This window comes from Nothobranchius furzeri, chromosome 8 (assembly GCF_043380555.1).
Source record: "Nothobranchius furzeri strain GRZ-AD chromosome 8, NfurGRZ-RIMD1, whole genome shotgun sequence".
Lineage (NCBI taxonomy): Eukaryota > Metazoa > Chordata > Actinopteri > Cyprinodontiformes > Nothobranchiidae > Nothobranchius > Nothobranchius furzeri.
In genome coordinates this window covers 47,457,667-47,529,755 of record NC_091748.1, presented here as the reverse complement: position 1 = coordinate 47,529,755, position 72,089 = coordinate 47,457,667, and the positions used below count along the sequence as shown (strand labels likewise).

At 42.0% G+C, this 72,089-nt stretch overlaps 1 protein-coding gene across 1 annotated transcript; it reads right to left on the bottom strand.

The window, feature by feature from the left end:
• Positions 1-13,612: 13,612 nt before the first annotated feature.
• lrrc52 (leucine rich repeat containing 52) lies at positions 13,613-47,701 on the bottom strand. The gene is made up of 2 exons (XM_054734451.2): positions 46,083-47,701; positions 13,613-15,763 (listed from the first exon to the last, which is right to left on the bottom strand). The coding sequence occupies exons 1-2, from the start codon at positions 46,729-46,731 to the stop codon at positions 15,444-15,446; spliced, it is 969 nt and encodes a 322-aa protein (XP_054590426.1). The 5' UTR covers positions 46,732-47,701; the 3' UTR covers positions 13,613-15,443.
• Between the last annotated feature and the right edge of the window lie 24,388 nt (positions 47,702-72,089).

Below are 72,089 nucleotides of genomic sequence, written 5' to 3'. Positions count from 1 at the left end.
TTGATTTTTTATGTGGCATTGACTTGATGCATGCTCTGTGAATCCCTTGTCCTTTTCCAGTGCTGTTTTCCAATTATTAAATCCTTGTTTTGTGAAAGCCAAATCCCTATCATTGTTCCCCCCAAATTTGCGACATGGGAAACAAAAGCACGCATCCAGCTTTACTGAATATTCCAGCCATGGTCTCCTACGATACCAGGCAGGGCAAAATGAGCGCATGTTCTTCCCAAAATGGCGCTTGGGGAAAACAAGAGCGGTGGGTTGGGACGGTGCACTACTGTTCAGGCCTGTGTCACCCACAGCGACAGCTGGGTTGGTAGCGACGGGGACAGCAGGAGGGGCTGCGGTGCTTGTGCAACTGGTTGTGGCGAGTTGAGCAGCAGCAGCCGATGAGCTGGTGTCGGTACAAGATCTGCTCGGGTGCAAAATCGGCTCGGGGTCCTTCGACTGCCGATGACGTCAAAGTACGGCAAACCCACTCGGACAAAATACACTACACATCTATACTGTTGGAAAGAATTTAGCAGTTTCGTTATTAAAATAATGCTTGTGTTTATAATGGTATTTGTAAAATAACACACTATATTGTATTCATAATGTTGAACTCCTCTTTGAGCACATCCCTTGAAGGCCATAGGTATTAGCAACACCTGTGAAATTGTATTTGCAGGAAAGAAGTGTGTCCTGTTTATTAAAGTATTTTGTGTTTAGAGTTTTTGACGTCTTGTCCATGCGTAGTTCAGTTACGCTCATAGCTGCTAGCCAAAGCTCTGGAGTTCAAAGTTTTCTGGTTTACTAAAATACCTGCTTGTACTTATTTGATTGATGGTAGTTTTACTTTCTATTAGACTCCAAATGTAATCATTTGGCACGTTTCTAATTCATAATTTGTAAGAATGTAATCGGTGGTATTAGCATTAGCGTTTCTACGTTTCTACGTTTTTCCATGTATATTAGCATTGCGCTAACCACTCGCTGCCAAATTGCAGCCTTTGCAATTAGAAAATCTCCTTTTGTCACATCGCAATTTAATTGCACATGCAGTTAATCGTTCAGCCCTAATATACTTGCAGCTCTATGCTAAAAGTGTATTTTCAAAGAGGTAATGATGGATTTCTTTGTACAAGTTGTCCATCTTTCCAACAGAAAGATTTGCCTGGACTAACGTAACGTGATAACAATGTAACGTGATTACGTAATTCCGTAAGGTTCATTTTCAGCCAATCAACTACTTTGACGTCATCGGCAGTCGACGGACCCGAGCCGATCTTGCACCCGAGCAGATCTTGTACCGACACCGGCTTCTGCCGCTAGTGCCTTAGCAGTGAAGCTAGGTTTAGAAACCAGAAACCTGCACATGTCGACTCGGTTCACTTCAAAAACAAATGAAAGAGGAGAACGAGGCAAACTAAAAGAAGAAAACTTCAACCAGTGGCTGAGCTCAGATAACAACGGTGCGTCTCTGTGTTCTGCTCAAGCCCCCACAATGCGGCTCAAAATTTGAGGCCAACCCGGACGTACCAAAAATTGCAGTTCCACCCTCATCCGCTGGGCGCTGGTGTCAGAAGCGAGCAAATCCTCATTGACTCCCATGTTAAAAATACCAATTTCACAGCAGAAATAAACATGTTTACAGCCAGGTACCAAAACATGTTTTTTGTCTAAATGATCTAGTTTACACTCATGACAACTCTGAGGGGGGTGAATTTTTTTCTCACTCTTCTGTTTAAGTGTATTAAAAGCCTAAAATTCTGTATAATTAATGAGCATCAGACCCACGTGACCGCAGAGCTAGCTCCGTGGAAAGGCCTCAGTAGAGCCTCGGTCTGGCTTGGAAACTGCTCCGGGATTTTGAGTTTCTGTGTTTGTGTATTCTTGTTTGGATATTTTTTGTGCAATTGTTGGACAAAATGACTTGCTGTGGCATTAATTGCACTAATAGAGCGTCCAAGGAGTCTCCACTTCATTTTTTTCGGTAAGTAAAATTATATTTATGTATTTTAGGTCACTGCCGAGCTGAGCTTAGATTTTAACATGTTTAACCATGAAATTTAAATGTAATAGGGTAAAACCCAGTGCATTTAACAAAATGCTGCACTTTAGAAAATGGGTTGAAATATAACATGTTGGTGGAGCTGGGTTCCCACTATCGGCTTGTGGAGCTCTCGGGAGACCGATGTTTTCCAACCATTTCTCCCCTCCCCGCAGCTCGGCGCATCTCTGTCTGATCGCGGCTTCTGTTTGATGCGCGGGCTGCCGGCTTGTGGAGCTCTGGGATGGAAACCTTTCCACCCGGTTCTCCCCAGCGGCAGCTCTGTGCATCTCAGATTGCAGCGGTGCTTGTCTGCTGTGCGGCTGCCAGCTTGTGGAGGTCTCCGAGACCTCTGTGTTCCACCCGGTTTTACCCAGCGGTCAGCCCAGCGTATCTCTGACTCAGAAGCTCTGGTGTTGTGCACAGTTAACTCTGGTTGCAGCTAGGTTGCTACCTCCGTTAGCTTAGCCAGGGTTAGCTTTGGGTTAGCTTGTAGCTAGTTCTACCGGGTGTCGTCAGTTGATCCCAGCCTTACAGCCCCACCCTCAGCTCCTCCTCTCTTCCCTTTTGTGGAATTGTCTGGGCTTGACGGAACCTGTGACACGGTCAAAATGGCGGTGGTGGCCACCTCCCATTTGGCCTCAAAAACGAGATATTGGAGCCTATGGAAACCCATTGTCCATATATTAATGTCGATGGTTCTGCTGCTGACTGTCTGCTGGGAGCGTGTGAAGTGACTGAGACAGAGAACGAAGTGCAGTGGCTGGCCACACCTTCCCTATGCATCTACCAATCAGCAGCTAGAGAGAGAGAGAGAGAGAGAGAGAGAGAGAGAGAGAGAGAGAGAGAGAGAGAGAGAGAGAGAGAGAGAGAATTTCTACGTGTCATCGCATTTGGGGGGGCAGTCACTATTTTTAGGGGGGCATTGCCCCTCCTTGCCCACGCCTACATCCGGGCCCATCGCTGACAAGCATTGAAAAAGATGAGGTTTTTGTTGTTGTTGATAATTTAATCTAAAATCTCAGGCAAGCACCAGAATATGGATCCTGACTCATAATGAGGAAACAGCAAAGAGAGCGTGAGAGTAAAAAGACACAAGGCCTCATTAGGGCCACGACAAAGCATGTGTGAGCATGCTCGAGTGTCGTCTTGCACAAGAGTGAGAAAATGAGCCAGTCATTTTTGAGCATGTCAGTCAGAGCAGCTCTCAAAAGCCCTTGGGAAGGTTAAGTAGGGAAACCGAGGAGATTAGGGTGGGGAATTCTCATCAAAAACTTCCAAATCAGGAAAGGTGTCGACAAGAGCCACCCTGCAAGGGGACAGAGGGCAGCAGGGGCAACAGAGGGGTGTGTGTGTGTGTGTGTGCTCGTGCATGCATGTGTGTGTGTTGAAAGACATTGCTTGACTGAAAGGAAGCAGTAGAAGTTGGAAGGATTCAAAGGTAAAAGATGGAGGAGTTGAGTTTCTTGAATCAAGAGATCTTTGGGGTGAGGTCATGTAAAGGGGGGGGGGCTGATGATGATGGGGGTGGTCCTTTGGGACAGTTCTGTGGTAATGAGCTGGTGGTCTCAGAGGAAGATGAGCTCTAATACAAGAACTCTGAGCAGCTATTTTTGAACCTTAATCTGACTGGTTCAACTCAGCTCAGCACAGCCCCCCCCCCGCGCCACACACACACACACACACACACACACATACACGATGTAAGTAAAGACAAACACTGAAGATGAAAATGAACCAATTTTTGTAAACAAGTCTAGAGGATATGGGAGTCTGAGTCTGAGTTCTATAGGATGTAAATCAGATGTGATTTCTGTTATTTTCTCTCTTTGCTTGTTTTCTCCGAGTTTGTTCCCATCAGTATAACACATGTGTTGGCATCATGCCTTCTTTTCTCTGCAGTGAAGGATGGACATTTGCCATGAAACAAAAGGTCAGAGAGCGGGTCAGAGCCAATCGCCGTTGGGAATGTTTCGATCAATCCTGTGGGCTGCAACATAAACTTGACTCGTGCAGAATTTGTAAAAGGAGTGGCCGTCATGTTTGAACAAACAAGTAACCAAAGTTGGGATTGGAGATATGGAGTGACAAATTGAGTGTCTGGTTTGAGGGTGGGAGGTATTTTTGTAGATTATGTGTTTGTTTGCTTTTTTGACCTTCCATGTGCAGTGGGGTGGTTTGCAGCCAGGGTTTGAGCCTTAGGTGGTGCTCAACCAGTACAAAGATGGAAATCTCCCATTGGGTTGAGAGTGTCCTGTTTGTGAGTGATGGTAGGATTGAAAAAGTCATGAGAATCAAGATAAAAGCAGCAGAAATAGCTGTTTCTGCAGAGTCATTGAATGAAGAGCTCATTCTACTTGGAGGAGCTCAGATCAAGTATTGGACTTACTATTTAGGGATAGGGTTAAACCCCCCATCAAAAAAGTAAAGGAAATGGATAAATGGATGTATTGATGGATAGATAGATACATAGAGAGATGCATAAATGGATGGATGAATGGATACATGGATGGATGGATGCTTTTAGCTCTTGGTGCAATCTGCTGTCATCTCCCACCTCGACTACTGCAATACCCTTCTAACTGGTCTTCCAGCCGGTACTGAGACCTCTTCAAATGGTTCAGAATGCAGTGGCGCGTCTGGTCTTCAATCAGCCTAAAAGAGCACACCTTCTGTTCAATGAGCTTGTTACACCCCAGGTCATCTAGGAAACCTGGGGCAACAAAAGAATCTTCTCTCTGTAGTTCAGAACCTAACTCAAAGGTTTTATTTAACAGAACCGAGCCATGAATTCCTTGTAGCTTTTCAAGAAACTCCTGAAGACCCTGCTCTTCAGAGAGCATCTTCTAAACTAGCACCCTCCCTGCACCCGTCCCCCCTCTCTACTGTCCACTCCTTGTTCCCTTCCCTTTATGATTGATTATGCTGCCTCACTGCCACCTATGACTGATTGGTGTTTGTTGATAGCCTCAAGGGCAATCTGTTGGCTTCATTATCACTTGTATGTTGCTCTGGACAAAAGTGTCTGCTAAATACATAAACTAGGGATGCACCGATGGATCGGCATTTGATCGTAATCGGCCGATAGCGCCCCTATCGGTTTTGATCGGAATTTTCAAAATAGATCAAAGCAGACCGATCAGCCGTAGGGTTGTCACGGTAAGCAGTGTAGCGGTAAACCCCAGTAAAAAAAAAAGTTGACAATAATAACCATCTTGTTTTTTAAAAAACTATATTATCTTGGTGGATTTACCGTGGCTGCGGTGTAGGCGCGGTGACCCTTACCAGCCACCGTATCATCGGCTGAAGTTGCCGGCGGCACATGCACGCTTTATTGTTTACAACCAAAACTTTCTTGAAGCTAAAGCTGAAATAATGGTCAAAGGAGGAGACGGCAGCGCTCAGGACATTTTTTTATCCCTCAAAGAAGACAAAGTCGGAAGTACGGGCATATTTGAGATATTTGAAAAATGCCGATGGAGTTTATAGAAGACGGACGGCTATCCTGTTTGCAGCACGTGCAGAAAAAGTGTCTGTGAAAGGCAGCAACGCTTCAAATCTCATGACACATCTGCGTGACCATCACCCACAACTCTACAGTCAACGCAAGGCAAGCTAACGTTAGCGCTTTAGCTAAAATGCGTGATCCGAGGATTTGGGTTGCGGGAGAAAGCAACGAGTCGCTATATAAAGCAGCAGCAGCGCCTCTACCTGCATATAAACCGTGTCGCGGACACCCCCATGTTGAAATGACGCTATGCATTACGGGGCTCCCAGGGGCAGATAAGAGTTGGTCTCTCTCCGAGAATAATTATGAATTTAACAATGATTACTGCCTGATGACATTTTCCCACATCTGTAAAGCTCACTGGAAGGACACAAACCGAGGACAATATTTTCCTGATATAGGCTTTATTACTCAAGTAAGGGTAAAAAAGTATCTGATTAGAAGGCTACTTGAGTACTGAGTATAATCTGATCTAATATTTTTAAATGATGACATCAAACAGACATAAAATAAGAAGTTATGGGCAAATATTGGTATTTTAAAGACTAAATGTGAAAAAATGTCAACAAATAAACAACATAATTACAAAATAACACATTTTAGGCAAAATTTAGACACAAACTGAGGACAATATTTCCTGACATACAGGGTTTATTCAATTGTGTGGAAATGTAGCACGTTTAAAAAAAATACCGCGATAATACCGAAAACCGTGGTAATCTTGGTCACAATAATCGTGAGGTTAAATTTTCACACCGTGACAACCCTAACACAGACCATTTTAGATTAGGTTACATTTCCTTTATTCCCAGATTATGTAGTTTGTAGCACTCATTATAATGTTGTAGAAAATTTCTGGCCAATCCACGTGATCGGTATCAGTGATCAGCATTCTTTGATATCGGTATCGGTGATCGGCAGCAAAAAACCTGATTGGTGCATCCCTAACATAAACAAACATTTATAGATGGATGGACGGACATATTCACTGATCAAATACTCACGTTTGACAAACAGAGTAATTTAAGGGCCATTCCCATCTGTACCGGGTCGGCCCGGGCCGGGTAGCGTAGGTTGTTTCCATATCTGGGTGGCCTGGTATTTTTCCGGGCCAACCAAGGCTCATTCTCAGCCCTCTTCTCGAGGGGGTCTGCTTCAGGCCGACCAGGGCCAACACACCCACTGCTGACAGCAAATTCACACCTTCCATTAGAGCAAGCCTCTGATTGGTGGGTAGAATCAGCCCACATGGACTTAAGACAAGGATGTGTGGAATCAACCGGGCCAGGCTGGGGCCGACTGGGGCTACCTGGTACAGATGGGAATGGCCCATAAGTGACTGCAGACAGTTAATAATTCTCCAGTGAGGACCATCTACAGAAGTTGGACCCATTTCAAAAATTCACACCCGTGAAAAATATTTTGCCAGAGTCATTCTCATGCAGCAGTCCACATTGCTGCATCTGTCTCCTGACCAAACAAGTGGAGTGAAGGAGAACGAGCCAGGATGAGTTAATTTTTCAAATTAAAGGCCGATTCTTGTTTTAAATGGAAAAGGAACACTATAAAATGTACTCCTTGTTCCTCTCTCTCGCGCGCGCTCTCTCTCACCTGGTGACAGACTAGGATGTCAGAATTGATTGAGGCTCCTTTGAGCAGAGAGACCGGGCGTGGCACTCTGGCCCCACCGTGCCATGTTTGCTGTTCCATCATTTAGCAGGTACCCTCAGTGATGTGTTAACTAACTAAAATACACGCAGAGACGGAGAAACACTAGAGGCTATAGAGGAGACAAATAAATAAACATGAAGACATTAGATTGGAATATAAGAGGCTGACAGTGATAAAAAGCAAAGTAGAACAGGTTAGACTTTTTTTTTTTTATTAATGCAGGAAACATTTCAATCTCTTGCCTTGATCCTTCTGTCACTCCCGGCCCCAGAACCAGAGATCAGGTGCAGGAGAGAAATCCATTACCTCTTTGCCTCCTTTCACACATTGTGCTGACAAAGTCTGTTTCTCTTTCTTAAAAACAAAACCAAAACCTCAGAAATGACTACTTTTCATAAAAAATGAGAGCCGAGCCACTGGTATAACATCAAATCTATTGTTTTAATTATCAGCAAAAGATAAAATGTCACTTAATATAAGTTACTGTAGCTTTAAATATGCCAGAACTGGTGGTGGTACAGAGGCAGGTTCTGATGGATTTATACAACATCGATCTGTTTGAACGTGTTAGACTTATTATAGCGTAGAGCGTCAAATCCAGAGAACCACAATAAATCAGAAGAGTAAAAGACGGTCTTGTTCTACTAAACAGCTAGCCTGTCTCTAGACCTCTGTCTCCTATCAAGATCTGGTCATGTTGTTAAAAAGTTTGTCACAGATGTCATTAATAAGAATGAGGTTAGACAACCGGAGGAAATGTGATTTATCATTATTATGTCCATTTTCTAGAAGACAAACGTCTGACGCAGACATTTATTCTGACTGGCCTGTGTCCATCAGAGTCCTCTTGAGGTCATGAAGGTGAGGTCTCCTAGAGCTTGAACTTATCCTTTGAAAATGTTCCTGTTTTAAATCTGAGTTAAATACTTTTTATTTCCCCTCGACACGGCCCGAACTCTGCATGGCTGTGAGGAGTTCGATGTACTCTGGGGTTTCTTCTGCACACATGAACGAACAGTTCATCTACAGAGGCACTGACTATAGCACATGACCCAGCTAGCAAACGTTGCCACAAAAACGAGAGAACCAGACTGAGAGCTCTTGGGTTGTTTTTTTTTTTTCTCAGGTAAAATTTTCCTTAACGGTTTGCTTCACCTCTGAGGATCATCTTGGTGCTATTTAAGAAAAAGACAACATAAGAAATCCCTACAGGTTTCTAATGCTGCTAAGTGCATGTGTGTGTGTGTGTGTGTGTGTGTGTGTGCGTGCGTGCGTGCGTGTGTGTGTGTGTGTGTGTGTGTGCAGGTGAGGTCATATTGATAAAGTTGCAAAAACCTTCAGCCTTTGCAAACGACTCTATGAACCACCAATTGCATTTTGATTAAGTAGTTAATGGCCTGTATTTGATATAGCACCTATTAGAGTCCTGGGACCCCCCAAGGCGCTTCACAACACAATCACACATTCAACCATTCACACACTGGTGGTGATGAGCTACAACGTAGCTACAGCCGCCCTGGGGCACACTGACAGAGGCGAGGCTGCCGAGCACTAGCGCCACCGGTCTTTCCGACCACCACCAGCAGGCAAGGTGGGTTAAGTGTCTTGCCCAAGGACACAACAACAGCGACAAACTAAGCGGAGGCTCGAACCTGCAACCTTCTGATTACGGGGCGAGCACTTAACTCCTGTGCCACCGTTGTTTACCAAAATGACTAAAACCCCATAATCTCATTCCATGAATATATCTTGAATTAAAAGTTGGATGACAGGCAGTAGGTGACAGTCCTTCATGGGTTTAAACAAATAGGGCATCGTCATGCTGTCCACTTCTTCACTGCAGTCCCAAAGGACAACACGATCTGATGGAGTATTGAAACCTGAGCTGTTTGCAAACAAAAATTATACTAAAGACATTTCAAAGCTCATCTTCTCCCCAGAAGGCAGTTTTGTACCATGCGCGCGCGTGTGTGCGTGTGTGCGTGTGTGCGTGCATGTGTGCGTGTGTGCGTGCGTGCGTGTGTGTGTGTGTGTGTGTGTGTGTGTGTGTGTGTGCGTGCGTGCAATGATGGGATATATTATTGACTTATTGCATTAGATGGGCTCTGCTTCATGCTCTAACATCACCCTCGGAGAAATAAAAAGCATCAGATCAAACTCAACACACACACACACACACACACACACACACACACACACACACACACACACACACACACACACACACACACACACACACACACACACACACACACACACAGAGTTAACACAAATTGTTTTGGCTCTTGCTTTGGCATAGTGTGTGTATTCTCTCTCTCTCTCTCTCTCTCTCTCTCTCTCTCTCTCTCTCTCTCTCTCTCTCTCTCAAGCTGCAAAGCTGTGAGATCCAGTTGAGTGTTGTGTGAAGGATTGAGCTTGTTCTCTGCCAGTGGCGTGAGAACCTGGCAGCACAAATGATGTCAGGAGAGTAAAAGAGTGGGGGGAAAAAGAGAAAAGCAGAATGGTGGTCTGCTGTGAGCCCAGCAGGTGGACATGCAATCAGTGTGAGAATGGCAAAGAGGAGGGATAAACATTAGAGGGTGTAACTGGGGAAAAAGGAAAATCCAAATTCACTCTGCTTCTTGGCATCATCCTAGTCCAGAGTGTGGGTGATTGCGCATGTGTGTGGGGGTGTGTGTGTGCTATGTGTATTGTAATCTCTGAGCTGCATATGAAGGACAGACGTGTCTAATCCACAGAAATTGGAGTCCAGCTCAAATATCCCTATAGAGTTTATCTAACTCAGCGCTAACACACGTTTATTAAAAACACACAACTTTGTGAGCAGAGTTGATGTATAATTTATAAAATAAATTAATAATCCTGCTGATTTTATGATCTCAAATTAACATAAAGTAATTTTCTCTTAGCTGCTGCTTAGATGAATGCAGTTCAGCCAGTCATTCTGTCAGAAGGGCTCGCTGGGCTCAGGAAAACAACTCTCAGGTGATTTTACAGGGTTAGGGTGAATGTTTAAGGTGAGAAGCGCCGGCAGCAGGATATGAGGAGTTTAGTTTATCTGTGATCAGAAACAACTGCGATACGACAAGAGGAGAGCGAGCTGATGATAGTTTACCTAAAGCAAATTATGTGAAAATGTTCATTTCTATAAATTCTTTAAAATGAAGTGATGAATGTGGGTGGGGAGGAAGTGGGAACACCAAGAATGAAAGCCAACAGAGATATTAGGATGTGTGTTGATGATGATCTAAGAGACTGCTCTAAAATGTCAATGACCATTAATGTCAGTAGGAGAGGAGGGTATGGGACCACATGTAAAGATGGTAGATGGTCTGACCGAGTCCAAACTGGAGGCTTCCTAGTCCCCCCAGGAACCTCCAGCGGAAGATGACGGGGACATGCTGGATGTCTGCGTTGGCAGTCATGACCTGATGGATGATGACAAGCAGTTCTCCATTAGGGACTGTGTGGCTACTGCTGCTGCCACCACCTCCACCTCTGATCTCCAGGAGGGCACGTCAGTTCTTCTGCTTTTCCTACGAGCATGAAGCTCCAAGTGGATTGGCCTTTACCCCCTCCAGCCCAAAGAAGTCTTGTTAAATTGGTTTTTACCGAGTTTATCTAGTCACCATTGCTGCTTGCCTCGAGCAGAAATGGTGAGTTTCTCCATTAGCTGTGTGGTTTTTGAAAGGGTTTTACAAACTGAGACCGGTTACTACACTTTCTGTCCCTTCTCTGGACCTGATAAAGGGGCTGGAAGCTCTTTGTGGGCCTCCATTAGAGCCCACTGAATAAGCTGACTGAAGTTTCTGTCTTAAGAAGGCCCTGCTCTTAGCCCTGGCCTCGGCAAAGAGCGTGAGGGATCTTCATGCACTTTCAGTGCACCCTTCACGCCTGCAATGTTTGCCAGACGGTTCTAAGGCCACGCAGCTTCCAAATACGACATATCTGCCCAAGTTTGTCCCGCTGTGACCACGGAGCTTACAGGCTTTAACGGTCCTCCTTTTGGCTCTGATTAGATTTTCCGATCGTCTAATAAACTGTTTTTGGGGTTTTGCCAAATCCTGCACCTTTTGCTAATTCTAGTGTTTCTGGTGACCTTAGTGTCTCATATAATCTGTTAGACCTTTACAAAAATGCACATTATTTCCATCAAAACATTGTGCATCATCTGCATTTTATGATTTCTGACTTTTTAAAATTAATGCTGTTTTGGCTAAACTTTAATAAAAGTAGTTACTAAAAAGTTTTATTCCCAGCCATATGGACTTTTGTGGTTCAGAAACTTCAGGATTTCAGGTTTCAAGAAAGAAAAAATAATATTTCATTCTGCTCATTTTACTGCTATCATTTAAATGCTGCTATATTTAGTAAGTCCTTTGAATGACAACCGGTCTAAAACCCTTCAATGTCCTTCTGAAGCCTTTACATTCTGAAGAACAGAAAGGTAGAGGCCATTTTTAATAAATTATTACTTATGATTCACGCATAAAACTAAAGACAAATCTAAAAGAAACAACAGAAAACTCAGAATATACGATTCATTCGCAGGGACCATGTGCCAGAACCATCGGTCAGAACACACACACACACACACACACACACACACACACACACACACGAAAGCATGAACGGATGCACACACTCACATGCACACTCACGCATGCACAAACACATAGGTGTGAATGTGTGTGTGCATGGTAGTTTGTCTAGTGTGTTGCCCTGTGATGGGCTGGCGATCTGTTCAGGGTGTATCCTGCCTGTGCGCTCGTTGACCGCCGGAGTAAGGCACCGACCCCGTGACCCCGCATGGACAAACGAGTTCACGTTATGGCTGGATGGATGGAGAACCTAATTTGTTTTTTAATCTTCTTCATTTTTTCACTAAAAAGCATCCAAACACTCTCGTTAGATCTCATCTTCAACATGTCGACAAACAGATTCTTTATTAAATTTGAAATGACCCAATGATGCTACATGCGTGTGCAAACAGAAGCCCTCCACTCCAACCCCACCTCCTCTTCTCACCTCGAGGCCTGCAGAACACTGGTCAGAGCCAGGATCGATCCAGCAACCTTCCCATTACTAGACAACCCACTCTACCTCCTGAGCTGCTGCTGTCCCAATCACACACCACGGTTCATCCTCTTGGCACGCTGACTCCTTGTCCTCAGCCCCGTTGCCGATAAACATTTTCTGCCCGTTCTATATTTGTCAGTGGCATCAAAATGACATTCAACTCCACTAAATAGCAACCCGTCACCCAACAGGAAGTACTGGTGTCGACAGATAAGTACGGGCATGCTGCTGAGAGGTTACGCCCTTGTAGGTCAAACCTCTTTCTGTGATTGTGATGGACGGGGCAATCTGCACTCCTAAAGCTTCCCTTTGAATAAATGATCCGACAATGACAGCCTAAAGATTTAGCAAGTAAATGATGGCTCCAGGTGTGAGCTTGTGTGTGTGAACGTGTGTGTGTGTGTGTGTGTGTGTGTGCTATAGTTGTGTGAAAGCTGATGATGGTTTCAGACTGATGACGGAGGGGAGGATAAGAAGATGTAGTGATGCATGGAGGGGAGGCCAAAACAGGAGTGTTAATGTTCTCGGGTTTGATACTTTGACTTTGACTGTGCCCTTGAGATTTATCATGCATGTTTGTACATGAAAGTGTGTGTGTGTGTGTGTGTGCGTGCGTGCGTGCGTGCGTGCGTGTGTGTGTGTGTGTATTAAAGGGGAGAGAAAGTGAACTGATTCCCGCTCCTCAGTGTGTGCAGGATTTGGTGTGGCATGCTCTAATGACCAGTTAAAGGCCAGATTCACTTTTCCTTTCGATACTTTTTCAAGTGACTGATCAAATTTAAAAAATAACAAGTAAAAAGTGTTTCTCGGTAACGTGGTTTTTTTAACCTTTCTTTGCGAATGATTTATGATTGCTCACACAGATACTTTATGATTGCTTTGCTCCAATTAAACACATTCAGGTATCTACACACACTCATATGCATGCACACACACCTCCATCCACTTACACAGTGATCGGGTGCTCAGGTTATAGATTGCAGCTTTATTATTTGCCTATAAACTCATCACCAAGCCCACTAGAGTTACTCTCATCAGTGCCTCCATGTGCAGCCACCACACCTCTGTCCAAACTCCAGCATGTCGGAGGCTTTAATGTGTGGTGGGTCGCTTCTTTTGAACCGGAACAGAATCACTAAAACAGATAAAAACTTATGGTTGCTGCTTGATGTGTTGCTGAAGGAAGACTTAACGGCAAACCAGAAGCAAAAATGCAGTAAAATGATCACTTATTGATGTGAAATGAACTCAGTGGAGGTTTGTATCGACATAGGAGAGTTTACATTCAGAGATCCCCCCCCCCCCCCCCACACACACACACACACCTGAATCATTAGGATATGATTAAATGTTTAAAACAGCACACTTTGAGTTACTTAGTGAGTTTAATCTTTTAGCTAATGGCCAACAATCTGACCTAACAAAACAACAAAATTCAGCAGCAAAAACTGGTAGAAAACTCCACAAGGTGCTTTTTCACCTAAACTCTCAGAACTACTGATGTTGTTCAGTTTCAGTATGTTGTGAATAATTTTTTTCACTTGTTGTACATTCACATAATTCTGGATTTGTCTAGCACGAGTACTCTAGAATGCACCTCTGTGGACAGACTCTGTTTTTAACGCCAGCATCTGATTGGGCCGTTGACTGTTAGCAACTAGTTAGAGACCCAAATCTGAAGCAAAGTTTGCACATTTTCTCTTGGAATCTCAGTGAATTTGCTCTCATGACACTTTTGATAAAACTGCTAAAAAACTGCATTAGCTCTGCATCAATCATGCTGTTTCTCATAGCAATTCACTCAAGTGTCATAATTGTGTCTGATTTTGGTCACAACTTTTGCTGTTTTTTATGATTCTCATGGAAGTCTGAGACTAGTCTGAGACTAGTCTGAGACAAGTCTGAGATAAGTCTGAGATAAGTCTGAGACAAGTCTGAGATAAGTCTGAGACAAGTCTGAGATAAGTCTGAGATAAGTCTGAGATAAGTCTGAGATAAGTGTGAGACAAGTCTGAGATAAGTCTGAGATAAGTCTGAGATAAGTCTGAGATAAGTCTGAGATAAGTGTGAGACAAGTCTGAGATAAGTCTGAGACAAGTCTGAGATAAGTCTGAGATAAGTCTGAGATAAGTCTGAGATAAGTCTGAGATAAGTGTGAGACAAGTCTGAGATAAGTCTGAGATAAGTCTGAGACAAGTCTGAGATAAGTCTGAGATAAGTCTGAGATAAGTCTGAGATAAGTGTGAGACAAGTCTGAGATAAGTCTGAGATAAGTCTGAGATAAGTCTGAGACAAGTCTGAGATAAGTCTGAGACAAGTCTGGCTCAAGCCTGAAATGTCAAATTCTCTTTACTTGTCTCCAGTCACAAATTTTGTCACCATCTTCTTGTAAAGTAGTAACATCTTTTTTCAATTTCTGCCTCACAGAAACTAAACCGACTACGTTCCTGATATTTTCTAACTATTTGAGTACTTTGAGAGAAAAATGTTTTCTCTGCAAACCACAAAAGAAAATCAGAAAGCTTCCTGCATGTTTGGAGACATTTTGACACCCCCCATGCAAATCTGTTGAGAGCGGCGCAGTGAGATACTGGTTTTAGTGAGAAGTGGGCTGCCTTATATCATCCAGAAAAAAGACATTTTAAAATAAAGAAATGAACCCATTTTTTTCTCTTAGCTGTTGCAGAGATAAGGCATCAGTGTCCCGCCAAAACATTTGATCTACATTTCATGAACGTTTTGCGTGTGTGTGTTTGTTGAATTTGCCATGCACACTTCATGTCATGTTGTAATAAATATTTATAAGGTGTTCCTCAAGAGCACTTTACATTGTATGCAGGAACACACTCTATGTGAATGTTATTGCTCTCAATATTCTCAGAGGTCATTCTGTTTTTCTCTGACAGGAAGGCATCCTTATTGCAGTCTCTCTCTCTCTCTCTCTCTCTCTCTCTCTCACAGACACACACACACACACACACACACACACACACACACACACACACACACACACACACACACACACACACTCATGTGTAAGAGCATATTGTCATATTAAAATCTGTAACAAGGAGAGACAGGCAGGTCTCAGTCCATCAACAGGTGCATTTGAACTCCTCTCATCACTCCTGATTCAGTCTCTTCATCAGTCTGTCACACCTGCATGCCAGGTTTGCTCAGATCCCCGTTCCCCTGGTTCCCTCCTCCACCTCCTCCTCCCCTGTCGTCCTCATCATCACTGTCCACTTCCTCACTCTTCCTCTTGCTGTAGCGCTCGTACAACACCATTAACACACCCATCACCCACGCTGACACTGTCCCGGCCGAGAAGATGACAAAGCCAATGGCGATGAAGAAGAGGTAGTCCCAATAGCCAAGGCCCTGGTGGCAGTCCGCCCGCAGCTGCATGCCCACCTCCGCCAACCGCTGGCCCGCCAGCTCTGGGGGGTTGTAGCAAACTGTCTGGCCTTCATCTGGAGGTGAAAGACACAAGAGAAGGAGCAATGAGAGCAGAAATTAATTAGGTGTGACATTTTGTGAATATGCACATGGATCAGAATGAAGGGCAGAGTGTCAGAATGAAAACAATGACAAAAAATGTAATTACTTTGGAGAAAATGGTGGGAAATTGTCAATAGTCTTGTCTCACTCAGACACACAAACAGCCTGGAACAAATCGGTGATAACCTTTCCGATAAAGGATCCCAACAGTTGCTGCAGATTTCCTGTGAGGGATGCAGGTCTTTGGAGTCGAGGACACAGACACATTGTCATGCAACACACACTCACATGCATGGAGGGAAAAGGTGGCACCTCACACCACCCTCACCCACGTGCCCGCCATAGATACCAGCAAATGACTGAGCAGCAGCTGAGCGATAAGGAGGCGAGTCTTTTCTCTGACAAAACAGCTGCTGTTCATAATGAGGAATATGATAATCAGCCCGTTGTCCACAAAGAGACGCAAAAATACCAACAAAACAGAAACTGATGGCTACAGTAAAAATAAGCTTCAACTGAAAGCTTTAAAACAAAGGGGTCAGAGGTCACTTTGGGTCAGATGAAACCAAACAATATCTCTTGCTCATGTGTGCTCATCTGAAGCACTTGAAGAGGATTTTCTTTGCAACAGTGAAATATAGTGTCCAAGCAAAATGTTACTTCCCACAAGGATTTTTATTTTTTCATCCTTCTACTTACAAATTGCTCTTGCTTTCTGCAAAAACACAAGCATCCCAAGAGATCTGAGCTTTCTGAGAACCTTTAACAATATTTTAATCAGCATTTTAGGACCACTTCTGTTGCCTTCTGCAAACAGCTACCCCGGTGTCGGTACAGGATCGGCTCGGGGTCCTTCGACTGCCGATGACGTCAAAGTACGGCAAACCCACTCGGACAAAATACACTACACATCTATACTGTTGGAAAGAATTGAGCAGTTTCGTTATTAAAATAATGTTTCTTAAGACGTAAGTTTGTGTTTATAATAGTATTTGTAAAATAAAACACTATATTTTATTCATAATGTTGAACTCCTCTTAGAGCACATCCCTTGAAGGATCATAGGTATTAGCAACACCTGTGAAATTGTATTTGCCGGAAAGAAGTGTGTCCTGTTTATTAAAGTATTTTGTGTTTAGTTTTTGACGTCTTGTCCATGCGTAGTTCAGTTACGCTCATAGCTGCTAGCCAAAACTCTGGAGTTAAAAGTTTTCTGGCTTTACTAAAATACCTGTCTGTACTTATTTGATTGATGGTAGTTTTACTTTCTATTAGACTCCAAATGTAATCATTTGGCACGTTTCTAATTCATAATTTGTAATAATGTAATTGGTGATATTAGCATTAGCATTCCTATGGGTTTTTCCACGTATATTAGCATTGCGCTAACCACTCGCTGCCAAATTGCAGCCTTTGCGATTAGAAAATCTCCTTTTGTCACATCGCAATTTAATTGCATATGAGTTAATCGTTCAGCCCTAATATACATGCAGCTCTATGCTAAAAGTGTATTTTCAAAGAGGTAATGATGGATTTCTTTGTAAAAGTTGTCCGTCTTTCCAACAGAAAGATTTGCCTGGACCAACATAACGTGATAACGTAATTCCGTAAGGTTCATGTTCAGCCAATCAACCACTTAGACGTCATCGGCAGTCGACGGACCCCGAGCCGATCTTGCACCCGAGCAGATCCTGTACCGACACCGGCACTGAAATCTAAATTATTCACTTCCAACAAAAAATTCATTAAAACTATATTTCGGACATTTTATCTGCAAATAATGCAATTAAGAAATGGCATTTAGGAGTCAGGTGAGAGGTCAAGATGAGAAATTTCATTCTGAAGAATGCCAGAAGGACAGGATGCAGCAATCTTCAGGAAGCTTTAACCCTCTGGAGGCAGGCGTTGCAGATTTGCAACAGTTATAACCTACCTACCTGGTTACTCCACTTACGTATTTCATGAGCATTTTTAACTCAGAAGTACCCCTGAAGGACTTAGTTGTTTGTCCTTTTATCAAAACTTATTTTGAGCCTGAGAGGGTTAACAAACTCAAAGATACCAGCGTGCAATGGAGCAGGGACCTCCCAAATTTAGAAGCGTAAGAAAGGCAAAAACTAAATAAATAATTCAGACTCAGAGTTGGCCTAAAACTGTGTTTAAAAGCTCAGACACCTACAGGAGTGTCACTAAATGTGCATTTCCACCATCCAGAAGTGAAAGCATCTATGACTGTTGTCAGAGGATACATTTGCTCATTTCCTGCTACTGGGTGAGGAAATCACCCCCAAATGATCTGACCTTGCAGAAAAGACCAAAATGCAGAGGAACTGATTCATAAAACTGTAAACTGACCTTAACAAGCGTAAAATAAATTAATAAAAAGTAAACAAGGTACTTAGTTTGTTTTAGAGCATCATCCACTTCTCTGCCCAATAGGATAGCGTCCAGCTGATCCTTAACACTAACCAACAGGGCATCCTTCATACGCTTTTCAGGTGATTTCAGAACAAGAGCTTGGAGTCGTCGTGTTTTTCTTTTAGCTCTAACATACAGGTAAAAATCCTCTGAAGGCATTGTGTCTAACAACGACAGCTCTCGCTGAGCAGCTCAACATCGGCAGGGAAATGAAAAAGATACCGATTTGAGCCCCATGTTGACTGTCCTTCCACAAAGAACGACACATTTATCCAAGCCAAACGAAGAACAGACGGTATGCAGTTAAATACAAATAACGTTTTAGGCTGTTTCTGTTATTTTAAAACTGCAAAGATTAGAAATAATGTTCACCAGGAAAAAATACCTTTGTTCCTGTTACTTGCTGAGTCCTCACATTTCTGTATTTGTGCCAAATTAGTATAAACCAGGGGCCTTCAACTACATTTGTAGAAATGTGCCTAAAGCCCTCACATGAAGCAGGATTTCTGGTCTCTCTTTTCACTGTAGTTTTAGTTGTGTTTGGAGAACGTAAAAATGGGACACACAAAGACAAAGTAATGTGTCTATAGTTATATTGTGATTTCTTAGTAAATATTCTATTTGGTGAGAGATAAACTTTATTGTATTTATCCTAGTGAATCTATGATTGAATGGGTAAACTAGCAGTAGCACATCCAACGTCAAGGAAAGCAAAAAGTTATTATCAGGAGAGGGAGAATGTTTTAGTGGTTAGCAGCAGTGTGCTAGACGATGGCCCCCTCCATGAGGCCACCACAGCTCAGCAGAGCATCATTGTAGCTTCTTCTGGGGAGAAAAACACTTACAGAGAAAATAAAGTTAACAGCTGAAATTGCAGAAAATAATACAGTTAAAGAGCAGATTGTAGAAGAAAGCAGTAGAGTATGGAAAGTGGTCAGTGTATCCTCCAGCAGTCTAAGCCTATAGCAGCATAACTACAGAGATAACTCTGGATAACCTATCCTATTTAGATGGAGGCATGTTGGAGGCAGGGCAAGGGAGAGGTATGCAGGAAGCATAGAACCCAGCCTGTGGGCCACCACCAACCCGTCCACGTTTCTAATAGATTTTCCCCGCTCAGTGACGCACCCACTGATAAGCCGACTCTGATCATTGGCAGCTCCATAGTCAGAAACGTGGCATTAGAGACTCCAGCAACCATAGTTAAATGTTTACCTGGGGCCAGAGCGGGCGACATTAAATCTTATCTGAAACTGCTGGCTAAGGATAAGCGTAAATACAGTAAGATTGTTATTCACGATGGCGGTAACAACACCCGCTTACGCCAATCGGAGGTCACTAAAATTAATGTTGCTTCGCTGTGTAAGTTTGCCAAATCAATGTCGGACTCCGTAATTTTCTCTGGCCCCCTGCCTGATTGGACCAGTGACGTCATGTTTAGCCGCACGCTGTCCTTCAACCGCTGGCTGTCTAGGTGGTGTCCTGAAAACAACGTGGGCTACATTGATAATTAGAAAACTTTTTGGGGAAAACCTGGTCTGATGCGTAGAGACGGCATCCATCCCTCTTTGAATGGTGCAGCTCTTCTTTCTAGGAATATGGCCAGTCCTCCATGACAACCCAGGGTCCAGACCAGGAAGCAGAGTCATAGTTTAACCCATCCCTCTGCAGCTTCTGTACTGTTACCCATCCACTACCCCATAGAGACAGTGTCCTGCCCACGGCCAAAATCACACAGATTAAATATCAGGCTTAATAAAGCAAATCATGGAAATCTCATAAATATTAGAACAAATTCAACTGAGCAGAAAACTAGAAAAATTTAATGTGGGTTGTTGAACATTAGATCCATTTTTTATAAGACTTTGTTAGTTAATGAGTTGATTTGTGATAATCAGATCTCTTTGCTCTCTCTCACAGAATCCTGGCTGCAGCAAGAGGACTATGTTAGCTTAAACGAGTCGACTCCTTCAAAATATTTAAATCATCTTACTGCTCGAAGTACAGGGCGAGGAGGAGTAGCAACCATTTTTCATTCGAACTTATTAATCAGTCCCTTACAGATTAACAGTTACAGTTCGTTTGAACATCTTATTCTTAGTTTTCCTAATCCAGATTGCAAAACTGTAAAACCACTCTTGTTTGTAGTTTTATATCGTCCACCAGGCCCTTACTCTGAGTTTTTGGATCAGATCTCTGATTTTTTATCTGATTTGGTGCTAAATACTGATAAGATCATTGTAGTGGGGGATTTTAATATTCATCAAGTCAAATTCCAAGATGGCGGAGTGAGTGGTTGTGTGCCTGCGGTCTCTCCTGCCTTATTTAATTAACTACCTGGATTTTTGACCTTTTTGCATTTGGTACTTGAATTTAAGGCCTTTTTTGAAGGAGTGGAAAAAAGGTGATTGACTAAGCCATATTTCTGATAAAAATGCCTCCTAAGCGCCAGCAGAAAGATCAAATTAAGGGCTCTGACGACGACGCTGCTGACGTGTCACTGGAAGTCCTGAACAAGGAGACTTTGGAGTCTACTCTTCAAAAGTTTTTTGACAAAGCAGAAAAACATGCCAAAGATCGGTTTGATAGTCTTGATTCTCAACTTGACTCAATTCGATCTACACTTGACAAGCACACACAAGAGCTTGAAACTCAAAAACAAATCACCACCTTACTCCAAAAAAGGGTGCGGTGCGTGGAGGACGCTTCTGTGGCTCAGAGCGCAGACCTGCAGAAACTACAGAGGAAGATTGCTGCCCTCGATGATCAAAGTAGAAGGAATAATATCCGGATCCTCAATTTAAAGGAAGGGATTGAGCTCAACAATGCTCTATCCTATCTTAGGAGCAACTTGTTGGTGTGGTTCCCAAAGCTGGCGGGATCTTCTCCTGATATAACTCGGGCGCGGCGGGTTGGACAACCTGGCGCGTCAGGGTCTCCTCGGACCTTGGTGGTCTGTTTTCTCCGAGCGAATGACAGGGATCGGATCCTGGCTCTGGCAAGGAAGTCTGAGGTGCTGGTGGCTGGTAAATCGGTTCGATTTGCTGCTGATTTCAGCGATGAAACAGCTCGTCGGAGACGCCGCTGCTTCCCGGTTTTGAACCGGGCTCGCGCCTTGGGACTACAAGCTTTTCTTCTTTATCCTGCAAGCATCAAGATAATCTCTGATGGTGATCATCTGCTTTTTACAGACCCAGTGGCTGCTGAAAGTCACCTGGACTCTTTGGGTTGAGATGCCCTGAGAGGTTTTGGGTGTACGAGCACCTGCGGAGGGCGGACTTGTGACTTTCCTCTTTCTTTTATTATTCTAATTCTGGCTCTTCCGCAGAGCAGGTAATTCCTTTTTGTTTTTGCTTCTCCTCTTGTTCGGTGAAATCAAATTTCGTCTAAGGTCAAATTATCCTTACTTTATTCTTATTTACTTATATTTATAAAATCCAGCCACCTTGTTGAGTTATGGCAATCTTTATTAGTTTAGGTGGCTGTGCTTTGAGCAGGTTGCAGGCCATGGGCTCAGATCTGAGACTTTCTGGACTATGAGTGATAACTCATTTAATTTCCGTGTAATTTTATTATATTTTGTTCTTTTTTTTCTGTTTATTTTTGTTTTAGATTTTCTTCTGTATCTGCCTGCTGTGAGGGTTATTTTTGTACCTCGTTTTTCTTGTTATGGGTAAAGGTTTACACATAATCCATCTCAATATAAGAAGCTTATTTCCTAAAACTGATTTATTAAAAGCATGGCTTGGTTATAATGAACCAAAAATAATTACGTTGTCTGAGACATGGTTGAATGATAACATTTCTGACAATGATATTTCTCTTGACAACTTTGTTTTATATAGAATGGATAGAGGGACAAGGGGTGGCGGGGTTGCCACTTATGTCTCCTCTAGTCTGCAGTCTCAGGTTATTGTCCCGACAGTCAAACCACTTCACTTCGAAGCCATCTTTACTAAAATTTCTTTTAATGGAAATAAGCACATTATAATTGGCAACATCTATCGCCCCCCCTCCTCCCCTAGACTTGAAGCAATACAAAATTTACTAGCAACGGTTGATTCGTTGGGGGACTCAATGGAATTGATCTTACTTGGCGACTTCAATCTTAACTGGCTTGATGAATCTACTCTTCCAGAACGTATTCTTTTAAATAGCTCAAATCTGACACAGCTGGTCTCAGAGCCAACTAGGACTTGTGCCACAAACTCTTCTCTCATTGACTGGATATTAGTAACTCACCCAGACAGATTTTCTGATTATGGCATTTTGCCCAACTGTTTTAGTGATCATTCTGTTATTTTTTGCTTCTGGAAAATATCTTTACCACATACACCAGCTAAGATGATCAGACTTCGTGACTTGCATACTTTTAATACTGATCAGTATTTACAGGAGCTGCATTCTCTTAATTGGAATAGATTGTTTCTTATACCTGATGTTAATGATGCTTGGGCATTTTTCCACTCTCAGTTCATGCAGGTTCTTGATAAACATGCTCCTTGGGTCAGTGTAAAAATTAAGGGCAGCCATTTGCCTTGGATTTCTCATGATTTAATTGCTTTATTTAAGAAGCGCGACAAAGCGTGGAAAGTAGCAAAACTTAGCAATCTGCATGAGCATTGGACAGTTTATAGAAAACTAAGGAACTTCTGTACTACCCAGACTAGGAATGCTAAAGCTAATTTTTATAAGAATGCTTTGCATAAGGATATCAATAACCCTAAGCGCTTCTGGGATAAAATTAAAGACCTGAGGGGGAAAACTAATGTTAAAATCTCACATCTGAATGTTAATGGGAGTCTTATTAATGACCCGGCTGAAATTGCTGAAGCATTCAGTAAGCACTTTGCTTCCTCTCCTCTCCCTGCCTCTGCAGAACATCATGGGTCTTACACCCTGCCTCACTGTTGCTCCAGTGGATTTTCTTTTTCTGAAATTCGTTCTGAGGAAGTGCGTAAAGTTATACTGTCTCTCTCTAGTGGGAATGCTGCAGGTCCAGATGGCATTGAGAGTCGCTTTGTTAGGATAGCTGCTGATGTTCTAGCCTTACCATTATCTATTCTTTTTAATCATTCAATTAACTCATGTTCTGTTCCAAAAGCTTGGAAATGTACTAAAATAATACCACTGCATAAAGGAAATGATACATCTGAACCTAATAACTATAGACCCATTGCTATAATTAATACAGTTGTTAAAGTATTTGAAAAACTGGTTTTTATCCAACTATCTAAATACTTAGAGGATAACAACCTACTATCACAGTACCAATCGGGGTTCAGAAAAAACTTCTCGACAACTACTGCACTGCTCAAATTTTCTAATGACATCTATTCTGGTTTTGACAATAATTTATTTGGTGGTGCGATTTTTCTTGATTTAACAAAAGCCTTTGACCTCGTCAATCACTATCTACTTTTAGATAAATTATATGCTTTTGGTCTGTCAAGGCCGTCTCTACTGTGGTTTAGTTCTTTTCTTCATCATCGTTCTCAATTTGTTTCCTTTAATGGTTCTGAATCAAACATGCGTGGTGTCATCAGAGGTGTTCCCCAAGGCTCCTCACTTGGGCCATTATTATTTTCAATTTTTATTAATGATTTACCACAGTGCTGCAGATCCTGTTCTGTTCAGTTATATGCAGATGACACAGTCTTATACTGTTCTAAGTCGAGTAAATCCGAATTACAAGAAGCTATTCAGCCTAATTTTGACGAGGTGCAGCTCTGGCTAACGCAGAACAAACTTCTTTTAAATAAATCTAAGACTTACTCCATGCTGTTTCACAGAAGTAGAACTCTATCTGACAGTGACAGGACTCTTAATCTTTATTTTTTGGATTCCTCCCCGGTTCAACCGTCTGTTAAAATGAAATATTTAGGAGTTTGGCTAGAGCCAGAGCTGTCTTTTAAATTTCACATTCACACAACATGTCTTAAGGTCACACGGTGTTTACGTATCCTTTATAACTCAATAAATTGCTTTGAACCTATTGTTCGAAAGTGCATCGTCACTCAGCTTCTGTTACCGATCATTGATTATTCTGATATTTTATACCAAAACTCAACAGTTTCTAGCCTGCGGTCTCTTGATGTCGTCTATAACAGTTTGTGTCGTTTTATTTTGCGGTGTTCATTTAACACTCATCATTGTTATATGTATGATCTTCTTGGTTGGCTTCCTTTAAAAGCTAGACGACAATTTCATTGGTTGATATTTATGTTTAAGTGCATTTATTTTGATTTTCCACTTTATCTAAAAACACTTTTGGTTCCCATTGATTCCTTGTATTCAACCCGCTTAACTACTCTTCCATCATTTGTTGTTCCTCGTTTTAAAAAGGAGGTGGGTAGACTCGCCTTTTGTGTTAAAGCTCCTCAGGACTGGAATAAATTACCCGCTGAATTAAGATCCATCTCAACAATTCGTAAATTTTCCCGCACTGTTTATGCTTATGTAAAGCCAAGCTGTAGTTGCTTTGTTTAATCTTTACTATGATGATTGTGTGCATTCAATGGCTAACATGCTGTATTTCGTTGCCAAACTTTGTATTCAATTGGGATACTACTTCACTTTAGGTTTATTTACAATGTAATTTCTTGCCCTTATTTCTCTTTGAGTGCCTCACAGCAGTTTTATTTAATTTAATTTGGTATATAGGTATGTATGTACGTATGTACACTTGTTGGTATCTATGTATCCTTGCTTATGTGTTTATATTTACGTGTGTATATATATACATTTATACATATCGTTGATTTTGCTATTATTTACTTTCCCCTTTTTTTTTTTATTTCTGTTACAACTTTCTAACTCTGCCACCTTATTTGTTATTGGTTGTGTTGTAGGAGGACCTGCTCGAAAACGAGATGTTACATCTCAAGCAGTTTATCCTCCTGAAAAACATAAGTTAAATAAATAAATGTTGACATTGAAAATGATTGCCTCAATGTAGCCTTAGACTCAATTGGTTTTACTCAAAGAATACATAGCTCCACCCACTCCTGCCATCATACATTGGACCTTGTTCTGACTTATGGCATAGAGTGTGAGGAAATAACAATCTTTCCACATAATCAAGTCCTCTCGGACCACTTTCTGATAACCTTTGAGTTTTTTATAACTGAGTTCTCGAGACATGAAAGTAAATTTCACTATAGTTGGTCTCTATCTGACAACGCTGTTGCATCTTTTAAATCAACTGTTCCATCTTTACTGTCCTCAGCATCTCAGAGGCATGTAGCAGAGGGCAATATTTTCAGTTCCAGCCCCTCACAAATTGATGCCTTAGTTCATCATGTTAATTCCTCTTTACGTGTGGCATTAGATGATGTTGCCCCTTTAAAAAAGAAGGTAATTAGGGACAGGAAGTTGGCTCACTGGTTTAATTCTCATTTACGAGCCTTAAAACAAAACTCTAGGAAATTGGAGAGAACATGGCGCTCTATGCACCATGAGGAGGCCTACCTATCCTGGAAAAATAGTCTTGTGCTTTATAAAAATAAGCTTCCACGAACTAGAACTGCTTATTTCTCAGCATTAATTGAGGAGAATAAGCATAATCCTAAATTTCTTTTCAGTACAGTTGTTAAACTTTCACAGAATCATAGTTCTGAGCCATCTATTCTCTTAGCCCTCAGCAGCAATGGCTTCATGGGATTTTTTACAAGTAAAATTAATTCTATTAGAAACAAAATCTTTAGCATCCTCCCTAATGCGATTTCTTCTTCCTCAGTAAGTGAGGCAGCATCAGAGGTGACTGTAGAACCTCATCTGTGCTTGAACCGTTTTGATCCAGTTGAGCTTTCAGAGTTATCAAAAATATTAGCTTCATCTAAACCTTCAACTTGCATTTTGGATCCAATCCCAACCAAATTATTTAAAGAAGCATTTCCTTTGGTTACTGCCCCCATTCTAGATATAATCAATCTATCCTTAGTAAATGGGTATGTACCACAAGATTTTAAGGTTGCTGTAATCAAACCTTCACTTAAGAAGCCTTCTCTGGATCCAGATGACCCAATGAATTATAGACCAATATCTAACCTTCCATTTTTATCCAAAGTCCTGGAGAAAATAGTGGCCATCCAAGTATGTGAGCATTTAAACACTAATGCTCTGTTTGAGGAATTTCAGTCTGGTTTTAGAGAGTATCACAGCACTGAAACTGTGTTAGTGAGAGTTACAAATGATATTCTCATGGCCTCAGATAAGAATCTTGTGTCGGTTCTAGTCTTGTTAGATCTCAATGCTGCCTTTGACACAGTTGATCACAATGTTCTTTTAGAAAGACTTGAACATGTTGTAGGGATCAAAGGAACAGCGCTAGGCTGGTTTAAATCCTACCTGTCTGACAGATTTCATTTTGCAAATGTACATGACAAATCGTCTTCATACTCCAGGGTTACTTGGAGTACCACAGGGTTCAGTGCTTGGACCAATTCGTTTTTACTATATATATATGCTCCCAATTGGTAAAATCATTAGACAGCATGGGATAAACTTCCACTGTTATGCCGACGATACTCAGATATATTTATCCATTAACCCTGATGAACCTAATTGGTTAGGAAGATTACAGGCTTGTCTTGAGGACATAAAAAATTGGATGACTCTAAACTTTTTGCTTTTAAATCAAGACAAGATGGAAGTTCTCATCTTTGGACCAGAAATCCAGAAAAGGAAATTGCTTAGTCAATCACCTGACCTGAATGGCATTACATTAGTCTCCGAGAACAAAGTAAGGAACCTTGGTGTTATCTTTGACCAGGACATGTCATTCAAATCCCAAGTTAAACAGGTTTGCAGGATTTCCTTTTTCCACCTTCGGAATATTGCTAAGATTAGAAGCATCCTTTCCAGGAGTGATGCTGAAAAACTAGTTCATGCATTTATTCCATCAAGACTGGATTACTGTAATTCATTACTCTCAGGAAGTCCACAGAGTGTAGTTAAAAGTCTTCAGCTTGTCCAAAATGCTGTAGCTAGAGTTCTGATGAGAATTAAAAAGAGAGATCATATCTCTCCTGTCTTAGCTTCCCTACATTGGCTACCTGTTAAATTCAGAATAGATTTTAAGATCCTTCTTCTCACATATAAAGCTCTTAATAATCAAGCTCCATCATACATCAGTGATCTGATTGTTCCATACGTTCCTAACCAAGCACTTCGCTCTCAGACTGCAGGTTTACTGGTGGTTCCCAGAATATCTAAAATTAGGATGGGAGGCAGATCTTTTAGTTATCAGGCTCCTCTCCTGTGGAACCAGCTCCCAGCTTTAGTCCGTGAGGCAAACACTTTGTCTACATTTAAGAATAGGCTTAAAACATTTTTATTTGATAGAGCCTATGGTTAAAATCTGATGTTAGCCTAAATCTGGACAAGTGGGGGAGTACAGGGAGGTGGAGTGTACACTCGGTAAAGACGGCTCTCCCTTGCCCTGCCTTCAACATGCCTCCATCTAAGTAGGATATATTATCCAGAGTTATCTCTGTAGTTATGCTGCTGTACAATTAGACTGCTGGAGGATACACTGGCCACTTTTCACACTCTACTACTTTCTTCTACAATCTGCTCTTTAACTGTATTATTTTCTGCAATTTCAGCTGTTAACTTTATTTTCTCTGTAAGTGTTTTTCTCCCCAGAAGAAGCTACAATGATGTTCTGCTGAGCTGTGGTGGCCTCATGGAGGGGGCCATCGTCTAGCACACTGCTGCTAACCACTTAAACATTCTCCCTCTCCTGATAACAACTTTTTGCTTTCATTTTTTTTTTTTACCGTGTCCTGTCTGGCTGTGAAGCAAGCAGAATTGATGTCTGAATGCTGGTAACAAGCCTTACAGATTTACTCTCAGGTGGAGCATTAAAGCGTTTGCTTTTAATGTCACGCCTGACACTTAAAACTTTATTGTTATTGTTTTTGAATGCTTTGTAATTCCGACCAGACACGGAGACAGAGATGAAAGGAAAAGAAAAGGTGGGGAGGGGGGGGGGGGGGGGGTTCCACAAAAATAAACCATAATGAACAAGAGTCTGCTTCTAGACCTGCAGAAAAAGACAAAAAAAAAGCAAAAGGGCAAAAAAAAAGGGACACAACAACAATACAACAAGATCAAGTTATCACTGCGTCAACTTGATGAGGAAATATATAATCAACATTGCTTAACTGAAGTATCACAATAATAAATCACAATGCATTAAGTGCCCACCATAGTCTTAAGACCTGTGTTGAACGTGCCCAAGCCCATACTTTTGAGAGCACCAGGTGAGCACCTGTGTGTGTACACATGCTTGTTTATGTAAGGTTTCTCTATAGAAGCGTCCAACAGAGAGTGTGAGGAACCACAGATCTGCCCCCCAAAGATGTGCAGGAGACGGGGGGAGCTCCAAGTCCCAGAGATCCAGGCGCTGCCCCAGAACACAGGAACCCCAAGGAGACTGCAACCAGGAAGGCCCCTGCCCCCCCTCGAGAGGCACAGAGGATCGCCCCGGGGGGCCACAACCAGCAGCCGGCAAAGTCCCGGGAGACATCAGCGGCAAGCCCTCAGGCCTGCCCGCAGCCTCCCACCCCCTAGCCGGCCGAGCCCGGGACCCAGCGACCCGGGACCCAGGGGCTACCACCCCCGCCGGGGACCCCAGCAGAGCCCAGGGACCCAGACCCCACCAGGCAACCACCGGGAACTTTTTGCTTTCCTTGACGTTGGATGTGCTACTACTAGTTTACCCATTTAATTATAGATCCACTAGGATAAATACAATATGTCTTTGTCTGTGTGTGTGTGTGTGTGTGTGTGTGTGTGTGTGTGTGTGTGTGTGTGTGTGTGTGTGTGTGTGTGTGCGTGCATGCGCTCTGTCTTCTTGATCCCCAGTGAGTCGTGGAGGATGGCTGCTTATACTGAGCCAGGATTCTCTGGAGGTTTCTTCCTGTTAAAAGGGAGTTTTCCTCTCCACTGTCGCTTTATGCTTGCTTAGTATGAGGATTGCTGTAAAGTCACTGACACTAGTCAGTGACTTTACAGTGACTTGATGCAATTTGCTGGGTTCCTTATATAGGAAACATTATTTCTGATTGGCTTAATGAACTGACCTGAATTGGAATGTTTATTATGTGAAGTGCCTTGAGACGACTCTTGTCGTGATTTGGCGCTATATAAATAAACTTGAATTGAATTGAATATAAACGGTAAATGTTTTAATGAGTAAAGTAGAAGATGGAGAGGTATGTTCTAGTATTTCACTGAATAATCTGAAAAAAGCAACCACTCAGTTCATATTCCAGTGAATACAAATGAAAAACAAAAACAGGAATGGATATTTCCAGTTATTTACATCCACAGATGACAGTTAGACCTCTGGAAGGGACCCTATGGCTTTCAGAGTTTTAAAACTGTAAATGTTGGCACTTTAATCTCATACCACACTGAAGACCTCAAATAATGACAACACAGATCGGTCTGGAGATCAGATAGCCACCAATGGATCCGTGTAACGGTTAAATGAACAAGTCAGCTGACTGGGAGGTCCAATAAGACGTCTAAGCTTACTGAGGAGATTTTCCACAGCACGTCTGCAGTGGTTTGATAAGGTTTCAGATCAATATGGGTCTAACGATCGCCTCTCAGCAGCAGGATTAGAATAAAAGTTGAGTTAATGCTGTTTTACCGTCACGTCTGCTGCTGTCGCAACAACAGATTAAAAGATACAACTCTCCCAGGTCCGTGCAAAAATAGACCATAGGTCCAGAAGGTTCTGAGCTGAGGGAAGGTGTTTGTTTAAGTCGTTATAAGGATTAGAGATTCAGGACGTATGAGATTGTTGAGAAGGGACAGTTCAGCTGAGGTGATCCAGCAGACGAACAGAGAACTGGATTCAAACTGTGATTTTCTTTCCACATTTCTGCCATCAAGCAAACTTCTAAATTCTGTCTGGGTTTACTTTGACCCAGCCTGTGGTTTTTAGGAAATTGTCACAAATGCTCCAGACAGAAACTGTTCAGGTAAGGCTAAGAGAGAGAGCATTTATAAAAAAATAAAACTTAAGAGTTTCTGTATTTAATCATTTATTTGAGTTGAGGTTGTTGTCAAAACTGTAAAAATGAGCTTCAATAAATAATGTTTCGCTCTGTGCAAATGACAGGTTTCTCTAGCATGTAATAAGATATCTAAACATTTTAGCAGAAAGTTTGTCCTGTTTCTTTAATTATGATATAAATTGAAGGAAATGTGAAAGGAAACAATTGTTTCTCATATATTAAGTGTGAGTTACTCGTTTGATTGTTTTAAACTTTCTTACAACTGTGCATAACAGTGATGCCCATGCCGAAAGACGCTTTCTAGCATGTTTATTGTTTTCTCTGCTTCAGCACACCTGATTTTAATCAGCAGGTGATTAACAGGCATCTGCAGAGACTGATAAGCTGCTGAACAGGTGAATGACGTGTGTTGGAATAGGGAAACACCTAAAACATGCTGGATAGCAGCCCTCGAGAAAGGGAGTCGGGGATCTTTGCTGCATGCTTCTTGGTAAAATATATTTTTTACAGATTTTAATGTTTTATTGTGAAATTTGTCATGAACATGTATAAAACCAAGAGGATGTTTTATAAAATACCTGTTGTTTCTGAAATGATCAAAAATATATCAAAATTAGTTTTGGTCTCAAGCTAAATATTGTCAATTCAAATCCCAATCGGGTCGGACCAAAGACTTTAAAAATGGGACCTGATGCCTCCCTGCTTGACACTCAGCATTAAGGGGTTGGATTGGGGGGTTAAACCACCAAATAGCTCCTGAGCGTGGCCACTGCTGCCCCAGGGGATGGGTCACAAGATCTACAATTTGGCCTTTGGTTCCCTTACCAACATCTAGATCCTTCAGAGAATTCTTTATTTTGGAAACCCTTTAGTTAAATCTTGTAGCAACTGCAGTTCCTTCAGCTCCAGTATTGGTACCGTAATTTCTGGACTATAGAGCGCACCTCAATTTAAACCGCACCAACAAAAAAAAGGTTTTCTACACACACACGCTGCACTCAAATACAAGCCGTGGTGCAGCAGCCACATGCAGGTCTCTGGCGCACAGCGCATGTACGGCCATAACATGAGATAATTAGACAGAAAGACGCTACACGGAGGTTTTTCATTGTTGTTTTAATTCAACAAAACAAATTTTAAACACGGGTGAACGTGCCTGCAAGTTTAGAAAAGAAAACAGCACTGATAGCATTCATATTTCTGGATGGTTATAAAATAAAAACAGCACTGACACGTTATTACCGTAAGTTGCATGTCTAGAAGAAAAGAATAGCGCTGACTCAGCATTAATAAGCCCTGGATGATTAGAAAATAAAAACTGCACACAAAACATGCCTGGTTAGTAAATAAAACACACTTGCCTGCCAGAAGAAGTCATTCGCTCTCATCTTCCTTTTGCACACTAAAGCCATTAAAGTCCTCTCCTTCAGTGTCGGAGTTGAACAGCCTCAGAAGAGCTTCGTCACATACCTTTTCTGTGGCGATGTCGGTGTCGCTGTCCGTGTTGCTGTCATCATCCCCGGGTGAAGCTGGCTTGAATGAGTTCTTCCCGCTGCCGTCTCCAGCGCCGAACCATGGATTCATTCATGCCAAGCTTACATGCGGCAGCACTGTTTCCCTCCTTTACTGCCAGATCGATGGCCTTCAACTTAAATCATATGAACTCATACGTGTCGTTACCATGATGAGGGGGGTGGATTTGAAACAAATTCTTCGTCGTGCCGGCTGCTTGCATGTGCTAAATTAAAATGAGCACTTTCTTCCATTTCCACTTTTGACTCCCACCTGTTTCACTTTCTGCTAAAGCGCCCCCTGGTGGCAAGTGAAGGAAAATCTTCAGTAAAGCCGCAACTCATAAGCCGCACGGTTCAAAGCGTGGGAAAAAAGTAGCGGCTTATAGTCTGGAAAATACGGTAGGTGCTCATCAGAGATAAATCTATAAGGAAGCTGTAGTAGATTTTACAAGTTTCTCAAACACACTAAACAAATAAACCGTATTTTTTTACAGGCCTCAGCCACCGTTTAGGCAGTTTTTATCTGATGCCCTGGGCTACAGAAGGAACCAGTTAAACTAAAACCTTTATTATAGCTAACCTATAGTTTATTATAGCTGATGTTCTTCTGAAGTGTCAGCTAATTCAGTCTGAGTGTCAAATTAGATGTTTAAAAGATAAAGGTGTGATTTAGAGCAGATGCTTTGGTTGGACGAGGGAAAGCAAAGCTGTATTGACCAGGGCTGCATTCCATTTCTGTAGTCATGAATGTTGGTTGTAAATGAGCAGGGGTCTCATTTATAAAACATCACGTAGAATCCTTACTAAAACCGTACATAAGCTCAGCAAAAATAACTTACGCCAAGTAGGTGTGTGGCCTATAAAACATGGAGTACGCACAGCTGCACGCAATCTCCGCTTTAGAAATCGCACTCTACCTAGGAATGTTCTCAGGTGTTCCTTGTTCTGGGTTGCTTGTTCTGTGTCCGCACAAAGTGGTACAAGTGATATTGTTGCTGAAATTCATGATTGTATTCTCAGCAGCAGCACTGCAGGTGCTCTCCATGTCCAACATGTGCGTAAGCCAGGTCCTTAGTCAACTTAAAGTTGCGCACAGTTTTCCTTTATAAATCCCAAACATTACGTGAAAAGTTGCTTACGCAGTTTTCCAACCCCGTTTTGTGCGTAAGCAAGCTCGATAAATGAGGCCCCAGAACTTCTTCCTTGTGAATGCAGCCCTCATGGTTCATTCATTAATTCAAACTCAGTTTTAGTTTAGTATCATTCTCAGGTGTTTTCTTTACCAAACACAAGGTTGTCTTTAGGAGGTGGGAGGATGCCAGCGCTGTGTGTGTTTTCACTTCTGAGTGACATTAACTCTTCTGTCTCTTCATAGTTGTGTTTTTGTACCACGGCTCTTTCAGCGGCTTCATATTCATGAATTTTTGTAAATAAACAATGTGCCACTATCATGACACTGAAAACCAAACCGATCCTGTGAAACCCTGCAGAGTTTATTTCCCCACATGCATTCATACTTTTTGCTCTATTCAACATTCATAGTTACATTTGAGAAAAATTCATGGCTGATGCCTGTAATCAGAGGAGAGATAAAGTGCGTATTAATGATGATGAACAGAGGAGAAGGTGACAGTCGGGATGATTCAGACTCGGCTCAGACATTTTTTTCTCTATCTGCGTCGTTTTCTCACTCAGACCTGGAGACCCGCTCAGACAGCATTCTGGCAGGATGCCTCTGACATTTTCAGTTTGTTTCTGCTACTTCTGCAGAATCTGCATCCTCTGGAACTTTTATTGAATGCAGTCAAAATCAAGCCTTTTGTTTTACCCCCCATCCCCCCCCCCCCCCCCCCCCCCAATTTTGTATGGAAACGATGCTGGCATTATCCGTATAAATATACATCCATGATTATTCACTTGCCAGTGGATCTAGTTTGGCAGCTGATGAGTTATTTAGAAAATTCCTGACGTGTGTTCCTAATTAAGACGGGTCTATAACAGACCTTGTTAAAACCATCTTTTCTAAACTTAACTTGCTCATTATGTCCCAGAAAACCTTGTCCAGTTCCTGGTGCTGCAGCACTTGTGATGCTGCAAAATGAGACAGACACCCCAGGAACCAACCACGGGGTATTTTCAGGTTGGAGAGAAACAGAGGTGTGTGTGTGTGTGTGTGTGTGTGTGTGTGTGTGTGTGTGTGTGTGTGTGTGTGTGTGTGTGTGTGTGTGTGTGTGTGTGTGTGTGTGTGTGTGTGTGTCCTTTTTTGTTCCTGCAGAGTAGCTTCAATCTGCAGTCTAATTCCAGTGCTCTCAGGACAGTATAGCTGCAGCCCCAAAGAAGTGAAAGTTCCTGCATGCTTGCAGGTTCTAGGGGTTGTACGAACTAGGCTCTGTAGTGACTTTTTATGCCTGTCATCGACTAGTCGCTGTCACGTGATAATGACTGACAAGATGCAGTCCTCGGAAAAGACAGCAGGTGATGAGCCCCTGGAGGCGACGCGCTGTGCGGTACTGACACCGGCGGTAAAACGAACATTTAACCAAACTGTGACCTTTTCCCTCTTGCAATTTAACCTTCCCCTCACCCCATCCTAATCTTAACCAGTTGGTGCATGCAAAGCTCTGATCACTGACGCGCGCTCCAGACATTGCGTCCTGAGCACCGCCAAATCAGGTGTCACCACCTCAAAAACAAATTAAACACGCGATCGTTCATGTCGGCTCATTTCCTTTCCTTTCATGTTTTCTGTCTGTTATTTGTGCCTGATGCATTTCGCTGCTGCGGAGCGAGGCGCATCACCTGTTGTCCTCCGGTGACGCACCCCCAAGATTCCACTATCTCCACTCCGCTCCGGCACGAACTCCGCAGCAAAAACGGTCCCGTTGTAGTCGGCCGGCGAGCAGCGGCACTCCACTGTTTTTGCGGTCGGTAGATCTTTTAGAACTGCAGTTCAAAGGTAACTCATAAGGTGAATATATATGAACGCAGGTAGCAGTTTTTCTTTAGGATTGAGAGGAGATGCAGGAAGATAATAAACAGACAGGACAGAAAAATAGTCAAATAAAAACAAGTTAGTTTTTGTACCTGGTGGTTGCAACAAACAGACACCATTGAAGGTAATCAGAAGTGAGGAACAGAAAATGAAATAATTATTTTAATGTTTAGAGCAGCAGGAAAGGGTGCAGGCGCATCAGTGAGTTTGCGGCTGCTGCGCAGGGGGAGGGGGGAGAGGGCTGAAGTAGGATGCAGAAACTATCGTTGTTAAAAGAGATGTGTTAACTTAGAAAATGTGGGCGCAATTTTAATTGTCAAAAACTCCAGCGAACCTACCGACCGACCCCCCCACCCGCTTCCGGCGTATGACGTCATCAACGACTAGTCGAAGTCGACTCGACTTTCATTACTTGACTGTCGACTTTAAAAAAAATAAAGTCGTGCAGGCCCTAGCAGGTTCCACATTTTTCGACCCTGAATGAGCACCGTAGGAAAATCCCTGCAACAAAAACTGGATGCAGGATGAAAGGCAATGCAACACATTTGTTTTACAAATCTTAAAGCATGAAGAAGTTTAGTTTGAGTTGTTGTTGTTCTGGATGGGTGGGCAAATTTGTTACAGTTATGTTAAAAGTAGATCGTGTTTGTCGGCCTTTGCGACAAGTCTCATGTCGTCCCCATGTCGGCATGCTGTGGCGGTTTAATGAGGGCTGAGGTCAGTGGCACGATGCAGGCGCTGCAGAGAGGTTTGTCACTGTCTGTGCACAAAGCCCTGCAGCTCAGACACACACTCAAGGCCAGAGGCTATTGGGATAAAAATAGAACCGGATAAATTAAACAAAAGAATCACAGCAAATAACACAAACAACTAGATTGTTTCTAGTAAGAAATCACGCTCAGCCTTAGGAACTCTGAGTGTTCTTGTATTTAACTAAACTAGAATGCACAGCTGAGCCACCAAATGAGTGCATCTGGAATCACAAATTGTGAGTGTTTGTGTGAGGCTCTGTGTCAGAGCCTCAGCTGGATGCTTTCCAAACATCAGTCCTCCTCACACTGACAGAGGAACGGGCTGGACACCTTCCTTCAGAGAGGGCGATGCTGCCACTGAAACATAATCTGTTTTTCTGCAGCTGTCCGATGCATCCAAGCAAAGAGAGGGACGAGATGCTTGCCTTTTTTATACAATGTTTTGAAGTGAACGTACCGTTGGAAACAAAGTGATTTTATTTCTGGACTTTTGGAGCATATGTGTGTGTTCCTGATGAGCACAACAGGCACGACTGGAGCTGTGAGGTGTTAACCTGCAGGGCCCAGAGCCCTTCCTGTGAAGGAGGAGCCGAGCTAATTATGAGCAGATTTATGAAGCCGATGCATATGGTAATCAGTATGGTTGTGATCTCATTTAGAGGAAAAGCTGCTGAACAAACAATCTTTCACAAACAAGCAACAGTTAAATGTCTGACCTTCAGTCTGCTCAGGAAAACAAGTACAGCCAACAACCAGGATTCATAAAAACTGAGTTTCAATCCAAACTCTAATTCAAAGATACTTTATTAATCCCAGAGGGAAATTGGTTCTCGTAATTTATATCATCATGCACAAAGGTTATTATCTCCATTGAGAAATATTTAAATTTATTTGTATCTTTTTGTTTTTTCTGTAATTTGTTGCATTGAGTATCTTTCAAAATGTTGTGCTTCATTGATAATAAAAGCTCTGCCTGTGCAGCCAGAGTATGAACCCCTCCAGCACTTGTCTGACAATGCAAACACACACACACACACACACACACACACACACACACACACACACACACACACACACACACACATACACCCTTGAACCAATCTGAACCTGAAACGGAGTGGAAATGGGAAAAGAAGGCAATATCACTTTATCTCAAACTTTATGATCGTTTTTCATCACTTCATTTCATTTTGGGGGCCGTAAGTTGTGCAAAAACAATCGTGTGTGGATAGCTGCTCTAGAGTTGTTGAAAAACCATTAAGATATTTTAGGAAGAGATGGATATTTTGCATTAATTGTTCTTCAGGCACCACCTTATATTTGTCGCATTCAAAATTGAGTTTATTCTTTTTGTAATGTTCCAACTGAGACCATCAGAACGAACAAAAAGAGGTTTTCTGTCTCCTTCCGTCCTGAAGACTGTCTCACGTCCAATAGATCTGAGCTCCATCTTTGCTTTCTGCTGTAATTATTGTGTCTGTGTACTGCAGCTGTCTGTAGTGGGACAACAAATTAAACCTGTGCCATTTCTAATAGTTGCAATTTAATAAAGCACATGTAGGTTTTCTAAAAGTTAGGTTTATGCAAGTTTGTGTTGCTGCATTGGCCACGAAACAACAGCGATTCATCATGTCCCTAAACTGTTGAATGAAGTCACTGAGTTGTCATAATTACAGATCTTTTACAGGTTTGATCTTTGTGCAGAGGGAGATCACACAGTCAGAAACTTATAAAATCATCTCAGATTATTGACCTACGATCACACAGTCTTGGGCAGGACGTGAACCACTGCAAATGTTTGGCTTTATCTGTTTATCTTCTCAGTGGCCTTGTGGTAGCGTGTCCGCTCTGGGACTGGGAGTTCGGGGTTCAAAACCCAGTTGGGCCATACCAAAGACTCTAACAATGGGACCCAATGCCTCCTTGCTTGACACTCGGCTTTAATGTTAGATTGGGGGGATGGGTCAGATGCAGAGATGACTCTCACCCGTGTGTGGTGAATTAATGGGACTTTATGTCATGGAATATAGTTGTAGTTGGGACCCAAACGCAGGTGAGCATGAACAGGAGGCAGGCAAAAGAACTGTTTAATATAAATAATGACAGACGGGATGACAGAGGAGGAAGACAAGAGGAGGATGTGACAAAGACCAGCACAGACAGAGGGTTTAAATACATGAGGATAATCAGAGAAACAGGTGAGTAAGGTAATGAGGGGCAGGTCAATCAACACTAACAAGGGAGACGTGACACCAGAGACACAGGAGGCCACCGGAGCAGATCCCAACACTTTAACTTTGTCTTTAACTCATCAGCATGTTCAAAAATAACCTCTCTTTCTTAGAGCGTTTTCATCAGATGTGGAAATATATAAAACAGCCAGTTATCTCCACATCAGTTACACAAATCCTGTTAGTATACTAATTATTTAAGCCATCAGGGTCCAAAAGCATGCTTTATTTACAAACAACTTTATAAACTAAAAGGGAAAAGCTCACATAATGAAAATCATTTCTGAGCTTTTAAATACACATCTTGATGGGTGTTTCTCAATGCCAAGGAACCTCGCCTTGATGTCTTGACCCCGCCCCAGTTGCCTAGGAGATACGTCATCCGGAGTCTTCTACGGTACAGAGCAGTGAAGTCGACTAGCCGACTAGCCGACTAGTTGATACAACCCCTACTCTCTTTGACATTGAATGTGCTACTACTAGTTTACCCATTCAATCATAGATCCACTAGGATAAATACAATAAAGTTCATCTCTCACCAAATGGAATATTTACTAAGAAATCACAATGTAACCATAGAAGCATTACTTGGTATATATGTTGTGTGTGTGTGTGTGTGTGAGTGTGTGAGTGTGTGTGTGTGTGTGTGTGTGTGTGTGTGTGTGTGTGTGTGTGTGTGTGTGTGTGTGTGTGTGTGTGTGTGTGTGTGTGTGTGTGTGTGTGTGTGTGTGTCTGCTCTGTCTTCTCCATCCCCAGTGAGTCGTGGAGGATGGCTGCTTATACTGAGCCAGGATTCTCTGGAGATTTCTTCCTGTTAAAAGAGAGTTTTCCTCTCCACTGTCGCTAAATGCTTGCTTTGTATGAGGATTGCTGTAAAGTCATAGCCTAGTGAACTAGACCAAATTCTTGCTTTGCAAAGAATTTGCAAAAGTCTAAGCATGCTCCATTGGAACCTCAGCAACTCCTACCAGGACTCTGGCTGGCCAATCACAGCTCTCTAGAGGGGTTTCTAACACATAAAAAGCTGTGATTGGCCCATAATGGTGGGCCAATCATAGTGCTCTATCTGCTTAGCGAACAAATCACAGAGCTTTATCCACTTTGTGGGCCAATCAGGGCACTCTATGTGCCTGGTGGGTGGGATGAAGCAACAGAGTGAAACAAGATTATGTCACATTCATTGTCCAGTAGAATGCGGAGATCATTTGAAAGACAACGGTAGAACCCTCCCCACAACCGAGAGCCGTCAATGGAGCGTGGCCAGACTAAATAATACATTTATTTAGTCTGGCTTGCCAGGCTAGTAAAGTCACTGACACCAATCAGTTACTTGATGCAATTTGCTGGGTTCCTTACTGGGAAGCTGGGAAACTTTTTACTGATTGGCTTAATGAACTGACCTGCATTGGAATGTTTACTGTGTGAAGTGGCTTGAGACGACTCTTGTGATTTGGCGCTATATAAATAAACATGAATTGAATTGTAAAGCACATTGATTTGCCTTTGTGTAGGAAATGCGCTATATAAATAAAGCTGTCTTGTCTATTTTCTATGGAGGCTGATGTATGCATGACCATGGGGTGGCCAGAGATTGGACAACAATGTGGAGAGTGAGGTCAGTACTTGGGAGCAGGCTGGCCAAGCTGACCAAGATGAGAATGATCATGGGAAATGGTGCCAAACTTCATGACCTCCTGATGGGACAGAGGAACAGCTGCAGAAGCAGCAGGTGATTACATTCATTGTCCTCCTGAACACAGGCTAAGATGATCTTTTGTCCCCACTGCTATGAGACTTTTTAACACTGTTTGATATGATATGCATCTAGTTTTAGCGCCTGCTTTAATGTCCTGAGCAGGTTTTTAACAGTATATGGATGACAGTTTTGTTTTTATCATATTTTAAAGGTGTGGAACATTAGTTTAATCAATGCATTTAAAGTGGTCTCTAGTAGGAATGAATTCCTTGTAAGTCATACTCTGGGGTAAAAAGCCCCGAAGCACCGCATCAGCAAGAATAATTCAGCTGGAGGAGAAAGCAGCTTCAAACAGGATTTAGAGTCTTATTTCCTTATTTTTGGACATCTCTCCTTTGATTGAATAACAGCAATGTGACTCAACCACTCACTCTGTTTACTTTGCAACACTGATGTTTTATCTCAACAAATAAAAGAAGTCCAGAGAAGTTCTGCTGTGTGGAGGAGTTGTTAATGCTAACGGTTAGCAGAGCAGACACATTCTCTGCTGTCTCCTGGACGTTAAACCAGCAACAACCGTCCCCATAGAGCTCCGGACCCCACGTGACTCTCAGTTAGTGGACGCCATTTTGGCATGCAGAAAAGGTAAACAAACACGGATGTAACCATGAACATGAACGGGATCCGCTTGGATTTTACTTCGTCGGAGTTTACTTCACACTTTAAAACAGAAGAAATCGTTTTATATAGTCAGAAATTAAATAGACTAAACATCTCCGACCCTTACCGTGCCCCTGGGATACTTTTTAAAAACGCCAGAAGCTGTCGGAGCGGGCTTCTTACCGGCACAACACCGGACCTGACCGGTGAACCCCTTGGGATTTACCCGGAGGAGCTGGCTCCGGCGGCTGGGGAGAGGGAAGTCACGCTACTGCCCCCGCAACCCGACTCCGGATACGCGGATGAAAATGGATGGATGGACGGACAAATAACAGATTTACACGTAAGTAGTCTCGGTGACACAGATAATAGCAATCCAAAGTGCTTTTTATGTGTGATCTGACAATTGATCAACCATTGCTTAAAAATTAAATAGCTTAGCCGGTTAATTGCTGTGATCATAAAACACATAAACGGCAGCACGCAGAAATCACGAGGCAACGTTTTACGTGATGTTTACTTGTTGCTATGAGTAATAAGACAGAAAAAGCCACGCCAAAATAAGTTTAGGAAGCCCACTAAGAATCATAATAAAAGCATTTAAAATAAATACCGTACACAGTTGAGGAAACGTTGGTTTAAGTACCTGATATGAAGTGGTCGCTGCATAAGTGAAAACCTTTACTCTCGGTTTCCCACAGCTTCATTTTAGCCCGGTCACTAGCGCGTTTTATTACAATGATCCAACGTTTGCGGCGCTCCGGATCTTGGGGAATCCTGTAGATAGCTCATTCCTTATGTCGTCCGTATGTCTGCATCCTGGGGCACAACAGGAATCTACCATATTTCCCGTTTGATTGAGTTTTCTGACAATAACAAATAGTCCAGCTGCCGGCTTCTGCATGCCAATATGGCGCCGTTTCGATTTGAACTGTTGCATGCCGGGAGAAGTGACGTCAACTCCCGGAGCTCTATAGTGAGTCAGGATGGGTGAGTCCATGAATGCTAAGTAACAGTGTGATGTAGATCTGTCAGGATTTTTGAATCCTAGAGTTTCACCGTCTATTTTCTATCAGAAGCTAATGCAGGAGATGGGTGCAGGAGACTATTTTCATGTTCAGCCTGGATGACAAACTCAGAGCGACCGATTATAATCAGGAATAATAATTAAAAGTGTTTTTTTTTATATTCCACACCTTTAATCTCTCTTCTTTATTTGTGCTACCAATGGTTGTGTGTTTTGCATGTTAATCAACATCAGAATTTCCCCTCTGGGGATTAAAAGAGAATTTCTAGGTCTGTGTAAGATTTGTTTCTGCAAAAATTATGAACATATATCTGTTGTAGATGGGTTGGTTTTGACTGAAGGTAACAGCGTTTTGCAGTCAAATCCACATTATTTCAGCAGAAATCTAAATGTTCAACTGAAAATATTTCACCTTGAACAAGACACATAGCTAGTTGCGTTGCCAATCTGGGCTTTTTAGTGAAGCTCCAACATCTCATCGTTCAGCAGCTAAATGCATCATACTGGGATTGGTGAGGACCAAGAATAGCTGACCTTTTTCTTCATCACATCCACAAGGGCTGAATAACACACGCCTTCACACTACTCTCAAATGCAGCATTAGTCAGATTACCTCCATTCCCTTTTTATAATTTCTCATCATCTCTTCTTCTGCCACAGAGCAGGTCGAGAGAGAGAGAGGTGAAGGTCAAACAGCAACTATTTGTAATTTCCTCAAAGCTTTTTCCTTTCTTCTTATCAGTTTTTATTTTCCCCTCTGACAAAATCTTCCTCTTTTTCTCTGACTTTTGCCTTCTCATCATCACACTCCCTATTCTCGTTTCCAATTCCATTGGATATGATCACTGACACGTGCACCCTGGTGTTGTGCACACAAGCTGAAGCTCCCGAGCTCCTCTGTGCCTCAGGTGATCCCATCACGAACACGCCCACGCAGGCATCACATCAGTCTGGGTTTCAGGTTCACACTGTGAAATGCACCAGGACACATCAGCATACAGTACACGAGTCGACCAGCTGAATTTGATATGGTTCTGTACACCAGATGAGTCTGAGGACTGGTTCCAGATAATAAATAATGTACCATCTACCTGTATTAAAGTGAACTGATGCCCGCTTGTTGAAGTAAATGTTTTAATGGCTGTGAGTGACAGATCTAGGACACAGACTCCCTTATAGCCTGACATTATTTTCCTGCTGGTGTCTAAAGTCCAGCTGAATCTCTTTTCACAGGATTTGAATCATCTTCATCTGATTTAGTCAGAAGCTAAAATGATCTCTAAACCAACCCTGTGAAAACCTCTCTTCCATCCATCATTTTGCTTTCCGCTGAACCTGCCGGCCCCTGTTTCTCTTTCTCTTATATGAATATTTAACTCTTGCCCCATGTGTGGCCCCCGGCTTTGACTCTTTGCCTCTCGCTTATGAGCTGTCCAGGACAGTAAGGGGGGCAGCCAGAAATACTTTCCCCAACACTGGAGCCGTGACATCAGGAGCTCTGCCAGCTCAGACCCAGACACGCTTCTTACGTCTCGTCCATTTAGGAGAATGCACTCATTAGAATCGGGACCACGGTACGTACAACGGGTGGTCCGATGAGCCCACGTTCCCTAGGTCAATGTGTGTTCATAGGGCACCAAAAACCAACAGCAGAGCAGTGGGAGAGAGAGCTGTCATGACAAGATACAGCTTTAGCACAGCACAGAAACACAGTCATGCATATCTATTTGAATTAAAACCATACCATGCAACATTTGCATTTTGAAATCATTTTCTTGAGCCAATTTGCGCTAAAATGACCCTTTACAGGGTTAATGAAATGTCACTCAGACCTCCACCACCCTTTGTGGCCAGAAAACTGCACTTGCAACCTCAGAGTGCCAGTCCAGTCCCTGTTGGACTTAGTATAGTGAAGCTGACATACCTGGCGCAGGAGTCTGCTTCCAGCACATTTCCTGCATGTTTTAGATCATGAACACAGCTGAGTTGTTTGATTTTGTGAAAAAAGAAAGAAAGAAAGAAAGAAAGAAAGAAAGAAAGAAAGAAAGAAAGAAAGATTCAAGTTTATTTATATAGCGCCAAATCACGACAAGAGTCGTCTCAAGGCACTTCACATAATAAACATTCCAATTCAGGTCAGTTCATTAAGCCAATCAGAAATAATGTTTCCTATATAAGGAACCCAGCAAATTGCATCAAGTCACTGACTAGTGTCAGTGACTATACAGCAATCCTCATACTAAGCAAGCATGCAGCGACAGTGGAGAGGAAAACTCCCTTTTAACAGGAAGAAACCTCCAGAGAATCCTGGCTCAGTATAAGCAGCCATCCTCCACGACTCACTGGGGATGGAGAAGACAGAGCAGGCACACACACACACACACACACACGCACGCACGCACGCACGCACGCACACACACACACACACACAGAAAGAAAGAAAGAAAGAAAGAAATAAAGAAAGAAAGAAAGAAAGAAAGAGGGATATTTTATATACTGTCTGTCTCTCAAGATAAAAATCATGAGGAGCTCCACTAGAACAAAAATAAAAAATAAATTGTGAAGGAAAGGGAAAGAGAAATTAGCAGCAACATAAACCAAAGAGCCCTAAAATATGACAAGCAGTTGTTAAAACAACATAAATAAAGTTGGTATTAAGCAGAAATTTTGTGGAATAAAAAAAATGAAATAATTGGGAAGAAATCCTTATGGAAACAATTTCTTGAATGTTTTCTTTGTGATAATATGATCAAATGTGGAGAACATGTGCCGACATGCTTATCACGTGTTTTTCCACATGTGGTTTAAATGTTACCCAAAGAGCTCCACATGTCGCCATCCACAGGTTGCCATGTAAATGGTATGTCTGGGTAATGCTCAATTACCATGAAACTGATCCAAATTCACATGGGTGCAGAACACAGGTGGTCACGTGGGCAAAATGTTTTTCACATGTGGTTTTGCTCATGTGTTGTTTCTGTAAGCTTCTTGAAAGTTTTGATCTCCTTTCAATGAGCCCCTGTTCCATAAAACAGCAGAGGAGACACAATTACAGTCTTTGCATAAAGTTTTTAAAAAGCATTAAACCAACTTGAAACAGTTCAAAACAACTTGGTGGGTTTAGTTTTTGGTTCGACCTCAGATTAAATGACATTTCTAATTTAGTTGAAATGACAGTGACATGTAAGGAAGCATCAAAGATCAGCTACAGGAAATAGATACAGGCAACAGAATTTAAAAGGATGACTAAAACACACAAAACCAGATCTCCTGTTAGGATCATGAGCAACAATACAGATGATTCCTCCTGAAGTTCCTTTGGGAAAACTCACAAACACACACTCCTGGATGCTTCTGATTCATGTTCATGCTGAGAGTTAGAGACAGCAGAAATCAGTGTGTGTAAATCGCTGCAGTGATATCACCACACACACACTTGACCCTGTTCACTGTGTGTTTGCAGCTGTTGTTTGTGAGGTGCACATCATTTATAAAAGAGACTTTGCAAAGGTAACACACATTCAGTTACATTCAGACTGCAAAGTCATAACAACAATGTGATTTTGTAGTTTAAAGAGAGATTTGTAGAAATACAAGTAGAATTTTTATTGCACAGCCAGAAAATAAGCTCAGACGTTTTGGTTGTAGAAATGTACATTTTAGAGCAGTGAGCTGATTAATGTTGGTAATCATTTGTTCATTATGAACCCTGACGGTGTATAGCCACTTTAAAGATCTGTTTACTTTGAAAAACTACAACTTTTCCCCTTTTTGTTTCCTTTGTGGAACACACACACACACACACACACACACACACACACACACACACACACAAAACGTCCTTAGTGAGAACATCAGTGTCCAGCGTTTTGAACACCACAATTAACCATCTGGACTGAAGGTCCATAAGAATATTGAGGTGCGTCTCTGTGTGTGTGTGTGTGTGTGTGTGTGTGTGTGTGTGTGTGTGTGTGCGTGCGTGCGTGTGTGCGTGCGTGCGTGTGTGTGTGTGTGTGTGTGTGTGTGTGTGTGTGTGCGTGCGTAGGATGATCTATTGTCAGAAAAGACATCGTTTAGCATTTTCTCTGCCTTCAGTCTTCACACAGACAACACATTAACACTGATGAGATTAAACGCTCTCATCATGGTTATCATGCAGATGGGAGTAAAGTTTGACCTCAATTTAGCTGCTTTAACACTTATGGACAAAACTCAGAAGAGCTTTTCCTCTGAGAAGGTCACACAGAAGTCCTGTTTCTGGAAATTTTAACTTTTAACCTGTAGTGTGTGGACATGATCACATTGTGGGACATTTGGCTGGTCCACAAAATGGCAAAATACCCTAAGACATGTTTTAGAGATATGGTGTTAATTAACTTTTGTTTAGGTTAGGGTCAGGGCATGGGTTAGGCACAATACAGTCACAAAAATGAAATAAAAATGAATGGAAGTCAATGGAGGGTCACAAGCATATAAATACAAGTGTGTGTGTGTGTGTGTGTGTGTGTGTGTGTGTGTGTGTGTGTGTGTGTGTGTGTGTGTGTGTGTGTGTGTGTGTGTGTGTGTGTGTTAAATTCAGCTCCTGACAGAGGGCAGTTTATTACTCTGTTACTCTCCATGTGTTTGTGCACACACACACACACACACACACACACACACACACACACACACACACACACACACACACACACACACACACACACACACACACACACACACACACACACACAAATTACCTAAATAAGCTAAAGTGAGAATAATCAATGACGGAACCAGAGGTGTTTTGGCTCGTGGCCAAGTAGGAGAGGTAGTTACAAGCCAGATTCAACTGGAGCCAAATGCACAAAACCAGAATAAGACGATGTGATTATCCCGATGAGACAGAAGACTGTGAGAAAATATTCACTTTGATTATTTAAAAATAACCCTGTTAGGAAAAAAGGTCTCTGATCCCAAATATCCTCACCTTGGAACTTGTATCCTTCAATTTGCACCCAGAGACAGAGGTCCTCAGTGTCACAGTCGCACCTCCAGGGGTTCCCACTGAGGCCCAGAGAGCGCAGAACGGGCAGTGCAATCAAGCTGCTGATGTTCAGGATTGTCAGGTTGTTCCGACTCACATCAAGAACCTGCAGAGCAATGTTCTCCGAAAATGCGTCCGGGTGGATCTCCCCCAAGTTCGGATTATCCGTCAGCCGGAGCATCACCAGAGACGCCAGGGGCCCGAAAGTCCGGTCTTCGATCTGCAGCAGGGTGTTAAAAGACATGTCCAGGTAGGCGAGTTTCCGCAAGTTTCCGAAAGTGGACTCGGAGATTTCTGTTATTGAGTTGTTGCTACAGTCCAGGTAGACCAGGTCGGACAGGTAGTTGAGCTGCAGAGCCGGCAAGTCCCCGATGCGGTTGTTGGAGATGATGAGCTGCCGGGTGGCCAGGGGCAGGTCGATGGGGAACAGGGTGAGATCCTGCCCGGCGCACTGGACCACCAGCTGCTCGTCGCACACGCATCTGTCCGGGCAGCCGGCTGTGAGAGCCGGAGACGGAGCCACCCCCATCACGAAGATGAAGAAGACGATGAGCCGGAGGGACTGGGCACTGAGTTCGGGCAAAAAACGCATGACGAAGCGGCCCGGAGCGTCATGAACTCGGGCTGAGCTGGACCAGCACTCCCCGGCGCTTCCCGGACATCCTGCCTGGGCGTGCGGAGCTGGGACAGAAGGTGGGTACTGCCTGCTCTGGGGGTCCCGCTGTCGCTGCCTCACAGCCGGGCTGCTTGTACCAGCCTCTCTCGAGAGGGAGACTGTCGGTCAGCCACTCACACGCACGCTGGCGCGCAGCGCACGTCGCCACGAGACATCATTTCAGAAGGTGACCGAGAGACGCGTGAAACTCAAGTAGCCCGCCGTACTTGATCCCACCTGAAGACCAAAACACACCTGGATGTTGGCTGACACTCCTTCCGGTCTCATCTTTGAGCTGCATCAGCCGTCTCCAGCAGAGTGCATTTTTTAGTTTCCAAACAATCACCAACACACAACGTTCCTCTCCACAATCCCGGACTCGTACAAACCTTCAGCAGAGGCTCACGTGTCCTCGTGATGGTGTGTTTCCGTGGGTCTGTTGTGTGTGGAGGTCCAGCTGGCTGAGGAGAGAGAGCGCGTCCTTCCCTCCACTCGGCTCTGACTGCCGCGCTGTAATGATGCTCCTCCGCGCGTCCCCTCTCTGCTGCAGGAGCTCACACTGACTGCAGCTTCAAAGTCCTGCTCTCAGGCGACATAGGTGATCTGGTTACGTCACCAGGTAATGCCCTCTTGAAAAAAAAGTGTGTATGTGTGCGTGCGTGTGTGTTTACTTGTGCGTGTGTGTGTGTGCGTGCGTGTGTGTGCGCGCGAGCGCGTGTGTGTGCGTGCATGCGTGTGTGAGTGTGTGTGTGAGTGTGTATGAGTGTGTGTGTGTATGAGTGTGTGTGTGTGTGTGTGTGTGTGCGTGCGTGTGTGAGTGTGTGTGTGTGAGTGTGTATGAGTGTGTGTGTGTGTGTGTGTGTGTGTGTGTGTGTGTGTGTGTGTGTGTGTGTGTGTGTGCGTGTGTGTGTGTGTGTTCACTAGTGGTGTGCATCTCTACCTGCCTCACGATTCGATCCAATTCCGATTATCTGCCTAACGATTCGATTTGAGTCTGACATGCATCACGATTCTTCACACAAACATTTTCATTACTTAATAAAAGCAGTAGAATAGTTTTCAATTTCTTTTTGATTTCGAAATCCCTGAAAAACAGAACATTCATCTATTCACTATAGTGAGCAATAATTTTTAAGGTGTGCTGCCTATAATTACTTAAATAATATAAGAAATAATGTTTTCGGTAGAGCAGCTTCAAGATAGAATATTACTGAACTTAAAAATAGTAAACAAATACTGTGTTAAGTGATTCTTTCACATCCAGGATCCCAAAACAGAAATTAGCCCAAACATCCGATTTAAATGTAACGGGTACATCTTTGATTACTGGTAATGTTGGCCCTGTATCCCTGTCCGCCTTTTCTGTTTTAAATTGGCGCTAGGGCAACGCAGTGCGCATGTCAGTGCAACTCTGCCCCCAGAAGTAATGCCTCAAAATTGTATTGTCCTCGCATGGACATAGACCAGGGGTCTGCAACCTGTTCCCATCAAAGAGCCATTATTACCCGTTTCCCCCAGTAAAGAAAACACTGGAAGCCACAGCAGCCGCGGCGTTGTGGGCGGGGCCTACCCTCAGACAGCAGCCAGTACCGGTCGCTCGTGTACGTCAAAGTTATCTTTCATAAGACGATAATCAATAAAATTATTTATATAAAGTGGATCCAGAAGTTGTAGCCCGTCTCTGCCTACAATATTTTGATATTTTTCACCCTGTTGGTGGTTTTACTGAGCAGGTGCCACTTTTGTCATACGTTTCTTTTTAAAACATGTTTAGACTGTTCAGAATACAAATCCAGGCTCTGTCACGTTTGATTGTTGTAATTAAACTTTGTAGGTGGGGAAGGTCAGAAAAGGATCCGATCATTTTGTTTTTCCCTCATTTACAGTGACGGAAATAACGGCGCAGTGCACCTGGCTCTGGTGTTAATCAAGTTAAATTATATCTCTTTGCAACAATTTTCACAAGAAAACAGAACAGTTAAAAGCTTGTGTTGACCGGACAGTTCCCGTATTTGGCCGTTGTGCACAGCGAGCTGAAGATGTGGAGAGGGGCTTGGAGCGCGTCGCAGAACCAGAGCGTATGCAGGAAGATTCCTCCGACTGAAGCGAGACTTGTCACTTAGAAAATGTTCCCTGATTATGAAACATTTGCTGAATAGCGCTTGTTCCTGTCTCCAATGTGGCATCACATCCAGGAGCCGTCTGAGGAGAATCCCAGAATCTCACATCCTTGTCAGCTCAGAAAGCGCCTATGATTACTCACAAGCGTGACGCGTCAACCCGGTCTCACAGTAAGACCGGGTTGGAACTGTTCAGGTTGACGCAGACAATCTTTACATTTAGAATTGGCATACAGGTGTAAAATTAATGCAGTAAAATATAAAGCATTTTATCTAAATATCCATTCATTATTTTACAAGCACAAAGAGCCGCATCAGATGGATGGAAGAGCCGCATGCGGCTCCAGAGCCGCGGGTTGCCGACCCCCGACATAGACATAGAGAGAAAATCTCATTATGTCACGTTGCTGCATCGATGCGGAATCATGCACGGCTGAATCGCGATGCATCTTAGAATCGATCATTTTTCCCACCTCTATTGTTCACGCGCACACAAAAACAGTAATTTTGCCTTAGCTTGGTCATTCACTGATGTATCAGACTTTTTCTCATGAGCCAATTAGCATCTTGGTTGGCTTTTATTTTGTTTCCCATTATTGTCACATTTAAATTGAGGAAGTCAATGACAACACATTCTCACAAAATGCATCACTTATTAATGTAGGGGAGACCCTGGATGGTTGTAATACTCTCCATGAGCTATGTTGGCTGATCTCATCAATACAGTTTATGCCCACTTGCAAACTGACCACACTTGCAAAGCCACATGTCTCTAAGTTGAAAACAGTTTATTCTGGAACAATAACACACATTTTCATCACACATATTTTTGCATAGTGTCAATTGTGTTATATACTATTGTTTGACTTACAGCTCAACCAGTTTCTCTTCTTTGACTGGATGTCTAGCACAAGTGCTAGCTTTGAAGCTAAATGCTAAAAATGGTTAGCTTTTTAATGGCAATCTGGCATGGGGTGGGTTGTAACAGATCTGAAAAGGTGTCACAACCTTCTCCCTACCATGTTATCAGTTTTACACCATGCCTAGGCAGGGGACGCATGAAACAGCCAGTGGTGTCCCTGCAGAAGAAGAAAATGGCCATCAAAAGGCCAGAGACTGATGACACAAGAGATGCAGACTCGTCAGACGACGATGAAAATGTTTTCATTGCTTGGAGCACTTGCTCACAGCCAGAGTGGATCAGATGTCCGTGTTGTACATTTTGGGCTCATGAAGCCCATGAATTAAAGTGTTTCTGTACGTTTATTAGTGAGTACGGTATCTTTTTAAGCAATTTAGTTGCATTTTAAGCAAGTTAATAACTTAACTATTACATCCATCCCCAAGCAGTGTTACAACTCCCCCGGTGCTGGGGTGGGTTGTAACAACATACCTCTTTGTATTTTACAGTAATTGAAATAATCTCTGGTAATGTGGTAGAAGACCAAATGATGTAATCTGTAGCAGACAAATATTGTACATGTTAAAATTTGAGCTCTCTACCACACAGAACTACTGAGTTACATTGCTCAAACAAAAGGTGTTACAAACAGTCCCAGTCTCTCCTTTTTATTCATTTATTTCATTCATCCATCAGTTTCTTATAACTATTATTTATCCAAGGTTTGACCTATTTCACCCTCCAAAGTGTTCCCAGGCCGGAGCTGATAATCCCACCAGTACACCTTGGTTCTATTACCAGTGGAATATATTTTAATGGTGACTAGGATGCATCTTAATCAGTTGCCCAAATCCTTTTGATGTGGAAGAGCAGCGTCTCGCCCCATGAAGGACCCCATCACCATGTATTTAAGGCTGAGCCTGGCCGTCCTACAAAAGAAATAAACCCACCTTCTTGCAGGAATGTGTACGGAAGTTTTTAAAGGTGGGTCCACTGCAGTGGCAGATCCAGGATGGATCCATGAAGGGACCACAATATTTAAAGAGAGACCAAGTATATTAGTCCAAGATTCTTTCAAAGATTTCACGCTGGAAATTCCTATTTGGTTCATTAGTGTCACCAGTGGTTGGACCTGGGACTGCACCCACGGCAGTGTCCCTGTGGCCCCGCCCCTTGAACCCCCAATAGTTTTAAAAGTTTTCCTGTCAAATGAAAATTATATGAAAAGACCTTTTTGGTTTTACATTTCAGATACTCAAACATGAACATTTTTTGTATTTCCATTCATAAAAATATATTTTTAAAATGTACATAAAAACATAGCGTGTGGTTTTGGACTGTGGATTGTTTCTGTCTTGGTTTATTTAATGTCATTTAGTCATAAGTTCTGTCACCTTTCCAACTGGTGTTCTTGTGTGTTCCCTTAGGTCAGTGTTCTTATCCTTGTGTTTTGGTTTCCCTTATGCTTCCATTTAGGTATATTTTTCACCTTCCCACTCCCCAACCAGAGATCATACACACCTGTTTTTCATTAGTACAATGTAAAAAAACGTCAGTAAAATATACAGTAAAACAGTGTGTGTGTGTGTGTGTGTGTGTGTGTGTGTGTGTGTGTGTGTGTGATTTGTTTTAAGGACATCGGAGCAAAGAAGCGTTTTTATTAAGCTTAGAGGTGAAGAGTGAAGCTGTTTACACACAACCACAGAAGTTCTTCTGTGAAAAGTAGTTTTACATTCAGGGATTTACACAGCTGACATGTTTTAATAAAGTAAAAATTGTTTGTGTGAAGAATATAATTTTGATCTTTTCATGTGGATAAATGTAAAAATGTGTTTATTGCCTTTTTGTCACCTGTGGTCTGATTTTCTCTGTAGGACTGCAGGTGTCCTGGGTCAGGAGAGGCTTTACCTGTTGGTCATCCTGGGAGAGAGGCCAGGATGGCCTCCCAATCTCTTAGAATGTATTCAACCAGTGATTTATATACAATTGTTAGGATGTCCTTGTTCACAATGAGTGCTCTTAGCTTCCTTAACAGGTGGAGTCTTTGCAGCGCTTTCTTGTAGACACCGTTGCTGTGATTTGCAAAGGACAGGTGGTCATCAGTTTCTGTTCCCAGATACCTGAATGACTGAACCTGCTCCACAGGCTGACCCGGTATGCTGAGGGGTTTGAACAGGGACGTGTCTGCCTCACTGACTGCCCCACAGCACATTTCTTTAGTTATTGAGATATTCAGCCCCAGGTGAAAGTCTCCAAATGTCTGGACCAGATTGCTGGCCGCCCGCTGATATTTAGACAGGTCCTCTGATGTCTTCACTGATGCCACCAGTGCCATGTCGTCTGCATACTTATACAGGGCTATTCTCTCACTATGGCACCGGATGTTGTTTGTGTAGACTGAGAAAAGTACTGGAGACAAAACACAGCCTTGTAGCAGTCCAATGCTAATGACACTTTTCGTGGATTTAAATCCTCTTAAAAATACTTGTTGTGGCCTGTCTTTCAAAAAGTTGTGGATCCATAAAAGCAGCGTTGTGTGGAGATGGAGATCTGAAAGCTGTTCCAGCAAAATGCTGGTGTCTACTGTATTAAATGCAGAAGAAAAATCCATGAATAAGGTTCTTGTGTATGGTTGTGTAGAGTCCATGTGTTTAGTGACAGCATTTAGAAGTGTGAGACTTGCATCCTCTACACCACGTCTTGCCTTGTAAGCAAATTGTAGGGGATCCAGCTGGTCCGAGATGAATTTTGTCAAGTGTCCTTTCCATGCACTTGCACAGAACTGATGTAAGGGCCACAGGTCTAAAGTCCCCCAGTTCTTTTGCGTGAGCTTTCTTGGGGATCGGAATTATCACAGATTCTTTCCATTGCTCTGGAACACAGCCAAAGTCCAGAAGGAGCTGGAAGAGTCTGGTGAGTACCCCACCTAGCTGGGTGGAGCATTCTTTCAGAACCCTGCCACGGAGCCCATCAGGGCCAGAACTCTTGTATGAGTTGATGCAGCGCAGGATGGTGGTGACCTCCTCCTCGCTGATTGTTAGCGCTGGTTCAGTGAGGCTGGGGGGGGGGTCAGGTGGACAGAGGGCGAACGCCGTTGAAGCGGGCAAAAAAGACGTTCAGCTGTTCTGCCAACAAGATGGGGTCATGGCAGTTGACTTGCGGGATCTCAGGGTCACGGCTGTGACGGGACCTACGGGCCACCGCAGAGGTGAAGGCTAGACTGTCCGAATTCAGAGCCGCTGGGTTCCGGTCTTAGCGGTCTTCAAGGACCCGGCCTTGCTAGACCGGCGAGGACCCGTACTCGTAAACATCCTTCCTGCGGGTTCGGACCTCGGACACACCCGCTGACTTCTCTTTCACATAACCACGTTCGGCAGAACAACTTCCGGTTCAAAAGGCCAACGGATCCATCATCCAATCAGTGATGCCTGTTGTTGCAGCATAGGTACCTACCTTTTCTGGTTTGTGTTTTCAATTTGTTGTGTGTTTAGTGATTTGTTTTTGTGTTTAGTGAATTTGTTTTTGCGCTTTTCAATTTGTTGTGGGTATTGTGATTTGTTTTTGCATTAAGTGATTTGTTGTTGATGTTTCAATTTGTCGTTGCGTTAAGTGATTTGTTTTTGTGGTTTGCACTTCAAGGCCACCGTACATCATCAGCCTGTCTGATCACCTGATAACTCCTGTCATCTCGTTATGACTTTACCTGAAGGACTAAAAGTGGAAGGGAAAAGATACACACTCCAGGGGCAGAGCCTCGGGGGGTGGGGGTGGGGGGGGGTGGGGGGGCACGTCCCCGGCTTGGGAGGGGCCCGGCCTTGAGGGGGATGAGAGGAAATGGAGGAAACTGTGCCTCTAATAAAGACCGTTTCACATGGCAGGAGCCTGCAGAATGTGACAAAATTGCAACCTAAAACTCTTAATTCCGAGAATAATTTGATGTATTTTCCAGAAATACCTTTCCTAGAGAAAACTAAGAATTTATTTGTAATTAAAGGCAGGCATTTTCGCTACCTAAGTTAAGATTTTCTGACCTTGTAAGGTCAGAAAATGTCGAACAAATACTTTTAGATTTATGAGGAAAAGTTTAGTTTAGAAAGCAAAAATGTCTGCCTTTTAAGAAATTCTTAGTATTTTTTAATACCTAACGGTCACTTCATTTGCTAGAAAAAACTGAGTCTTGAAAAGGTATTAAAATAAACTTCAAGATTCCTGCATATACCCTGATTCAGTCATTAACTTCAAGTTCTATGATAAATCAATAGGAGACTTGATTACATTTTTTTTTCCAATAAATTATGATTGTGATTGGGGCTGTGTTGTCTATGTATCACTTTTACATAAGTAGGTTGAAGAACTGTATTGTTAAAACTTCTAATAATTTATCTTTAGATCTGTTTTTGAGAGCATGTTCATTTCTGTGCATTTTGCTCAAGCACTGATCAAACTTTTGAAACTTTGTCCATTTTTTCCTGCGGAGGGGATCCTGCTAGACCAAAGTGAACTCCTGATTAACATTGAAGTCTTCCTGCAGAGCTTGTATCTTTGACACCATGCCATTAGAAACTCCACTGAGTGCTTTCCTTCACCAAGGCAGGACCCAGTGACTCATTACTGTTGATTGGTCAGGGACAGGTAATTTTGTGTTTCATGTTTATTTATTCCTCCACAAATTACCAGCCATAATATATGAACACATGTTGTATTCTCAAGATCTATGCTGTGGGTAGCAGGAATACAACAAATATGTTTATTTTGTTTTCAAATGCTATGTCAATTTTTCTCATTGTTTATCAGTAATTTTCACTAACTTATTTGAGCATCTTTATATAGTTCTATATTTAACGGTTGCAAATGTTAAATGTAAAGTACAATTTTTTATTTTCTCATTGTACTGTCAAATGTACGGTAAAATACCGGCAGCCTGGGACGTAATTTTGGGGGGGGACGGGTGGGACATGTCCCCCCCACTTTTTCAAAAGGCAGTTTTGGTCCCCTGCACTTTTTTCCGTCCAAAAACAATGTTACGCTCCATTAAATGGATTTGGTTGAGCACTAGGACCGAAACGGAAACCGGTTTCCTATTAGACCCGCCCAAAAGCTAATCTATTGGCTCTGCTGATACTTGCTAACGTATTATTGGCTGTTGCTGCTGTCACTCAAGTTGGAAACAGTCCGAACGTGCTCACGTTGTTTTGCTAGTTTGGAGCCGCTAGGGAACACCGGTACTGAGTCACATCGTCAACTAGACGCTGTGTAATATCAGAGCTCAGCTCAGCTTCCATTACATAACATTTGAACAACTGTTCATTTGTGAGTTTTTGGTAGTTAGGCACAGCCAGGAGGCAGCATGTCAAGAAAACGAAAAGTGGATATAAGAGACTTCTTTCAAAGTCAAAACGTAAGTTGGAACATGTGACACCCCTGCATTAAGCTCAGACTCACCTCCTCCTTCACAAACATACTCAAAACTAACTTTTACAAACTCATCTCCTCCACATAACTGACTCCTCTGACACAATTTATTCGTATTATTATAATTATTGTTTTATTATTATTACTATTATCATCATAATTATTATTACTAGTAGTAGTAGAAGTGTAACTTCAAAACTTTTATCATTTAACTTTATTGTAAACTTATCTATTGCAATGTATATGTTCACATTAAAAAGCTCTGAAAAATGAACAGTATCATCATCGTCAACAGATTTTTTAAGCTTAATGTCAAAGATGTACACTTTTCATTAGATTTATCTTATTTTTTCCATTTATTTTTTGTGTGTTGAAATGCAACAACTGTTTAAACACTTTTAAGGGAAAAAACATATTTAATATGTTTTTATACACTCAAATGTTAGGGTGATGATCATGTGTAAAACATTAGTTCAGCATGTCCTCTAACACAGCAAATGAACAAACGGCCAGATCTCAGGAGGACCGTTTATGTATAAATAATTTTTATACTTTTGACTAGGCCTGGGAAAGTAACAAATTTTGCTGGACGATATTTTGTCCAACAAATTGTTGATGATAAACGATATCATTGTCAACATTATCTAGACCAAAATAACCACTAATATAATGTTAATATATCATAATAATGCAAGTACACCCTTTAAAATGCAACAAATAAACCTTCATTTAACACTGAAATGTCCAGAACCAGAACTTCTAAATGAATAAAAATAACAAACAAAAATTAAATAAAAAAGGAATCTCACTCCCTGTTAGAAAATGTTGCACCAAAAACAATAAAAAAGACCCAAAACAATAAATACAATGGCCTATCCATTGTCAACAGCCAAAACTGCACTTCAATAATGATAATAAATAAAAATAATAATAGAGTTGTACATTTTTTAACTTTGATATATATATATATATATATATATATATATATATATATATATATATATATATATATATATATATATATATATATGAGGATGGAAAAATTATTGAGATGGGCACGTGACGTGTCAAGGGGTCTTTACATAACACCCCCTACCCCAAATCCGCACAAGCCTGCTGTGTCCCCCCCACTTCGGAAATCAAAATTTCGTCCCTGCCGGCAGCTGTGGTTGCCAGGAATTTACCGTAAAATGTATTAAGTAAAATTAAAATGCTGCAATTTCTTATACAGTTTCCCTGTGTTTTTTATTGTCAAAGGTTTTAATAAGGTTTACCATATTTTTATTTTTACAGTTATTTGCCATAATAAGGTTTATCCTATTACTGTTAAATTAACAACAAACCAATGTAAATATTAATATAATGTAAAAACTTTTACTGTAAAAATCCGTAAAAAGCTATGTAAAGTAGCATTTTTTTTTACATGAAATTACTGTGTAATTGACAAATATATTAGTTTTTTTTCCTACCATGATTTTGGTTAAAAAAAACATTGTGTACTGTAAAATTTAGGATTACAAAACCTGTATACCGTATTTTCGTTTACAAATTACACTTTTTTTTCATGGTATATTCCCGGCAACCACAGCTGTCGGTATTTTACCGTAAACTTGCCCGTTTTTTTTACAGTGTAACCCGCTCTTCTGTCTCTGTTTTGTAGTCACTTTCCTCAGTATATAAGTTCCCCTAAGACGTGCACCACTTGTCAGATCTTCCTGATTTATCCTCACGTCATCCTGAGACCTCCCGTTTATTTTTAGTAATAAAGATATTTTTAAGTTCACCTGCCTTTCTTCTCATCAGCACATACTGTGACACATTTAGACTGTTTGGCCAGAGGGCCTCAGTTTATTTACCTTGGCATGAGTTATAGATTTTAATTTGCCGTGCTAATGAGGATCTTACACAATTAGTGTAGTGGTAATCATTTGTTTTTTTTCCCAAGAAGCATCTCAAGCCTCTTGTCTCCAGGCACAACACAGACCTGATTCAACTGTCAGAAGCACTTTATAACCACTGGACCGCTGTGATGTACTTCTCCTCAAGGGATCACTTAACATATAGGAAAATGTGTCTCTTGGCTTTATTGTTGAGCGTTGGATAAAAAAAATCACCACTACTTGAAGAATCTCATGCAACAGATGTGGAGAAGACTCTGACATGACTCGTCTTTTACCCCTTGATGCTGCACGGCCAGCTCTGATGGTTAGGTCAGGTGCTGCGTTGTCTTTGTAGCCATGCATCTGATAGGACCAACTCGACATTGATCTAGGAAAATGAGACGTTAGGCAGACAAATCCCACTGAGACAGGCAGGACAAGCTATTGTAACATCCAATCTGGAAGATGTTTATGCTCTCCTCTTGAAATTGCATCATCCCATATTTAGATGAGGCCTTGTGTTACAGTCTGCTTCATCTAATGACTTCACTGGGCATCATAGGATGATGCAGGGTAAGCTGGTCTAGAAGTGGAGGAAACTGCATTCAGTTGGCAGGAATCAAAGAGGGCTGCAGAGAATGGAAACATTAACATCAAGGCCTCTCAGGGAGCTGCAGGGCTCACCAGCAAACAATCATAAAGTGGACCCAGAGGCTCCATATGATGAGGAAACACTCCGACCCCATGTGACATCTAAGAGTCTAAAGAAATCATCACATGCCCCTAATTGAAGACTTCATTGAACTGTCTGCATGAAATCACATGGATGGACTCAAACTTTCTTCATCTGAATGAAAACCAAACAGAATTTATTTTGGAGAGAGGAAGTAGAACACACCTTACACTCAATCCTACTGGTGTTGTGTTCATCACACTGTTGTCTAGTTATTTTTAAAGGGACAATGTGTAGTTTTTACCATTAATCTCTGGAAATATCCATCAAAATGTTATTGAAAATGAATTAAATAATGCCCAGTTGTTGAAAAATGTTGGCGGCTTCGTAACATATAACCATAACAATCAGGTCTGAAATACATGGGAGCGGGTCCAAGTCTCTGGGCGACGCCATATTAGATGCCATGTTTCCTTCTACGGAGCTCATGAGGACAAAAAGCATTTACAAATTTGTAATAAGCGGTTACAAAACCCTCATCATTCTTAAACGTTGTTTTACACATTTACCTCTTCACTTGTTGCCAGTGATGAAAGGAAGTCTGATGTGCTTGTTATTTTGCTAAAGTTTGCACTCCCCAGGGCTTATTGACCCTAATGGGCATCTGTTGGTAAGGTCTTACTCCAACGCAAAAATACTGTTTGTTTGCAACGATTTAAGTATCTACTGCCCCTATTACCAGGAAAAATGCACACTGTCACTTTAAATATTTCATTGTGGTCTGGCTCCATCTTACCTTGAGAATCTTCTACAACTCTATTCTTGATCAAGAACACTGTAGCGTATTACTACATACTAGAATCAACACTGTTTGCTGTCAGTTGTTAATTCTGAGAATGACAAGCAGATTAGCATATGAAGCTTATATCATGTATAAATATCCCAGATATTTATATATGATAGAAGTTCATACACCACCCTACTTGGTCTATTTTTAATCCAAAGATTAATGTTTAATTTAAGATAATTAAATTTAATAGCAAAAGTTTATTTTTGAATCAGAAGTTAGGAATCTTTTCTTTTTCAATAACCAGAAATATTTATACCTTTCTGTGTTCCACTTCAAAGAATGAGGCAAAGTTTAAAAATGAAGAATTTATTACTGACAATTTTAAACTTGACGATTTGAAACAACAATTTAAATGACAATTAAAAATGACAATTCATGGATGACAATTTACCAGCTTTGATATTAAAACTTGTTTTAAAAGCTTTACCTGTGTCTGAATGAAAGCTAAATTGGAAATACGAGTTTGGATGCATGAGTGTTCTCAGAAGTTTTCTTTCAGAGAGAGAAGCGCGTTCTGGGTTGGAAATGATGGTTTTGCAGCTAACTGAGTCGTTTACTTAGAGAGAAACGCATCAAACACAATCTGTCAGAACAGGGACGAAATTTTGATTTCAGAAGTGGGGGGGACACAGCAGGCTTGTGCGGATTTGGGGTGGGGGGTTTTATGTAAAGACCCCTTGACACGTCACGTGCCCATCTCAATAATTTTTCCATCCTCTATATATATATATATATATCAAAGTTAAAAAATGTACAACTCTATTATTATTTTTATTAATTATCATTATTGAAGAGCAGTTTTGGCTGTTGACAATGGATAGGCCATTGTATTTATTGTTTTGGGTCTTTTTTTTATTGTTTTTGGTGCAACATTTTCTAACAGGAAGTGAGATTCCTTTTTTATTTAATTTTTGTTTGTTATTTTTATTCATTTAGAAGTTCTGGTTCTGGATATTTCAACGTTAAATGAAGGTTTATTTGTTGCATTTTAAAGGGTGTACTTGCATTATTATGATATATTAACATTATATTAGTGGTTATTTTGGTCTAGATAATGTTGACAATATCGTTTATCATTAACAATTTGTTGGACAAAATATCGTCCAGCAAAATGTGTTACATTCCCAGGCCTAGTCAAAAGTATAAAAATTATTTATACATAAACGGTCCCTCCTGAGATCTGGCCGTTAGTTCATTTGCTGTGTTAGAGGACATGCTGAACTAATGTTTTACACATGATCATCACCCTAACATTTGAGTGTATAAAAACATATTAAATATTTTTTTCCCTTAAAAGTGTTTAAACAGTTGTTGCATTTCAACACACAAAAAATAAAAGGAAAAAATAAGATAAATCTAATGAAAAGTGTACATCGTTGACATTAAGCTTAAAAAAATCTGTTGACGATGATGATACTGTTCATTTTTCAGAGCTTTTTAATGTGAAAATATGCATTGCAATAGATAAGTTTACAATAAAGTTAAATGATAAAAGTTTTGAAGTTACACTTCTACTACTACTACAACTAGTAATAATAATTATGATGATAATAGTAATAATAAAAAAAAGTTATAATAATACGAATAAATTGTGTCTGAGGAGTCAGTTATGTGGAGGAGATGAGTTTGTAAAAGTTAGTTTTGAGTATGTTTGTGAAGGAGGAGGTGAGTCTGAGCTTAATGCAGGTCTGTCACATGTTCCAACTTACGTTTTGACTTTGAAAGAAGTCTCTTATATCCACTTTTCGTTTTCTTGACATGCTGCCTCCTGGCTGTGCCTAACTACCAAAGACTCACAAATGAACACTTATTCAAATGTTATGTAATGGAAGCTGAGCTGAGCTGATATTACACAGCGTCTAGTTGACGATGTGACTCAGTACCGGTGTTCCCTAGAGGCTCCAAACTAGCAAAACAACGTGAGCACGTTCTGACTGTTTACAACTTGAGTGACAGCAGCAACAGCCAATAATACGTTAGCAAGTATCAGCAGAGCCAATAGATTAGCTTTTGGGCGGGTCTAATAGGAAACCGGTTTCCGTTTCGGTCCTAGTGCTCAACCAAATCCATTTAATGGAGCGTAATATTGTTTTTGGACGGAAAAAAGTGCAGGGGACCAAAACTGCCTTTTGAAAAAGTGGGGGGGACATGTCCCACCCGTCCCCCCCCAAAATTACGTCCCAGTGTCAGAATGTCTACCTCACCAGTATAGAAGACCCCCTTTTTGGATCCGAAGTGTCAGGTGGAGATGGTTTCCTCCAGGCACGAGGTTGGTAGAAGGACCTTAAGCTTGGTTTATGCTTGACGCATTCACTTTCCACGCGGTGATGCGGCTCGCGGATGGAACGCGCTTCACAACTCGCAGCGTTTATGGTATGTGCGGCTCGTCTCTGCGGTGAGCCAATATTCTCCCAAACTGAACGGGGCAGCATGGAGCTCTACGGCATGCACCCAACACTACACCATAGTAGAAGTAGAAATTACTGTTTACAACATGGCATTCCAGCATTTTTAACAGCGTTCTCGTCTTTTCCGACAGTGTGAGCTATTTCTGTCCAAGAATTATTAACAACATGTTGATCACGGTGATCTCTGAGAGCTGAATCATACAAATGTCTGTATTTACGAACCCTCTGCCGTACTAGTTTTTGCCGGTCCACCATGTTTTTCCGCGCCCGTCCGTCCACGTGGTTAGAATTTTTCCGAGGTGCGCGTTGCGGAAATTCTGGGCCGTGCGGAGGCGCGGTGGAGGGGCGTGGTTGTTAAAATGACACAAAATGACGCAACTTTTCCGCGCGGACCTCGCGGACGCGTCAAGCATAAACCAACCTTTAGTGGGACCAAATCGGTCCTGAGATGTCTCCTTGGGTCACTCGACTAGTGGAACTATTTGCATCTCAAAGTCAATAACTCTGAAGGAGTTTTTTCGTCAGCTGGTTACAGTTGGGTTTATTCAAAGCTATTCTATCAGCATGACAGAACAGCAGGTGGAGGCTTCAGGGCGGCCGTTCCCTTATCCTCCTGTGATGGTGGTTGGTTCACGAACCGGTGTTTTGCGTCTGGAAAGTTAGTTTTAACAAACTCCTCAGAACACGCCCACTCTCAGAGCAAGCAAGCTTTGGTCATGAGTCAAAAAACATGTGATGGCAGATTACCTTTAATCTGGATAAACTCTGTGTTAGATGGATTAAGTGGAAGTTGAGCTTCTGGTTACTGAACACCATAACCGATTATCAACCATAATCATAATTATACCCAAAGCATAATAATTCATTTCAGTAATTAAAAATGCATTTACTGAACCAAGTGATTATTTATGATGATTATAACAGTAATAAAGTCAAAGAGTTTATTAAAATTATTATTTAAAGTATTATTGTGAAACTTGAAGTGTCCTTCTTCTGGGCCGGAACAGCAGCAGATAAGGATGATATATTCAGCAGACAAGGGTGATATTCGCCGCCATCATGACTCCTGGATTAATCTGTGGAACCCAAAAGTCACAGTCTGACCCAGCTTGACCTAGCTGGGAAAATGTGACCTTTGTCACAAATTAGAGGACCTTCATGACGCTACAACACTAAGGTCAAACAACCAGCTCCCGTTCTACGCATTGATTTCCTTCTATCAGAGATTGGAGCATTATGAATCTTTATATTTATTTTTATAGCTTTTTTTGATGTGTACACTCTTAAAAATGCTGGGGGTTTTTTCTAACCCAACTGCTGGGTTAAGGCTGAATTTTTAGAGGTTGGGCCAATTCAACACATCATTGGGTTAAAAATTCTGACCCAGCGTATTGGGTTAAAAAAAGCGGGAAATAGTAAGATCCTCCCCCTTGTCTGTGAGCCCGCTTCACCATTTTAAACCAGAGGATGACACGGACGTTAATGGAGCTTCACACCAGCAAGGATTTACAATAAGGTAAGATGTTACTAATAAAGACTTTAAAGATTAATTTAATTAAAACTGTTGACAGCAGGACACATAGTTGATAAAGTAACAGATTTTTAGCCTGTTTGTTCAAGACAACCGACTCATGGTTTAGATTAGGTAGCAGGCTACTTAGCTTCCTAGCATCGATATATATATATATATATATATATATATATATATATATATATATATATATATATATATATATATATATATATATATATATATATATATATTAGATAGAATGTAACACAGAATCAGCAGCACAAGTGCTCTGGAAAATGTTATGATCTTCTGTCCACACTCCCTGACTTGGTGAGGCTCTACTGGGGGGATGTTAAGCCTTCTGGCTATTTTATACCAGTGGTAGCATCCCCGCTTACAGCAGAGGGCCTTTATGCAACAGTCATGTGACTAATGTAACACGTTTCAATTTTACAGACAAATGGGTGGATGTGGCTTTGTTGTTGCTGCCAGTGCGTCTCCAAACTGCACCGTACAAGTTGAAGCAGAGCGTTCCGACCAAGCAGAGGTTCAGCAGACCTTCCAACCTGTAAGTTCTGTTATTTTTTACTTCAGTTATCATTCACAGCCCACACCAAATATGTTTCAACAGCTGTTTGTGAAATCATAACCTTCATGCCTAAATCTGTTCTTTTTTCCCTCTATCCCCCTCAACTTAGACTGGAACCAGCCTGGTGAAGAACCTGAATGGGACCACAGTGGAGCACCACATGTCCTTATGGCTGCAGAAGACCATCGAAGTTCTCAAGAATTTTTGATCATCAATGGAACTGGAATACCCATCTGTTCTTAAACATTTTTTGTGTTGATGTCAACTATCCAAAACCACGTGCACAGATTTGGGGGTTTATTCAGGCATTTATCTTTGCATCATGAATCAAATGCTGTGAGGCTTTGAGGGCTCATGTTGCTATGATGTAAGGTTGATATGTAGAACACCAGTGCTGCTCCTGTTGTTTTTGAAGAACGTTTTGAATAAACTGACAGTGACAGGATGGTTTGATAATCAAAAAGATGAGTAACTGCTACATAACAGACCTTCTATCATTACTCTGGACATAGCCGGTTTGCTTAGATGTGCATGAAGTCCAACACATTTAAAAACAAAAGATGTCTTAGAGCTGACCAGTGTAACAGAAGCTTCTAATGTTGCAAATAAACATGTTCTCTCATCCTGTGTACTTCTCTCCTGGTAATGGATGTTTGTTTGACTTTAATAAAAGCAGAATGCAGAGACAAGTGAATGAGATTGCATCTATCTAAAGCAACTATCTGCAATAAAAGGAATTAAGCTCAAGTATCCTTTTAATGTTTCCAACCTGGGGTTAGAGCAGCTTTAATTAGCTGGGGATGAATAAATGATCAAAGCCTTGCTGGATGAAAAGCTCCATAAAGTGAACTTTACTTTTTGGGCTTTTATCTATAGTGAAGTAATTTTGCAGCTCTGCCTCTTTTAAAAACTGTAAAGATGAAACGTTCTGGGGTGTTGGTCGTCTACAGTCAAAGGAAAAAGAATCGCATTTAATTTGACAGTTTTAGGTACCAGGACACGAGCAGATTGATGTGGTATTTACCAGATTCTAAAACAATTATAACATCACTTCATGTGTTCAAAATCACAACAGTTTCATCCCATTATTATTTATTTAAAAGCAAATAGAAAAGGCACATCCCATGATCCTATAGCTCGTAGAACATCCTTTATCTGAAGGAATAATTTTCTGTCTGACTTCATCAGCTTCTCACATTGTTCTAGAGGAATTTTGGCCGACTCCCCTTTAAAATGTAACATTAATTCATTGAGGTTTCCAGGTTTTTCTTTCTGTACAGGCCTCTTTTGGGCCACTGCATTTCAGTCACGTTCAGGTTAGGATCATTGCAACGTCTTGATTCTTGAGATCTTGGGATCATTTTGTTTTCTGATCCAGTTTGGTCCAAGCCTCAGCTGTCAGATAGAAGGTCTAACACTCGACTCTAGTTTGGTCTGATCTGGTTTGGTCAACCCTCCACCACTGCTGCCAGCTGGTATGAGGTGTTCATGCTGATACGATGCTTTGTGACAACACTAAAGGGGACTTTTTGAAATGGCACGTACTAGGAACATAATTCCTAAACTAAACACTGACAGAAAAGGGATGGATAGGTTTTTTTCACATTTGGAGTGTTTATAGAGGCAGTAGAGTGTGGTATGGGAGCACAAAAGTATGCAAAAGGTGAGTTTTGCATAAAGTGTGCTCCTTAAAATAGTTTGGAGACAACCTTTTAACCCTTCCATGAGGAATGGGCAGCAGCATTTACATCTCTTAGGCCATTACTCATGTCTTTGCTGTTTGTGTTTACACACGCTTGTTTACTCCAGAATGCTAAAACTCCCGCCTTTTTCAAAAGTGGTCGTTCTTGATTTTTATTGCTCAATAAAGTGTAAATTTGACACGACTGTGTTGAAAACTCTCTTTTGTAAAAGGACCTGTGTCCAGAGGACCAGAGCAGACTTCTACATGATAAGCAGCCACGGTAACGCTGGATAACAGCATTACACTTCTAACACAGACATCCTTTCATTTCAGGGCTGCTGTGGTCAGGCATGGTCATTCATCCTGAGTCTGATATGTCATTACTGAGGCTGCCTGGAGAAAAAGGAGCCTGCTTTTTCAGTGTCAGTTTCTTTCAGCCCGTCCTCTACCTCTTTTGGTTTGCAGTCCAAATAGCCTCGCTGGATCATGTTTCCAGACAACTGACACAGTAAAATTTGGTCATCACAATCATTAAAGTAACTTTCCCCCTGCTGCTCCAAATGGCGTCAGCTTCCTGGTGGATCTCCACGAGCGAGCGTTTCAAACACCTCCACATGTTGAAATACTGGAGTTTACATGTGATCACGTGGGAGCAGCCCTTCTTAGATGTTCTCTGAATTTAGCAGCTGTAATGTCCACAAATGGTCAGTTTTCACCTACAGATGACCTACAGGTCATCGGTCATCTACAGACCTAATTCAATCCTATGAGGTGGATTTTATATTCTAACTGCCAACAAGCCACAAGATCCTGAACTGCTTGTTGAGATCCTGGAATCATAACATTGACATCCTGTTCTTTCCAAGGTCCCAAGCACCCTTTTATCTAAACTCCTCGCTTGAAAGAAGAAAGAAAATTTTTAAAAATTAAATATGAATTTCTGAAATTTACAAGCTAGATAATCATTAAATAAATGTTTGTTTATTGCTTCTTATAATAATTATAAAATAATGAAATGTTTCATTAATCTGTGCTCAATGATTGTTTTAGCATGTTTACTTGACAAGGTCATAACATTTGCACTCACACAAGTACAAAGTAAGGTAAAGTTAAGTCCATGACACATAATTAACCTTTTACCCAGATCAGAGCCTCCGAATCAAGAAGGCGTGTGTCTCTGAGATTCTTGGTAACATCCAAACTTGTCAACTTTTGGTTGGCTACACAATCATAACATCATAACATTAAAACCAGATCACGCTGGTGATTCTTCAGTTCCAGAGAAGCTTCAGGCTGGCCACCTGAAGCAAACCCCCCCCCCACACACACACATCTCGGATCCAAAAGGGCATCTTCACTTGGGTACGTAGAACACAGTGAGATTGCATCTGAATGTGGTTTGATAATAACCAACCTCATAGCTTAACGCAAACCAAATTCTTTTACATGCAGAATTCATCTCTTCAGCTCTCCGAGATACGGAAGTTCTGACCAATATCGCATTCACACATAGGTTCCAGACATCACCTTTAGTTCCATCCACTCACAGTAAATAATAGTTAACAATTTGTCAAGTTTTAAGTGTTTGTAAAATAAATTCTTACTTTTATAAACCTGACTCTTTTCTGAATCAAAACGAAGTGTGTACAATCCCCTAACTAATAAAGACTCCTAGATTCTTCTGATTAAACACAATAAAGACCAGGCAGGGTGATATTCTATATTTAGATAGAGTGTCACAGCTTATTGGTCACAAGTAGAGTTAATATATATATTGAGCTAAAGTACTCAGTTTACTTAACCCTACACAGCATTGGTGTCTGGAACCAGGCTGAGCGCTGGAATGTCTTTATTTTTTAATAAGGGTGTGTTCAGTGTCAGCTCTTGACGTTTTGTCTGATCCCCATGGGTCACTTGAGCTGCGTATCCATTACTCCTTTAGTTTTTTTTTTCAGTTGAATTGTTGGAGCAGACAATGTTGAGTGAAACTCTTTCCTCTCTGTACATTATGGTCAGCTGAGCTCGACACTTCTCTTCCATGCAAAAACATCCCTCCTCGCTCTTTTTTTCTCCTCCCGAAGTCACAACTCTTCTCCCAGACAGAGACTCTGAGACTCTTTTTCCAGCACACGACCACCTCCATCATTCTGATGTGTTCCAACCAAGAACTCCATCATTTATCAGTTAGTCTCAAACGCCTCTGGGATGTGAATACCATCCTTTATTTTTAGCCTAATAGATCAGAAAGGGGCTAAAATTGGTCTAACCCATCATTTTTTAATCATTGGCACATTTTGACTTTGAATTCAAATTTAAAGTTTCCATATCATGCTATTTTAAACCTTTGAAAGCAAAGGTGGGAACAGTATATGATAAAATACTACCGTTGGCACTACTGAGATGTCATTTATATTAAATACCAATATTTGTCAGCCTGAATTTATACCCGGAAATGAAATGGTTGGTTTCAGTGAAACTCCACCCACGCTCACTCCAACAAAATGTGCCTACAAGAGTGTGTTAGAGGTCAATGGTCACCACACACCAGTGTGTGTGACAACTGGGACTTTAACTTTAACTTGACTGACTTTAATCTCAATTTGCCAATGACGAGGCGGCTCCCGCCGTTCACTTCATAGAGCCGGCTTTTAGAGTGTAGTGGAGGCAAATGTGCATTATTTATTTGATATTCTGTATAAATATACAATTAGGGATGGGTACCTTTGACATTTGAATCGATCCGGTACTAATTCCCAGTACCTAGGAATCGATACCGGTACTTAACGGTACCAATTTTAGATACTTTTGAGTGTTTAATATTTTAATTCTCTTTTATAATTAAATATATATTTTTCTTAATATATAACCATATTTGATAAATATGATAAATAACATACAACTGTATTTCAACATCGTCCTTGTAGTTTTATAAGCTGATAATTAAACTGAAGCAAACATCTTTACTGTGAACTAAATTTACTGTGTATCTTCATTCCTTTTGCCATCCTTTTTCATTTGATTTTTCCTACTGCGAAGCTAGAATTTCCGAGGAGAAAGCGAACGCACCATTAGCTGATAATGGTGGCAATGGAAGCTAATTTATAAAGCTAACGGTATCTTAAACAGTTTATTTAGCTGCTGGAGCAGATTAAAACGATGACGCCTCACACTTAGATCGTTGTCGCTGGTTTCATCTTCACCCAATCACCCGTCGCATTTAGTAAAGTGAAGCCAAACTTTAGAGCGCGTTCATGTTCTTCTATTAGGATATTCGGAGTTCCGAGGAGAAAGCGAACGCACCATTGGCGGAACGGAAGCTACCATATCAAGCTAACGTTATCTTAAACATTTTATTTACGTACCGGAGCAGATTAAGATGAGGATGTCTCACTTAGATCTTTGTCGCTGGTTTCATCATTACCCAGTTACCCATCACATTTAGTGAAGTGGACCCAAGTTTTAGCGTGCATTCTTTCTACCATGCTGCTCTGTTTACAACTGGCTCGCAGCGACCGATGACATAACGCTCTTGCGCATGCACAGCTGTCTAGGCAAGTTTTTGTTATGAAGGACGAGTACCGAAATGAGGCACCATTTCAAATGACGTGAATCGGTGCTCGGTCAGTACTATGGAATCGGTCCGTACCTTAAAATGTACCGAATTCGGTACCCATCGCTAGCACAGATTAATGAAACATTTCATTATTTATAATTATAAATGGCAATATTTAATGATTATCTTTAATTATAAAATCTTCTCTCTTCTTCTTGGAATAAAGGAGTTTATTTAAAAGAGTTCCTCTGTGATGGACCTTGGAGGAGAAAATGTTTATTGTTTATGTTTTATTATCTCTGCAGTCCAGATGGTGTGAGGAAGTAGGCTCTGATAAAAGGGCTACATGCAGACTTCGAGACTCCTGTGAGGAGAAAAGATACTGTGATGTGAAGAGGGCGGAGTTAACCTTCGAGGGCCAGGTGTGAGGTATTATCGCACTGATGAGGACACGGGAAGAGATAAAGAGACTGGGGAAGAGAAGGCTCAGGGTTGGGAGAACAGTCGGACTGCCTGAGCGGACACGGAGCCCTGGTGAAGGGGGGTGGGCGTAAATCGCAGCTGTTTAGGGCTGCCAGTGGCGAAGACAGCCATCGAGAGGAGAGGCGTTCTGGTGAGAGGAGGGGAGGCCAGCCGCCTCCTGTAGTTAGCCAGGGCCGGGACATAGAGGGCGCCGCGGTCAGCAGTGACGACTCCCCAGACGTTTACCGTCCGGCAATCACCAGGCCGGAGGATTCAACCGCCGCCAACGACGTTAGATCTCAGGGCATTGGATAGCGCTGGAGCTTTGACCCCGGGAGAGGGTCGCAACGGACTGACTAGATAAGTGTGCTGCTTATCTTATATAGGGGTGTTTTAGCGGGGAGGGATAGTTTTATTGGTGCTTGTTGCAGCATGGTAATTGTGTGTATTTAAATAAAATATCGCTATTGTGCACTAGTGTCTGGTGGTTGTTCAAAGGTTCTGACAAGGACAAGACTTCTGTCCATAGCGAACCCTCAATAATATTACACTGGTGTCAGAACTGGGATCTGTTAGAAATGTCAGAACCTGAAAATAACTTACCTGCCCCCTCGGTACAGGCTTTTAGTCAGCCAACATCAGCTCTGCCAATTTTCATGCCCGAAAGTTTTTCTGGCATAGGGCGTGAATGGGCTGATTGGGCGGAGCAATTTGAAATGGCAGCTGATGTTAACAATTGGGATGAGCCACTAAGACTAAAATGTATGTGTTTGCTCTTCTCTGGTAGAGCTCGAGAAGTTTATAGTGGGCTGTCAGATGCAGTAAAAAAGGATTATGCATTACTGAAAGCAGCTATGAGTAAGTGTCTAAACCCATGTGATAGCGAAGACTGGAATAGAGCTACTTTCGCCGCCCGTAAGAGGTTGCATAATGAAAATATCCGAGAGTTTGGGTTGGCGCTTCAGCATCTATCTGTTAAACCTTATCCATCAGCAGACCCTGAAACCCGAGATCTCTTGACTAAGGATCATTTTATGACATGTGGGCTGTGGGGACCTAAGGGTCAGTTTGCGGAGCGCCAAACCCAACACACTTGATGCCGCTATTATTTTGGCTGCAGAACTGGAGCTTATCAGGGGATTAGAGGGCAACTCCTTGGTTGACGCTAAAGTGCACAGGGTTGCTGAGCAGGTAGTTAAAGAGGAGCGAGTTGATGTTCTGCTTGGATTGGTGGAGGGTTTGAGGCAGGAGGTACAATCTTTGCAAGGTGCGGTGCGAGCCCTTTCAGCTACAATGGTGCCTGGTGCTTTGTCTATTGACTCCAATAGGAGTGCGAAGTCCAGTGGTAGAAATTTGCCCACTAGGGACCGCCGCGGCGGGCAGGGAGGCTGTTGGGAGTGTGGGTGTGATCGTCACCTACGGCGTGATTGCCCGTATGTTCAGGGAAACTAGAGGGGGGGTGTACAGAGGGCAAAATGCCCGCCCCCTCTTCTCTGTCCATGAGGGCCCAGGCTGTGCCAAAGGATAAATCTGGATATCTTAAAGCTAAAATAGGTGGGTGTGCCTGCTATGTTTTCGTGGATACAGGGGCATCCTGCTCAGTAATCCCTAGAAGTGTGTGGCTTGCTTTCACAGAAGGGAGCGAGAAACTAAAAGCCTGTGATGGGAAGGCCATAGCAGCCAATGGGAGTGGAATGTACATTATAGGATGCTGGCAGATAGTATGCCAGTTTGACACTCTTGTCCTGGTGATGGAATTTTTGGTTTCGATATCCCTTTGGAGGAAATATTGTTTGGCTTTGATTTTCTATCAAAGTTTGGGGCTGTGGTTGATTTGGGTACGAAAACCTGTCGGGTCATGGGAAAGGTACTTCCCCTCTGTAGTTTAGTACCAATGATGGACTCACAAGTGGTAGTGCAATCAGATACAGTGGTTCCTCCACGCAGCGAGACCATAATTGCAGGGCAGGTCCAGAGTAAGTGGGGTGATTGTCCGGCTGGAATGTTGGAGCCTGTGAGTTCTTTGTCAAAACATTGCGACCTGTTGGTCGCAAGAATAGTGTGTAGGGTCGACCAAGGGCAGCTCCCTGTACGGGTAATAAACGTTACTAATGAACCTCTAGTGGTGAGGAGTGGTACGAAGGTTGGTACCCTGTCCACGGATATTGAGGTGGGGGAGGAGGTTGGAGGGCAGAATGATTTTTTTGAAAATAATGTGCAAGGATGGACAGTGGATACACTGGCAGGACAGTTTGGCATAGGAGATAAAGGGTTTTCTGCTGGAGAGGAGGAGGCTGTAAATCGGCTGCTTCATAGACATCTGTCACTGTTCAGTAAAGGAGATACTGATTTAGGTAAAACACAATTAATTGCACACGGAATAGATACTGGTGACGCAGGGCCCATCAAAATGCACCTTCGAAGGGTGCCCCTCCATCTTCAGCATGAAGTAACGGCTAACCTGAAACAGATGTTGGCTAATAACATTATCCAGCCCTCCCACAGTCCATGGGTGGCTCCAGTGGTCTTGGTGAAAAGAAGGGCAGTAGATTTAGGTTCTGTGTAGATTATCGTAAACTTAACGAGGTTACCAGAAAAGATTCTTATCCTCTCCCCTGGATAGAGGATGCATTGGACAGCCTTGTACATGCACATGTATATTGCCGAAACCCAAACTGCATGGGCTGCAAGAGAAAATGGTTGCTGAGGTGTTTATTCAGCATTTTAGCAATCCATTTTTCTGCAATCTTAGACACAATGGGGAGAATACTGATGGGATGATAGTTGGAAATGATTGTTTTGTTTCCTGATTTAAAAATTGGTGAGACTTTGGCCACCGTCCAGCTTGATGGAACTGCTGCCATTCTGATGGATACGTTTATTAAGTGTGTTTTTGGGCACACCAGAGCGTCTTTATGAATTTTCAGGACATGTGTGTCAAGACCTTATACATCTTTGGTTTTGGAAGATTTCATTGATTTCATTATGTTGGACACTTCCAGATGAGTGATTTGATCTATACTAAAAATCTGTGGGAGGAAGCCAGAGTACCTGGAGAGAACCCACACATGCACAAGGAGAACATGCAAACTCCATGCAGAAAGATCCCAGGCTGGGAATCGAACCCAGGACCTTTGCTCTGCAAGGTAACAGCTCTAACCACTGCGCCACTGCACAGCCCAACATAGCTATTAGGTTGACTGGTCTGTCTAAGTTGTCCTTAGGTGTGACTGTGTGTCTCTGTGTTGCC

Coding starts and splice junctions, on each gene's coding strand:
- lrrc52 (XM_054734451.2), bottom strand. CDS start 46,731: ATGCGTTTTTTGCCCGAACTCAGTGCCCAGTCCCTCCGGCTCATCGTC. Junction 15,764..46,082: donor TGAAGGATACAAGTTCCAAG/GTGAGGATATTT, acceptor TTTCACCTCCAG/ATGAAGGCCAGACAGTTTGC.